Source organism: Haliotis cracherodii, unplaced genomic scaffold (genome assembly GCF_022045235.1).
Source record: "Haliotis cracherodii isolate W230 unplaced genomic scaffold, xgHalCrac1.p SCAF_3, whole genome shotgun sequence".
NCBI classification, from domain to species: Eukaryota; Metazoa; Mollusca; class Gastropoda; order Lepetellida; family Haliotidae; genus Haliotis; species Haliotis cracherodii.
Window position 1 is genome coordinate 61,306,515 of NW_027266286.1, and position 60,948 is coordinate 61,367,462.

The 60,948-nt window shown below is 40.1% G+C and overlaps 1 protein-coding gene across 1 annotated transcript; it reads left to right on the forward strand.

Moving 5' to 3' along the window:
• The first annotated feature begins 46,855 nt into the window (after positions 1-46,855).
• Positions 46,856-59,178, forward strand: LOC139475588 (uncharacterized). The gene is made up of 2 exons (XM_071258780.1): positions 46,856-47,098; positions 59,008-59,178. Exons 1-2 carry the CDS (start codon positions 46,856-46,858, stop codon positions 59,176-59,178), a joined length of 414 nt encoding a protein of 137 aa, XP_071114881.1.
• The last annotated feature ends 1,770 nt before the right edge of the window (positions 59,179-60,948 follow it).

Genomic DNA, 60,948 nt, shown 5'->3' on the forward strand with positions numbered 1-60,948 from the left:
TTTCTGCATTGTTTAAAGATGCAGGTGAATATTGGACGCACCAACATGTAAACAGTCATATCTACGACTACCTTGCAATGCTTGGTTCCAGCACCAAAACGCACCACGGGCTGGCTGTTGTAGGCGATTTAGGCGAAACCCGGTAACACCAATCATATTACAAAATGCGCAATTAATGAATTTCTAATAGCTCGGTACGTCATGGAAAACGATGAAAGCGTTCTCAAACGTAACATTTAATAAAGCGGCGTTCAAGACCATGAACATAAATGAACAATATGAACGACAATATATAAAAACGTTGACATAACAAAAATGTGGACATGTCTCAGCATGTATAAATGCACACGTACATGCATAGCTTGTACAAGTCTTCTTCTTTAGTTGCGAAAGTGGACTGCATAACCCCCTTTAAGAATATCACGAGTCTCTTTGCTGATTAACAATTAGTCTGGTCACGAGTGATGTTTTAGCTCTGTTGCTATCTGACCTACATATCTAACATAAACATGAACTCTTAAAATGAGTGTCTATGAACTTTCTAAAACGGGACCTGTTGTCATGCTGTATGTATAAATAGTAGCATGTCAGAATGACTAACTGGCGTGAATAATATGTGGTACATGAAAACACTTTCATTATGCAAGATAGGAAGATATCCATGGATGCGATTACAGTTGAACGAAGGGAGTAACATGTTTTACGCCGCAGTCAGCAATATTCCAGCTATGTCAGAAGGGTCTCAAAATGAATTTAGGCCAGGTGGATCAGTGGTTGACAACATGAACGGCGATCCTTGCTACTGGTATGATTCTCATTAGTCAGTTCTCTCGAGGTCTAGTGGATAGAGCGTTTGCCATGAGAGTGGAAGGTTCATGTTTCGATCCACCGCCGCGTCATACTTAAAGATGGTACTTGTTGTTACCCTGCTTGGCGCTCGACATTCAGGGAATAACAATGAAGGACTGTCGACTCGGTGTCACTATACTGTGTCTGAGTGGAATACCCCATGCTAAACAGCGCATGCTATCTCAGTGGCCTAAACTAGAAAACCTGCATGCTCATCGCTAAGTCCATAAAATTTGAACGTAAAAACCCTGCTCACCTCACCTCATCATCACTTGCGACAAGCAAGGAGTGACTTAAGTTGAGACTAGTAAGTGAGTGAATGTCGTGTTACACTCTATCAGAAACATTCGAGCAACGTCACAGCAATCTCTTTATTGTTAATCTTGGAAACACGTGGTTGACATCATGAACATCGATCCACGCCGTAGTGATTGGATGACACACTGCCGCCTGATGCTCATGACTCTGCCCGGAATCACCACGGCTAACTTACTTTATGAAAACTGATGTGAATAAGGACTTACGTTGATCAATTGGACATAGCAATCTGTGCAAATATGCCAGAGTTTATTTCTTTAAGATATGACATTCCAATCCTATCTGATTTCATCACGAGGATTCACGTGTATGTTTCATGCGGTTCAACTGTTTTTTAATCCATTGAGTCAGTTGCCTTACAGGGAGGAACCGTACCATAGAATAGGATACGATTGGCTACAATGTTAAACCCCTCCACACATGGACAAGTGATTCATAGCCTAAACAGAGTGAACAGAGCTAGAGGGTCTGTAGCTCACTGAACTGAAGAGCAGCTACTCTTAGGCATGATCTGCTGATCAGAGATATATTTTCAAGCCTTTCGTCTCCACATGAAATCAGTCTATTAATGAGTGAGTGAGTGAGTTTGGTTTAACGCCGCTTTTAACAGTATTCCAGTTATATCGCGGCGTGTCAGCTTAATGTGGGAGGAAAGCCCGAAGTGATGCAGGTCTTAGACGTTTACCACTTCGGTGAAACCCACGAGCACGGGTATGGTGCTGACAAACCTAGAAACATAATCGGGGCGAACCGTGATTCGAACCCACAATCATAGGTTTCTGGCGTGCCCAAGGGACGCAATTCTGCACAACGAATCGCGGCTCCTTAGACGACTGGGCCACCCGTGCCCCCAGTCTATTAATGATATCTATGTGTAAGAATGTGGATATTACACCGTTGGTTAATTTTAGCAATCTGCAAGACCACACGACAAAGAACCATATTGTCTGAAGAGGTCAAATCAAACTGGAAAGATAAATACGGTAAACTATGTTTATAACGAACACGCTTATAACAAACTGACGGATATAACGAACTATTTGCTGTAGTTATGCTGTATATATGCTTATAACGAACTACCATTATAACGAACTAAAATTAGTGGTCCCTTTGAGTTCGTTATAACCGTAGTTTACTGTATTTCAATGAAAGAGACATTCCTCATGTGGCACGTGAATGGATGGCTGACTCCAGGGTGTCTGTCTTAAACAAATGACAGTGACAAAGTTCTCTAATGTCACAATACAGACAAAACGGATTGAAGCGAATAGTCGACAAGTCATGATACAAATCGACCCGTGAAGATCCGGGGTAGAATGGGTCTTCAGCAAACCATGCTTGCCGCAAAAGACGACGATGCTTGTCGTAAGAGGCGACTAGCGGGATCGGGTGGTCAGGCTTGCTTGCTGACTAGGTTGATGCATGTCACCGTATCCCAATTGCGTGGATCGAGGCTCATGATGTCAACCAGTGGATTGTCTGGTCCAGATTATTTACAGACCGCCGTCATAAAGCTGGAATATTGCTGAGTGCGGCGTTAAACAACAAACAAACAAAACATGATACGAATCTCGTCATCACATAGCCACGGGCACGAACTATGTGCAGATTACAAATCGGGATATTTCAGATATAGTTGGTATTTAACATATTCCTGACTCGCGCGACACCTACTAACTAGTACAGATATCAAACTCCCTTTGTCATGACAACATATTGCTTTCAAAAGAAGTGCCGCCATTAATGAGCAGTGTTTTGCCGCCCCGTAAAGAATCATTGTGCAATATTCTTTCTAGTAAATATGTTGCTATTATATATGTCTTTGCTTATTTTCAAATGTGAAAGACATCTATTGTAGAGTTAGAATTCGTCTGCTAGAATGTCACCAGTCTTATGGTAGTAGCTCGGTAATTGGTAACGTCACAAGGCAAGATCGTTAGATGTTGTTTGTAATAAACAAATTGCAGGTGACATAATAGTTGATGAAAATTTGGAAAATGATTTTTATGTCTCTTTGTGGGTACAAAGTTCGCGAAAACAGTTAAATCGTTATGCAGAATTCGTTTTTGATAATATATAGTAAAGTAGGTGATCTATCCTTTTGTGTATACTTGTTGTTTAACATCGAAACTTAGCACTATCACAGCTCTTTGACGGAGGCCTGTAAACAATCGAGTATGGACCAGACAATGCAGTGATTGATATCATGAGCAATGATCTACGCCGTCGGGATCCAAGTACACGCTATCAGGCAAGTCATTGAGCCTGACCGCTCGATCGATGCAGTTGCCTGATGTGACCAGCATACGTTGCTTGGGACCAATGCTATCTCAGAATCGCCTCGGGTCTCCCTGTGAAAGCAACTACTATGATGTAACAATAAGCACCACGTGTGTGAAGACAACACAAAGGTCATTGCAGTTGTAGCAAAACATTTAGTTGATTTACGCCACAGTAAACTTCACAATATCCCCCTTGCCTGTAAGGAGTGAGTGAGTGAGTGAGTATGTTTTACGCCGTTTTAGCAATATTCCAGCAATATCACAGCGGGGGACACCAGAAATGGGCTTCACACATTGTACCCATGTCGGGAATCGAACCTGGGTCTTCGGCGTGACGAGCGAACGCTTTAACCACTAGGCTACCCGACCGCCCCTTGCCTGTAAGGAAGTGAGTCGTGGTCAGGTCGATTAGAATGAGCAATATGGACCTGGAATCCCACGGGGAGACGATCATTTGGTACTAATGACCTATTATGACCTGGAATCCCACTCGGGGACACTCGTAGGCTAGTAGGAGCCTATTTTGACCCGGAATCCTACAGGGAGACAAGCATGGGGCACTAGTGACCTATTATGACATGGAATCCCACTCGGAGACAAGCATGGGGTACTAATGACCCATTATGACCTGGAATCTCACTTGGAGACAATCATGGGCGACTAGGAGCCTATTCTGACCCGGAATCCTACAAGGAGACAAGCATGGGGTACTAGTGACCCATTATGACCTGGAATCCCACTTGGAGACAATCGTGGGCGACTAGGAGCCTATTCTGACCCGGAATCCTACAAGGAGACAAGCATGGGGTAGAGTGACCTATTCTGACCCGGAATCCTACTCGGCGACAATCATGGGCGACTAGGAGCCTATTATGACCTGGAATCCCACTCGGAGACAAGCATGGGGTACTAAGGACCCATTATGACCTCGAATCCCACTCGGGGACAATCGTAGGCTACTAGGAGCCTATTCTGACCCGGAATCCTACAAGGAGACAAGCATGGGGTACTAGTGACCCATTATGACCTGGAATCCCACTCGGGGACAATCGTAGGCTACTAGGAGCCTATTATGACCTGGAATCCCACTGAGAGACAATCATGGGCGACTAGTGACCTATTATGACCTGGAATCCCACTCGGGGACACTCGTAGGCTACTAGGAGCCTATTTTGACCCGGAATCCTACAGGGAGACAAGAATGGGGTACTAATGACCCATTATGTCCTGGAATCCCACTCTGAGACAAGCATGGGGTGCTAGTGACCTATTATGACCTGGAATCCCACTCGGAGACAAGCATGGGGTACTAATGACCCATTATGACCTCGAATCCCACTCGGGGACAATCGTAGGCTACTAGGAGCCTATTCTGACCCGGAATCCCACTGAGAGACAAGCATGGTGTACTAGTGACCTATTATGACCTGGAATCCAAGTCGGAGACAAGCAAGGGCGACTAGGAGCCTATTCTGACCCGGAATATTTCAGGGAGCCAAGCATGAGGTATAAGGGACCTATTCTTAACCGAAATACCAACGAGATAATGTCTTCTAAGATCACACAGAAAGAAAATACAATAAATTATATGTTTCATGGCGAACAAAGTTGAACTTAGGTCTACATGATATTGTTGGTAGATAGAGGATATAGACAGAGGATAGAATTGGATTCAACTTCTTTCAACTGACTTGGTACATTAAGTTAATGTTACAGTAATATTTAAGAATGCCTTTAATTCTCAGCACTACTGACCTAGTTGCACGGTGCATTGCAAGATAAAGTCACAATGTCATATCAAGTGTAACCGTCACTTGTGGCCGAACGATGAGATACAAATTCATGCTTACGACACAAACCATTGGATGAAAGGTAAACTGCCAGCGCAGCTATTTTCATCACAAACACACAATTGAAGCGCCCTTAAAAGTTACAAGTAGACCATTGTGTGTGGTATGTGAGGTATAGTTGTCATTAGATCGGATTCTCGTCTCGGAGTGACGCATTCCTCTAACAAAAGGCGAATCGGATACTATTTCACGGTTGCAAAACGTGTTTCTATTATTGAATATACTGCAGACCTCACGAAAATGGAACCAGAATGAATAGAACCCTCTTCTTGTATATTAAATGAAATTTTGTCATATCGACATTATGAGATATATGGTCATGTTATTACAAACATCATTTAAGTTTCATTACAACAATGCCCTGATTTTGGCCGTGTGCAGATCCGGGAAAGATTATAGGTGCCTTGCAACCCATGCTTGTCATAAGAAGCGACTATTTGGATCGGGTGGTCAGACTCGCTGACTTGGTTCAAGCAATCACTGGATTGTCTGGTCTAGAATCGATTATTTACAGACCGCCGTCATATAGCTAGAATATTGATGACTGTCGGGTTGAACAACAAACAAACAAACAACACAACACAACTTTGGTATAATAATAACAATATCGCTTTTCCTCGACACTATCTTAATTCGACATGAAGGTGTATGTTTAATCGATAACACATTGATTACGTTCTTGCTGCGTCCACTTGCAGACGCCACCAATGACACCATTATTGATATCACTAGTACTAATACTAATAAAACAGAAAGGTCGTTTAGCATTTTGAATAAACTTGGGTATAGTGACTAGTGTTCCTTTGACACGACATTCCTTCATGTACATGCTCATCAAGCAATCTCTCAATACCGGAAGTTATTCTTGTTTCAACTATTATTGTAAATTCCTGCTTCGCCTAGGATCAAATTTCCAAAGCTCCCCGTTACCGCAAATAGCGACGTATCCCGATTGTTATCAGGCAGGGTACAACTTCAGAATGGCCAGCAGTGTCGGTGTAACCCTCCCGTCTCGTGAATAATGTTCAATTGAATATAGAAGTATGTTTTTTATATTTGTTTCGGTTGTCAAAAAGTCTATTTACCCGTTCGCAATACATTGAGACAGTACGCTCCAACATGTTGTTTAGTTCACATGTGAGCCCATGGTCTTAAAGACGAAAGGTATGTGGAATTTGCCAGAATCCTTCTGAATCATAAACTGACAGGGGGGCCATACCACAATGGTTAGAAAACAGCCATTTCAACGTATTTAGAAAGGATATGAATATAGGAAACGGCCAATTTCAGAATTTTCACCTTTTTCTTTTCAGTGATCCATTCATATAATTTTCACCCTTATTTTTCCTTTACACTCAATGGAATCTGTTTCGATGGATAGTGGTTATTATCTGGTGTTGAGGTTTCATATATCATGAATCTTGATTCAGAATCACTCGGAAACTACGTTTGTGATGCATTTACAATGTACCTATCCACTATGTGTAGCTGTGTATACCAGGAATACCATATGAGTATATGCGAATATCATCCACGTAATAAAATGAAATAACGCGACCCTGTATTATGTCCAAGGCGGTCTCCATAACCGGAGTCCATAGTTCTCTGCTCGACTGCTCAGTCAGCCGTTCCGCTATTCAGCCCGTGCTAACACAACCAGCGACCTAAACTCTCTACATTTAACCCGACAGTTTCAATGTGTCAGGATCCGGGATGATGCTTTGTCCGAAATCGGGTGAGGGGAGTTGAATGAATATAAGACCATCAGTAATGTTTGGAAAGATTATACCACAACACGTATCTGACCTACAAACCAGACGTATTCAACTGGTTGTTATAAATTGGAAAATCTCCGGGACCATAACCTGGATCCTGAATTGAAGGTCACAAAGTTAAAATATTATTCGTGTTTCAGATGTTCGTAGTAGCACTTTTTCCGGTTATGTAAGGGTGTAATTAATATTGGGGAACTAACGGGAATGTACTTCTTCATTTACTATTGTCAGAAATATTAGTTTATATGAATCGAAACATCACTAAACAATATCATCAAATTTCATTGGTTTTTGGTAAATTAGTTTGACTCAGAAGAAAAACAGCAAATTTTAATTGAGATGTGTCTTTAAATGAAAATGTAAAATATATATTCAAACAATGGTTTTGAATATGCTTACAAATATTTAATCGTTTAACAATGTATAACATTACGATAGTAAAACATTATTAATCTCAGATAGCAGGACCATCTGTCAAGCACCTGTCAAGCACCTGTGAAGGATCTGCACCAATAAAACGACCACGTGCTTCATATTTCTTATGTATAGTTTCATTATAAACACAATCATCACATACAAATGGACAAACCATCACACGCAAACATATTGCTACACGCGCGTTTCTTTGTTGAAACCAACATTGGTTGGATCTACGCAAAACGAACCTGGTAAATCCCAAAGATGTTACAAGTCTTTCAGTTTGAGTTTAGACAACAAACAAAACAGTGTTGATTAAGTCAAATTTAGATGTAGACGAATACAGACATTCTTACCACTGGTAAACTGAAGTCCAAATACCCATTCATCCGCCCGGTGGAGACCTTGCCGCTATACCTGCCTATCTCGCATCCAATCCAACATGGCTGGGAAATTGGATCATTCCAATCTGTGGCCCTTCCCTGAAGGTTATGTAACACTGCTGGATCACGGAAAGGGGGCGGAGGGATCCTACAATAAGTACCTACGTGAATAAAACAACAACCTGCCGTTGGCAACAATGTTTACCATGTACAAAAATGATAACTTATCAAAGGAATATTAACTTTTATTTTGGAAATATACACTGCTCTTTAACGCCGCCTTGGAGACTGACATTCCTTTCTGTGGGCAGATTTGTTTCAATTTTATAGGCCGACACACGGGGTTTTGTCTCTTTAGTTCCTCGGAAGATACATAATACGTCTCACTTACACTGGATATTCGTGGAGGCGCAACCGAACACGCCTATGTCGGATCTTATCATTGAGATTGGAACCAAACTAGCCTTGCTCCAAGGCTGTACTGAAAGATGTCCTTGGATGGGTAGTAATTCTATCCTGCTAATAGGCAAGTCTAGATATGTGGGACAGTAGACTCCAGTCTCTTACAGAGACAATTTGTTCTTATTATTTACATCATCTAGAAAATATGATTTAAACTAATAATTATTGCCTTAGAGACTTGTGTAACCTTGGAAAATGCGATTGAGTTTAAACTCTGACAAATTTGTTTCGATATGTTGCGAACGTGTGGTATAGGTTATTTAAGTCAAGTTGAGAATATAATTACATTGTAGAAAGTGTGTAGGTCGTAAACACAAACCTAAACACGTACCTTGTTAGATAATTTTCACGCGTTTAGGTATAAACATGTTTAGGATCTCTACAATAATAAATAATATGTCATGTAAAAGAGCTAAACGTGTTCCGGATCTAAATGTGGGCAAGCCCCGTATGCCAAATCTCCCACAACTCACTGTGGGTAATTTAAAAAAGTGGCGCTTTCTATGGTTGTTATTAGCGTTTAATGGGATATACTAGCATGGGTGTGTGTGTGTGTGTGTGTGTGTGTGTGTGTGTGTGTGTGTGTGTGTTCTATTTGTACATATTGTACATCTAATTGCCATATGTATTATACAACTAGACCATATTTGACTTAGTGCCAACTGATATACACTTTATTTACACATATTTAAATTCTAAACATTCTCAATCTCTGATAAACATTAAACATGTTTAAATTATATAAATATTTATTTATGCATGTTTAGATTATGTGATTGTTGTGTTTTGATGACTCAGTTCATGTTTAGACCCAAATTTGTAATCTGTTTAGAATTTTTGACTCATTCCAAAACATGTTTAGACCCTGACATGTATTGTATGTGTTTACCTTTGAAACACATTGTTTACAGAGTAAATTTTGAATTTAGCACATTAGGTTTTATCACACTCTGACTGCTTCAATGTACCATTGGTGAAAAGAGGAGGAGACGCCTGGACGTTAAGGTATCAGCTCATCCCATCGATTCTCCCTAAGCAGGGAGACCGCCTCCGGCCTCCTGAGCGTCAGCCAGGAGAGCGGAAGGTCAGTGGTTCGATCCCCGACCGCGTCATATCAAAAGACGTTAAAACATGGTACTTGTTGTTGCCCTGCCTGGCATTAAAGGGCTTACACAAGGACTTGTCGGTTCGGAATGCTGTATGCTGTGTGATAACTGTTCAAAGCGGCGTTAACCAAAACTTCATTCATTTCCTCACTCATTCACTCATTCACTCACTCATATTGGATTGGTGGGGGTGATGAAGGTTTAGAAGTTCGTTCCGTCACACCGAAAACCAGTGCCCGGTTACAATAATGGGTTGAAATCATACTAACTCACTTACTTCCATGAAAGGTGGTTGGTTTTGAATCAACCCTACTTCCAGATGTCCGTGGTTTGTATCCAACCGTAAACATCATTTCTTTTGTCCCTCGAGGTGATATTGCGTGGATATTGCTAGGAACGGCGTAACACATAACACCCCCCCCCCCCCCCCCCCCACTACCTAAACCGTCAGATATGTGACATGTATCGTGAATACAGTTATAAAAGTACATTATTAGTATGACTACTTGTTCATAAATCCAATGCTGCATTGGTCAACGTGCAACGGTGCTCATGATGTCAATCACTGGATTGTCTGGTTTAGGCACGATTAATTACATGCCGTCGTCATATAGCTGGAATATTGTTGAGTTCAGCATTAATTAATAAACAAACAAACAAACAACCTCTCTCTCTCTCTCTCTCTCTCTCCATCTCTCCATCTCCCCCTCCCTACTTCTGGTGACTATGCTTGTCGTAAGAGAAGACTAACGGGATCGGGTGGTCAGACTTGCTGACTTGGTTGATGCATGTCATCGTATTCCAATTGCGTGGATCGATGCTCATGATGTTAATCACTGGATTGTCTGGTTCAGGCACGATTAATTACATACCGCCGTCATATAGCTGGAATATTGTTGAGTTCAGCATTAATTAATAAACAAACAAAAAACAACCTCTCTCTCTCTCTCTCCATCTCCCCCTCCCTACTTCTGGTGACTATGCTTGTCGTAAGAGAAGACTAACGGGATCGGGTGGTCAGACTTGCTGACTTGGTTGATGCATGTCATCGTATTCGAATTGCGTGGATCGATGCTCATGATGTCAATCACTGGATTGTCTGGTTCAGGCACGATTAATGACATACCGTCGTCATATTGCTGGAATATTGTTGAGTTCAGCATTAATTAATTAATAAACAAACAAACAAACAAACAAACAATCTCTCTCTCTCTCTCTCTCTCTCTCACTCTCTCCCGTATGTATGTGTGGTGCTTTGCGTCGGTATCTTGAAGGTGGAATAATCGGCCTTTGTCGCTCATTGTAGCCATTCTCGTGTACTTGAGTAGTCAAACACTTGCAAACGTAAGAAAAAAGTTGTGAAGTATATGGACATATCTTAACACCGGCGTCGGGATAGAGATCTCCAAAGGCCTTACTAAGGGAACTCATAAAAAAACTCATTTTGACAACAATATGACACGTTATCGTTAAATGTTGTCATCATAGCGTCAAATAAGTTTTTCATAATATGTTTTCCATGCAAATAATTCACTGCTGTGGAAGTCTTGCCAAGTCGTCTGTATGCAAAAGATGATATCTATGATAACCTTATGATGGCGATGACAATCACTCACCTCGGCGTGCTGTGGATGGCTGTAAGTTCACGTGACGACACATGGTATATGCTATATAATCTCCTATCCTTATAAAGAAGTGGCTACGCATGCGTAGACGTTCTTAGTTGCATTCTAAAACACTAAAATATTGTCAATTTCGTTTACACTCGTGACGATGACGATACAAATCTGTTAGTCCTCGCTATCATGATCATTTGTGAATATGTTAACCTGAAGCTTCACCAAGCGTGAAGGAAGGGCACCTCTATGGCTACAAATACATTCGGTCTTTGGGCCTTCGAAATACGGACTTCGGGATGTCCGTGGTAGACCGACTATACTTTAACATGAAAGCCAGTTTTATTTGTAATTGTTTGACGTCAAACGGGTATTTAAACGACAATACATTTAATAATGATATTGTAACCCCACTACTTACTCCCAACTTATAAATGCCCATCAAAGATTTTACTATCTACAGGGGAGCTTTTTTAACGCTTTAAAAAATGCTTACGTCTTTGGGGGGATTCAGGGATAAAATTGGTCTTGCGTAACAAATGCTTGTCTCTTGGCTTTCTTCGCAATACAAAATGGACATATGAGCTTTCGATAACCTGATGATAATGATAATATGGAATAGAGTAGTAATACTGTTGCACCAGAAGTATTAAAGAGTTAGTGAGTGAGTTGTGTTTCATGGTGATTTACACTCATTAGCAATGTGGGGAATCGAACCAGGATTTTCGGCACGACAAGCGAAGACTGTAACTATTCAATAAGCTAACAGAATATAATTTTATAAAGGTGGATGAACGTTCTGGTAACATGACGATGTAGAAACTATTGACTTAGGAATCTCACAGTTTGCCACACGACACCCGTAAATTGTGTCAGCTAACATATTATTTTTTATATTATTATCATTATCTTCTTAATGTTTTCATCTACATATTCTACTGATACAGCATACACATTCTTCATGTGATTTTCATATACAAGGGATAACACATTAACAAATAGTGTCATTTCATTGTTTATTGGTAACGTTTTCCCTATTACCTGTCCCTGAGATTGATAAAACAATTTTCATTTAAGACTTTCACGGGGTATTAGTTCATTAAATATGAATCTTCATAGAGTGAGGGCCAAACTGTATGAACGTCGGATCTTGCGATAAGGTGTCATCAGGAATAAGTGGCGATCATTCAGATTTTATTAGGAACATGTGTCGAATACATACTGGAGTGAGTTGGGTTTAACGCCGCTTTTAACAGTATTCGAGTTATATCACAGTGTGTCAGTTTAATGTGGGAGTGAAGCCCAAAGTGATGCAGGTCTCAGACGTTTACCACTTTGGTGAAACCAACAAGCACGGTTAAAGTGCTGACAAACCTAGAAACATAATCGGGGCGAACCGGGATTCGAACCCACCATCATAGGTTTCTGGCGTGCCCAAGGGACGCAACTCTGCACAGCGAATCGCGGCGCCTTAGACGACTGGGCCAGCCGTGCCTCCAGTATATGCAGGAGTAAATTTATCAACTGCTGTAGCATGTTGACAACTGCTTCTTTCAGTCTAAATTCTTGTTTGTTGCCAACTTGGGTTGGTCGTAGCGAGATTATTTGATCACTGGCATGCAGTCAAACAATCCGACTTTTATTCATTTTATGCAAAAAAGCTTATTTCAAGATTAATTTCGAGCGTCTAAATGATCTGAAACAAACCTTCTGTATATATTCATGCCCAATGAATGTGGAAGTAATTCGTTTACGTTATTTCAGAAGAAAAACGTATGAACTTCAAAATGTGTGAAATCTTCACATTAAAAACATATTTCTGAATACCCAAATCTAATTTGTGAATCAGACTATGCATAAATCGTGTTCACATGTTCATATTTTCCCATGTCTGTCACGTTTATTTGTACCTTTATATAACAGTGAGTGAGTGTGTGAGTTGGGTTATACGCCGCTCCTGTAACATCACGGCATGTCAACGTAATGAAGGAGAAAAGCCCGAAGTGATGCAGATATTTACGTTTACCACATTGGTGAAGCCAACGGGCACGGGTATGGTACTGATAAACCGAGAAACATTATCGAGGTGAATCGGGGATTCGAACTCGCGATCATATAGGTTTCTGGAGCGCCCAAGGGACGTAACTCTGCACAGCGAATTGCGGCGCTTTAGACGACTGGGCCACCCATGCCCCCCTTTATAGAACAAGGTATTGTTAAAGTACAGGATTTCTATGTGTGCCCTTGTCATCGCCTCAATACAAAAACGCTTGAACTTGAAACAGATCTTAACACATGCGAAACCGACTCCTGTCTGTCCAACCGACGCCTGTGGCGATATGTCTGAAACAGATACCACCAAAACTTGGGTATGCGACAGAGTTTTCTAATCGGACCAGTATCGTTCCATGACCTTTCCTGTACTTTAACCCAGGCCACGGTGCTTCAACTGTAAATGAACCATCTCCCCAAGCTGTGCAATGTTCGGTATCAAAAACATATCATTCTCTGACTGAATCTGATCTGTAAGTCGTAAGATAAGGAGGGTTAACCACGGTTGAGGTCAAACGGTCAGCATATTTCGCCCAGGCAGAATTCAATCTTGTTCTTCCTTTTCATGTATCACATGACATATTATGTTGCAGAAGTAAACCTTGGGACCATTGTAACCATACGTGGATCGGTGGGTATGCAGGGTGCGCCCCACCCTTTTAATGGCACTAAACTTGTAAACATATATGTACAAAAAATACATATCCGTCGGGTGAAATGTTTTCAACAATAAGTACTATTATTAAAAAATGACTAGGTTTCATACTAACAAACGAAATTTCTTTACTGAATTATGCGCATTCGTCTACAATGTTGTCTGCGGTTGTTAATCAGCAAGTGTCTGTTTCATTGTTTTAACCCAGAAATCTATGTTGGAGAGACATAAATGATACAGGTTACAAGAATTAAACTTTTATACATAACATCTAGGGCTATTCTGGAGGAGGGGCGGTCGTACGTATACGGTAGGACGGTTGGACTGTGCGGTTGTGGGGCGGTGGGACGATGTCGGGAGGGTGGTGGGGCTGGTCGTACGGCAGGACGATGGGACGGTGGGGTTGTGGCACGATGACACGAGGTGGTGGGGTTGTGGGACGGTGTGACGTTGGATGGAGGGATGGTAGGACTGTATGACGTTGGATAGTGTGACGGTGGACGGTCGGGCGGTAGGACAGTGGGACGTTGGGTGGTGGGACGGTTGGACCGTAGGACGGTGGGACTTTGGATCTTGGATGGTGGACGGTGCGACGGTGGGACGGTTGGACGGTCGGGCGGTGGAATAGCCTTGTGTATCCATTAAAGCGGTAGCCTCTGGTTCGCTTCCTCACATGCATATATTGCATGAACCCCATTTTCGGTGTCCCCCGCAGTGATGTTGCTGGAATATTGCTAAACAAGTCGTAAACCTATATTCACAAGTAAACGTTTGTACTTCTCAAACCCCTGCTGATAACAGTGTTGAAAAAGCTTTAGATAACTTGTAGTCATCAAACTGCAACTGCAAACGGGTCACAATCAGTACACATGGCACAATCTGCAAGGACGAGTTACAAAAAACAGTTAACACCCTTATCAGTAAGACAGAACCACGGGAAGGTTATGTTTGTCATGCTGGTTATCATGCTCAAAGCGCACAGAGACTTTCTAACCCGGTCAATGGATCAGTGAGCACTTGATTTACATTCATTGGGCATACAGCCCAACCACCCTGTGCGGCACTAGAATTGAGTGAATTGGGTTTAACGGCGCTTTTAACAGTATTCCAGTTATATCACGGCGTGTCAGCTTCATGTGGGAGGAAAGCCCGAAGTGATGCAGGTCTCAGACGTTTACCACTTTGGTGAAACCCATGAGCACGGGTATGGTGCTGACAAAACTAGAAACATAATCGGGGTGAACCGGGATTTGAACCCACAATCATAGGTTTCTGGCGTGTCCAAGGGACGCAACTCTGCACAACGAATCGCAGCGCCTTAGACTTAGACGACTGGGCCACCCGTGCCCCCTGAGGCACTAGAAGGTTAATACAGTCACATTACCGCCACATCACCTACCGAGTACCCATTCACGGCTGGCTGAACAGAAGCATATATTACTACCTCGGTCAATGGATCAGTGTGCACTTCATTTTCATTCACATGGCATACGGCCCAACCACCCTGTGAGGCACTTGAAGGTTAATACAGTCACATTACCGTCACATCACCTACCGGGTACCCATTCACGGCTGAGTGAAGAGAGGCATATTTTGACCAAAGTCACCTGCCCAAGGAGGCGGACTATTCGGGGTAGCAATAATATTATGAATACCGAAAGATACCTATCTGTATTGCCAAATTATAATATTTGTTAAACAGGGTTGACATTGCAGATGCTTTTCAATCTGTTCATGGTTATTTTCATAATGTGTTATTGAAATGATTTACTATACGTTTGTTGTGTAACGACACACTCTGCAATATTCCAGGTGTATGACGGCGGTCTGTAAATAATCGAGTCTGGACCGAACAATTCAGTGATTAATATCATGAGCACTGATATACATACACACTTGGGATACAATGACATGCATCAACTAAGTCAGCAAGCCTGACCTCTCGATCTCGTTAGTCGTCTCTTACGGCAAGCCTGGGTTGCTGAAGACCTGTTCTAACCCGGATCTTCACGGGTGAAATGAGTTATGAAATCGGTTGCTTTAATAGAAATGATATACAATTGATTCCTTAAAACGACATATCTATAAAATTATTACATTTTATCTTACAATACTTAATAATAATGGCCTGCAATCATAAGGAGGAAAAACTGTTGCCTTAAAATTCTTAAGCTGAAATAAGCCATAACATTTACTCGAACTTCACAGTAGAATATATGTACTTGCAGGTTCTGTGTTTAAATCATGATAAGTTTAGTCATTGTTCGTACGATTTCTGTGTAACGGTCGAGGGTATGATAAATCCATTCTGTAATGCTAAATATTTGTGATCAGTGTATAACCCAAGTCAATCTGGGATGACCAGTGTAAGCTCATGTTTACTGATATACGTCATACGTCATACTTGGACTGACCGAACTTTGCCATACCTAACGAACCCTTGCGGTACTCTGGTTAGCTGTCTACAAGTAACGTCACCGCTAAAGAAAATTGGTTTCATGCATTGATTAAATCACGAATAAAAGCATTCTGCTGAATATAATTACCCTGGTATTCATAGTATATGTATATTCTGATATGCGTCAGGAAAATGTAACTTCCGATTGTTCATATAACTACTTTAGAATCATTAATGAAACTTTGATGAAAAGTTTGCATATAGTTTGACGTGAATACCGTAATGTTTAACTTTCTTGTCGTTTTATATGCATTAAACAGAAATGGTACAATGGAAGCTTTGTCAAGCAATGAAACACTTTTTAGCTCATAATTATGTTTCGTAGCACATGGTTATTGTGATTCTCCGTTTCCTGGCAGCTATAATTATTTCTAAGGTTTCAGTTAATGCTTTTATTTCGGATACTGCCCTAACTTATCCTTGATTAACTGGTGTAGAAAACTCGGTTGAATCAGGTCACAATCTAATAATCGAGCACACAGTAAATAGAATCAAGAGGTATTGAGTCACATGTTGGGAGCACTGAACAAGGAGCAGCGTCCTGACATTTGCAAGAACATTTGTTTTTCCAAATTTAAAAAACCAGAGAGATACCGAGAAAGTATTCTTAAACCTCGTGACCAACGGTTAACTAACCAACATGCTTCTGTTGTGTATATACACATTGTACAGGCCATTAAGCTAAAACAGGAAATGTTTCTCGGGCATCGGCGGGTCACTTTAAATCCTGCACGTCATTCATTTTTATGACCAATGATAGTAGTTTCTATATTTCCTACGTCAAATGAAGTAAGTATTGCTATTCATGATTGACAACTGACGTGGTATAGTTAAGAGCTGAGTTTTACTATGCATAGTTGTGTGTGTGTTCCAGTTGAAAAACAAAACTGCTTCTCCCTCACTACCTTTGTTTCCAACCCGTGAAGATTCGGGGTAGAATAGGTCTTCAGAAACCCATGCTTGTCATAAGAGGCGACTAACGGGATCGGCTGGTCAGGTTCGCTGACTTGGTTAATGCATGTCATCGTATCCCAATTGCGTATATCAATCACCGACATCATAAAGCTGGAATATTGCTGGGTGCGGCGTCAAACAACAAACAAGCAAACCTTTGTTTCCAATTACATAAATTGAAAGGTGTTCCCCTCTCTTCACTTTTGGGGCGGTCGGGTAAGCTAGTGGTTAAAGCGTTCGCACGTCACACCAAAGACCCGGGTTCGATTCCCGACATGGGTACAATGTGTGAAGCCCATTTCTGGAGTCCCTCGCCGTGATATTGCTGGAATATTGCTAAAGGCGGCGTAAAACCATACTCACTCACTCTTCAGTTTTGAGAGAAATGGACCCGAGATAATTTTTTAAGCACTCTTACAATCACTAATCATTGTTTAAATTATTTTTAAAAAAAATTCTGCCGACAATACAATGTTAGGATTAGGAGACGCATTTATTACAAGGATTTAAACTGACATTTACAAAACACCACAACGCAACATACATCACGTGGTAAGTCTGGACTACCTGTCTACCGCTGAGGATAAGGAGATCCAGTGTTGGTTGTCAAACTGGCATTGTGGATCTTGGCGCTCTGTCTGTTTAGTGTAGACACAGTCTGGTAAATCATCTCATCGGATTAATGATTCCGCAATTTATACCGCAGAGATAATCGTTGTATACAGACTGAAAGTTACATTCAGGGAGGTCCTGATCTTAGTGTCTCAATCGACATGTTTATTTGTGCCTTGCCATATCGGGTTATCTCTCGGGGATTTAACGGTCACGGCGAGAATAGTGTTACCGAGGAGAGTTAGATTGTTTCTATGAAGATATATCTTCGTTCCTTTTTATTCAATTTTGTAACGAGTTATTATTAATTTTGTGAGTGACGGGTGCTACCTGGCAGCATCACTGATTTTCAGTGATCCATTCATATAATTCTCACCGCTATTTAGCTTTCATGCACAGCGGAATCTCTTTCGTCTGATAATTGAGCCTGGTTATTCTCTGGCGTTGAATTTATATATTTATCTGATCGCCTTACTCATAGGAGGTTTATTTAGCAAACAGTATTCGTAAGCTAGTACCTTATAGTAGTAACATTACTTTACTTTTTAGTGATGGTGTCACCCGAATTATCTCATTTAAGTATGCGTTATTTGGAATGTCCTGCTTTTGATTTCATGGTAGTTAGATCACTTTTCAAGTGGTTGAAGCTAAGTTTGTGAAGATAGCAAATGGTATTCACACAAATTGCTGTCCACCCACACTATATCATGGAATTGTAAATCTTCAGTCTTGGTGTTATTGTTTGCTGATTAGTGTTTACAGTTCAAAGGTATGGCCACTTGCATTAATTTCTTGACGCATTTTAGGTCAGGGGTCGACACACGCATTAATTTGGTGATGCATTAATTTACGGAATATTGCCCAATAAATTGCCTGAAATGATGGTATCTCAAGTTTGCCGTGGAACCAATGGGCGTAAAGAAACTGTTATTTACCAGTCTATTCTTAATTAAAATGTATTTGAAAAAGTCCTTGTCAAAACTTTCATACTAAATTACATCATTTTGTGGTACTTTGTTATACTCTTTAAAAAGAAACGTTACCCTGGAAATATGCAGGGGAAGTATGTTAATTCTTTAACCGAAAGGATGTCAGGACACCCAGACACGGCCCTAGGTCCTGCATGTGACGGGATCGTGATATAACATACCTAGGTGGTTGGATACATGTCCTTACATGATGTCAACTATACCACCCTACATATCTACATATTTACTTTAGCAAGCAACCCCTAAAGATCCGGGTTAGATCCAGGGCGTCTGTTTAAAACAAATGACAGTGCCAAAGTTCTCCAATATCCCAATACGGACAAAACGGATTGAAGAGAATAGCCGACAAGTAATGATACAAATCGACCCGTGAAGATCCGGGATAGAATAGGTCTTCAGCAACCCATGCTTTCCGTAAAAGGTGACTATGCGTCTAACGGGATCGGATGGTCAGGCTCGCTGACTTGGTTGATGCATGTCAGCGTATCCCAATTGCGTGGATCGATGCTCATGGTGGCAATCACTGGATTGTCTGGTCCAGACTCGATTATTTACAGACCGCAGTCATATAGCTGGAATATTGCTGAGTGTGGCGTTAAACAAAAAACAAATACACTCTAGCAAGCACACAAGAACAAACCAACTTATCCTTTCTCCATATCAGTCTCAACGAATCATTCTATACACATCTCACTCATCTGTCATCACTTTACTTGCTCTTTGGACATGCTCACTGTGGCCACTGGTAGCACACGTGATTATCTTATGTTTCTAGGTCACTAGTTTTTCTCTTAACTACGAGTCGGCATGTGATCATGTGTTTGTCCTGACTCACGGCGAATACTTGCATGATTGACGATGCGGTGTCAAACAATGTTCTCACATGATTTTGAAAAAAACTCGATTCAGATCAGAGGTTTCAAGTCACAAAAACTACTTCTGAGTGAAACAGCGGCTTTGAAGATGTCATCATTGCGACGAAGTCAGAGGTGGTAGTTGTAACAATGGTAGAATATTGCGAATTGAGGTCACGTGTTACTTAGGTCTTCCAGGCTTTGTGTATCGGTCGATGGCTTCCTTTAAGTACAAATGTCGTGTAAGCATTGCCATGTGTCTACCTTGAACTGTAATGCAATGATTCCTATATGAAACCCGGTTCTACCTGCTTATCAGGTATGTAACTCAAGAGTGTCGTGGTATCTGCATGTAACATATATATGTGGCCCACGTGACTTTGGGGAATGAGTTGCAATTTATATCTTACAGTATAAAATAAATCTTGGTGAAAGATCACCTGTATTAAATGTCTTATCAAATTGCATTCTCCCTCCGCGTGACTCTTTAATCAGGCTCGTGATAAGCAAAGGGGTATAACTCATCAAAATAGTTCGGACTGTCAATGTTGGTAATTAAATACAGTGGTCGTGGTACCTGAGTTCAAGTGTATAAGTAAGGGGGGATATTTTCAATGCGCTTCATGCAGCTTTAACGTCTTCCAAGTATTTGTATTTCTAATAAATAGAAACAGTGACTGTAAATGCAAAGGGATATTATTGAACGCAGATACTACTCCTGCTACCAGTACTACTACTACTACCACTATTACTATCGCTACTACTACTACTACTACTACCACCACTATTACTATCGCTACTACTACTACCACCACTATTACTATCACTACCACTACTTCTTGTACTACTCCTGCTACCAGTACTACTACTACTACTACTACTACCACTATTACTATCGCTACTACTACTACTACCACTATTACTATCGCTACTACTACTACTACTACTACTACTACTACCACCACTATTACTATCGCTACTACTACTACTACCACTATTAATATCACTACCACTACTACTTGTACTACTGCTGCTACCAGTACTACTACTACTCCTACCACTATTACTATCGCTACTACTACTCCTACCACTATTACTATCGCTACTACTTCTAATACTACTACTTGTACTACTACTACTACTACTACTACTACCAGTACTACTACCACTATTGCTATCGCTACTACTACTACTACCACTATTACTATCGCTACTACTACTCCTACCACTATTACTATCGCTACTACTACTCCTACCACTATTACTATCGCCACCACTACTACTACTACTTGTACTACTACTACTGCTGCTACCAGTACTACTACTACTACTACTGCTGCTACCAGTACTACTACTACTACTACTACTACTACCACTATTACTATCGCTACCACTACTACTACTACTTGTACTACTACTACTGCTGCTACCAGTACTACTACTACTACTACTGCTGCTACCAGTACTACTACCACTATTACCATCGCTACCACTACTACTACTACTACTATTATTAAGGCTATTTCTATTACATCGCCGAGGGACATGTTCAATGCCTCTCACAGTATATGTACATATATAAAACAGAGAGGGGACAGTAAGATAATAAACATATACACAATCAGTTGTCGCGTTCCAAAACCATTACTATCGCTACTACTACTACTACTACTACTTCTACTACTACTACTATTACTACTACTATTACCACTATTAATACTATTATCACTACCAGTATCACTATTAATACTATTACAACTACCACTATTACTGCTACTACTACCACAACTATAACCACTACTACCACAACCACTACTACTACTGCCAATAATAATACCACTATCACTACAAATATTACCACCACCACTATTATTTTAACAAATAATATTCCACTACCACCACCACTGCCACTACCACCATCGTTTACGTTACTGCTTGATTAAGATAAGCAAGGGCGTGGTCCAGTGATACTTCCAGTGAAGATGGTATTTCAATACTTACATACTTGTTACACTGGGAGGTAAAAGCTTGGGTTAGAGTATCCACATGGGTACGAGGGCTAGTCCAAAAAGATCTCAGCCTGACTAACTTTCAACTATGATTTAAACATATTTATTCACAAGGAGTGAACGGGATTGGGGGACAAGTTCTTCCAACTTAGAATGCCCTCTCCCTAACTTTCAACTATGGGCCATAACAAAGTGAACTAGTCAATGTAGTACATTGAGTAGTTCATTGCAAGTGTACATGGTCTATTGAATTCGTTTGTATATTAGTGACAGCCAGTTGAACGTGAAAGGGGTCCAACTGGACACAGCAATGAAAAAGAACGAGTACCGATCAAGTTTTACTCCCCAAGAAATTCATGACCGCATGTCACAAGCGTATTGTGATAAGGGTCCCAGCTATTCCATTGTTAAACGTATGGCTGCTACGTTTAAGGCTGTGAAAACAAGCTTTGGACTTGACGTCCCTCAACGTTTTCACTGTTCACGCAACCTGAGAGTTGATCACTACTTCAATTGGTTTTCACTGTACATGGAATCTGAGAGTAATGATCACAACTTCAAAGGATTTTTATTGTACATGCAGTCTGGGCGTGATGATCACAACTTCAAGGGGTTTTCACTGTACATGGAGTGAGTGCGTGAGTGAGTGCGTGAGTGAGTGCGTGAGTGAGTGAGTGAGTGCGTGAGTGAGTGAGTGAGTGAGTGAGTGTCGCTTCACGCCGCTTTTAGCAATATTCCAGCAATATAACGGCGGGGGACACCAGAAATGGGCTTCACACATTGTCGGGAATCGAACCCGGGTCTTCGGCGTGACGAACGAACGCTCTAACCACTAGGCTACCCGACCGCACCCCAATGTATACAAAATCTGAGCGTGTTCATCCCTTCAATACTTAACCAAAAGGGGTAACATATTTTTATGAATACGAGGTGTTTTGACGCCGAATGTAGGCAGGTAACATTAAAGTAAACGTATCGTGGTTGAATATAGGCCTGGTACACTGAACGGTATAATTAGTTCTATATCCTATTTTCAATACATTTTCAAGTGATGGATCATAACTGACATCCCCTTCAATATCGCCAGATTCGATCAAACAAATTGCAAAGCCAGTTTATAAATATAAACTCAATTCAAATCTTCTCTCACGTAGAACTGAGATGTACAATCGTCACATGAGAAACATAATGTCCTACCTCCATTTTTACAAGTTTTGAGTTTGAAGTGCTGTATAATAGTAACTTTAAAAACAATATGCATTTATTTCACATGAAACAAACAAATACAAATTAATGGATATGTTTTTCAAAGCAAAAGTAATTATCCATCTTCTCTTTTACAGATAACTATTATTTATATGTAAGAGTACAAAGAGAAGTTAGGACATTTATTATCATATCCATGCTGTTCTATCTCAATTAGTTAATTCAATTGGCATATTCTGATAATCTTTGACCAAAGTTTTCACCCAAGGAGGGATAACATACTTGTGACAGCTTATTGTATTGAAGTTATAACCTTTTATACAGTATTTCAGCTGACAGATCACAAAATCCATTCCCAATGTTCACATTCTTCAGATGATAAATGGTAACCAAATGGTTCTATCTCCTTGTCACATCATCACTCTGTGTCAAGAATTTGATATGGACACAGAGCACCCTGGTTTTAAGAAACTTATGAGTTTTTGGACATAGAATTACTGTAAAACTACTTCTTAGGCAACAGGGGCTTCATCAAATTTACCACAATATTTGAAAATCACCCGTTAAGAAAGAAACATCATTTTGGTCAAATGTGGACATACGACCATCTGGTTCACATACAACATTTAAATGTTAGGTGTGCAATTAGTCTAATTTTGTCTTTATCACAACGAACACAACACTATCAGTCTATGAAATAACGTGGTTGTTCCACGCGTACAGCAAGCAGATTGCTATATCTCGATTAAGTTGAAACGTGAATGACAGGCGGGTTGGTGACTGAAAATATTGAAGCGCTCGTAAAATCTATCAAACGTTAAAACGATCGTCTTCACATTCTCTCACAGTTATACATTGTACCTCAAGTTCAACAAGATTATGACTAGTCTCATATATATATATCTGATTTAATACACTATCAAAATGCCACGCGAAGCTGCTATCATCTCGCTATTGTTAAAGTTTAACAAACAATATGTTTGCAAACCCTGGGGTCCTTTATACTGTGTATAAGTTTTCTTTAATCCTTAAAATTAAACGAAAAATGTTTGGTCTCAGTCGATTTCTATCATATTTATTGTCTATGCATTTCATACATACATTAGAAAATGTTTGATCAGCAACACTGAATTTTGTGAACTTATTATTGTAAATTTCATGATTTAACAATGCATACAGACACAATAATTGAGATATTGAGATAAATTTAATGTTTATTATAAATATTATTTGATATAATCTTCCGTGGCGATGCGACCGTGAAGTCAGAGGTGCCTATTGTGATTAAAATTCGCTTCGATTATTTTTCAAAACACGCTAGAATAGGTGGATTGAGCGTTAAATGTCATGTTTGACGGGTTGACTGTCATCGCCTGCTTCTTTAAGTATTAAGGACCCGTGAAGGTCCGTGATAGCATAGGTTTTAAGCAACCCATGCTTGTCGTAAAAGGCGACTGTGCTTGTCGTAAGAGGCGACCAACGGGATCGTGTGGTCAGCCTCGCTGTCTTGGTTGATACATGTCATTGTATCCAAATTGAGTGGATTGATGCTCATGATGTCAAACACTGGATTGTCTGGTCCAGACTCGATTATTTACAGACCGCCGTCATATAGCTGAAGTATTGGTGAGTGCGGCGTTAAACAACAAAGAAACAAACACACTTTAAGTAAAAGGACTGTTCTAGTCTTAGTAAATTCAACAACTGAGTGGGTGAGGTTAGGTTTCGGCAATATTCCAGCAACGGCAGGAACGGGCTTCTCACATTGTACCCATATGGGGTATCGAACCCGGGCCTTCGGCGTGAGGAACGAACTCCTAAACCGCTAGACTACCCCACGGCCCTATATCAGTTATGTCACAACGTGAAAGGTAAATATTTTATGGTTAGAATGAGTGAGTGAAAATGGTTTTAACGCCACTTTAAGCTATATTCCAGCAATATCTCTGCGGATAACATCAGAAATGGGCTTCAAACATTGCATACATGTGGGGAATCGAACGTGGGTGTGACGAGCGAACCAGTAGGCTTTGAATAAAGCGACAATTGGGATATGGCGCGAACAGAGAATCATAAAGGAGACGAATCTGTGACGGAACGGAAAATGCGATGATATGCATTGAGAATACTACACTCATTCTCGTTAGATACCATTTTTACGAAACGAGTGGACTTTCTATGGTATCTGACCGAGCGAAATGGTATCTAACGAGAATGAGTGTGGTATTTTATTTATTACCCACGTTAAGTATTTATTTAAGTGTAAACGCGTGTACATAACAACATTCGTTCGTTGACAGACCAAACTGAAACCGGTTGTAAAATTGCATATTGATATATGCCCAAATATGGGCATTGTTGACATTTCTATGCATACGCGTTAACAACATGCTCCTGCAGTTGTGTTTGCAAACATAACAGCCCCGACGCTCAAGATCCTTTTGGAAGTATTTCTTCAATTTATGGTAATTCAAGCGCCATAATGTTAGTACGCAGGACATCTATAAGAAAATTTGGAAAATCACATTAGCGCTTGTATCGTCACCAGTGGCTATTACGAGTTATGTCCCTCGTATTGACCAATCTGATATATCACTTGCATTTGCTTCAAACAAATTTGCGGGCCCAATCAAGACGATCTGATCTATGTTGTAATTAAAAGGGTCTTACTTCGCGAAGTTCATCAAATCACGTGAGCACCTTGATTAAAAATGTGAAAAAAATGGAAAACATCTGTTGACAGAACTCCATAATTCCAGCCTAGTTGGGCAAGGGTGGAGACTGGACTTATATTATGAGTCAGTTAACTCTCTTGTCCCGGGAAGATGGGCCCAGATTGGATTATTTACAGACCGCCGTGATATAGCTGGAATATTGCTGAGTTTGGCCTTAAACAACAAACAAGGAAAGCATATACATCTTTCATCTATGTGTGTAAAACCTGCACAGCTACACTTACACAAGCCATTCCTGAATCAGAATATGGTAAATATGATTGTTTTACTATTGATAGGATACATTTTCAAAAATAACATTGTGAGTATTATATTGGAATGTATAGTACAACGTCGTGTGGGTATCTGTATCGTAGCCTAAAACGCTATTCACATAAACCTGTCGTTTTGAAAACTTAAGAACGTTGCCGCGACAAACTATCAGCTAATGAAAATAATGTATCATACTCCTTCTAATGACACGACATTCATAATCATAATTAAAAAGCGCTTAAAGAAACGTTAATATATTAGATAATCGATATTCGTTTTCATACCAACTAGACCAGGCTTTATATATATATGAAGCGCTTGTAAAATCTTGTAGCAGGTCCAGTTGTCCAACATAAGCGTCCGCTTTACTTTTCTTCAGGCATGGTTGTGTGTGGTTACAATGTGACCCCCGGCTTAATTATTTCTTCTGACCATAATGGCTTTGATTCTAGCTATTAGTTTCAATCGTTTGTCTGGAAAGGTTTGATTGTTTACAGCCTGCCTTTATGTTACTAATGCTTTTATATATTTGTCACAATGATCAGGCCTTAAATGTTATGTCCATAATATTTTTGGTGGGCACGGATTTATCAAGGATTCTCAACTAAGTGGTCGTGGCAGGCAAATTGTGCAAAAGTCGTTATTTTGTTCAAAATTGGGATTTTTAATAGTTCATATGTTCTAACATTCAGAGGTAATTAGAGATTGCGTTTCATGCAATAATTTAAAACGAAGCGTTAAAACCTGTCCCTCATTGATATTGCCATTAGTGAATACAGGTTACTTGTGCAAAGCCAGAAAATTAGTTTATTAGGTATTCATATCAATACTTTGTAACATGAATTGGGAAAATATTAGTTCCAAATTGGGAATTTTAATGACATTTGCTTCAGACTTGGGGCTGAATATCGGCCTCTGAGGACGTCCAGATTCATCTCTGTGTACACGCGTGTTTTCTGTAATTCTCAAAGAGCATAATAAGTATTGCTTCCAGCTGTCAAAAAGTTCATTCCAACTGTTCGATGCTTGCGAAGAGTTCAGCTGATAGCAACGTGGCATCATATGAAAACATTGTCGCAATAATTAACATGTCAACCATTGTTCATTGTTAAACAAGTGAGTTAAAATTTAACGTCGCATCGGCATTATTTCAACAAACGATTTATCTGACGTCGATTCAACAATAGAATGATAAAGCTGATATCTCGAAGACTATGAGTGTAATGAAGATTAACCTACTCGCAACTAGGAATAACGGATTATCTGTCAGATAACTCATCATTCCTCAGTGCTCGTAGGTTAATCACTAAATAAGTCACCTAAAACTGTTTGATAACACTGATATTATCATATCATCATTAATCGTTTGTTCGTTCGTTCTTTTGTTGTTTAACGCTGCATTCAGCAATATTGCAGCTATATGACGGCGGTATGTGAATAATCGAGTCTGGACCAGACTATCCCGTGATTAACATCATGAGCATCGGTCCAGGGATACGATGACATGCATCTACCACGTCAGCGAGCAATTAATCATTTTACAAAATATTTTATAACTGAATTAGTAACTTTGTTTTAGAATCGGTTTGAACAGCAAATCGGTGCCGCGTACATAGGCATTTACGTTCGCTCCCTGTAACGGATTGGTGTTAAAGATATCGGTGCAACACTCGTTAATTGTGCGATGGCAAATATAGACAAAGTTTGTTCAACGTATCAGTTAATTCGGTTCTTGAACATATTTGTTCAGAATGTTCATATCAGTTTTAACAAACGAACACTCGCTTTGATCAATATTCCAGCAACATAACGGCGGTGGACACCAGAAATGGGCTTCACACATTGTACCCATGTCGGGAATGGAACCAGGGTCTTCGGCAAACGTTTTAGCCACTAGGCTACCCGACCGACCCTGTCTTCTGGTGATATTCATGTAAAATGCATCTTTAGCAGATACCACAAACGTGCAATATGTTCATTCTACACTAAGTGTCTATTTTGTTTTACCTTTGACTTTCTTGTGCAAACGACGACTTGCCAGTTTCTGACTTTTCTCCTTGAAGGCAATGATAGTGTTTACGATCGTCTGCTCATAAAAGGGAGGTTACTCAAAATAAATGTTTGATACATTAGCGGTTATCTCCCCTCTTTGTACTTCAGTGCCGTGTTCAACACGGAATAAAATTGATCTTCTGTAAAGTATATATTTGCTCGTGCTTCTATATGTGTATAGATTATAGATTTATTACATTTATCTATTTATTTGCTTGAACATAGTGATCATTTCGTAAGTGAAGTCACAGAACGTTTTCTGAATGCAAAACCTAAAAAACAATTTCCAGTATGCAGTATAGCCAAATTTGTTGAAAAAGTAATATCAGTCAATATGTGAATGTGCATGTCGTCGTTCGGGGTCTGCGCCAACGCGCTTGAAGAATGACGAGGCATGTCTACATGTTGTGGTAGCTGGTGTAGAAGATATTTGCAAATAATATATAATTTGAAAATGTAAACTTCGTCAGGTCACGTGTTAGATAAACATGTTATTTGACCAGAAAGTACTAATGTTTATTTATTAAGTAGTTTCTCAATGATATCACGTAGAACATCATTTTTTGTAAATATGATCTTGACATTTTGAGAATCCTCTGGAGGAAATAGGGACATTCATTCATTCATTCATTCATTCATTCATTCACATTAATACAGCACTTATTACACCTTTGATATCCAGTTATATTTCCACATATTCTGCAAAAAAGAAGCCCAATAATGTAACAATTTCTTGGTTTGTTTGTTTGTTTGTGGTTTGACGCCGCACTCAGCAATAGTATAGCTATATGACGGCGGTCTGTAAATAATCGAGTCTGGACCAGACAATCCAGTGATTGACTTCATCAGCATCGATCCATGCCATTCGGATACGATGACATGGGTCAACCAAGTCAGCTAACCCTGACCACCCGATCCCGTTAGTCGCCTCTTACGACATGCATATGTTCTTTTACAGCAAGCCTGGGTTAACATCTTGCCTTGTTGATGGAATAATTTAAAATTTGACCCACTAATTTACAAACCATAACTGACTGAATATGCACCTTTTACATAACGGAAATAAACTGTTTACATTCACCCCATCAGTGTTTTCTGAGTAAACACTTTACCTTTAATGTACCTAGTCAATAACATCAAAATAATCCAATCTCTACATTTCGGAGCCACGAAATAAATGGGGACGATTTGTTAATGAACTATTTTAAGAAAAACATCATATGCAAGACTGCCCCAAAGTAATATTGTCTATACAATCTTCTTGGCCTGTAAGGAGGGCAGGACATGCTTACCATTTTTGCGGATGTATTCTTTGAGTGCTGACTATGCGCTATACAGTAAATATTTTGTCTATCATGTTACAAACTTAAAATATTTTCAGTCGAAAATTAAACATGCGTTAAACACAAGTGAGAGGTATAGTTTCGTTTGCCCCTCAGTTTAATATAAGAATCATTTATTGACTGAAATACTGTTCAAAGCCGCCTTAACCAAACTCACTCCCTGTTTTCGTTATTATTACATGAAGCGTACGTAAACCAACCATGACCACAAGGTGCGATGACTCGGCACGAGACGGCAATTGCCAAATACCTTGAACGAGGGTCTTAGCACTTTCTCAGGATCATTTCTAGTGTAGTAAATTATAAATTCACATGTCGAATATTGATGGAGTTGATCTGATCTGCCACGATGTCCATGGGTATGTAAATATTATTGCTTAATTCACATTGTAATTGTGTTTTTCATGTTTCGTACAATGTTATGTAAGAATTAGTGCTGAAATCAAAAATTGCCAATTGTGTTTAAATGTGCCTAGGTTACCAAGAAAGAGTCCAAGCAGTGCAGTCAAGACTTACTTTCATCCAGCACGTAGGATCCGTCTACTTCACACAGGTATGAGTCCATTGTAGATTGGAGCAATAAACATACAGTAAACTACGGTTATAACGAACACGTTTATAACGAACTGACCGATATAACGAACTTATTTTTTAGTCCCGGCCATTTGTTGTATATATGCTGTATATATGCTTATAACGAACTACGGTTATAACGAACTACTGTTATAACGAACCAAAATTAGTGCAAGCCTCGGAGTTTTCCCACTTATATCAACTCGTGTTGATACATTTAATATCAAAAGTCACTCGAGTGAGATTCTCTATATCGCTGAACCAAACCGTCCGTTCATGATATGCATATTCAAGATACTGCACACATCTAACAAACCCTTACCAAAATTATTCAAAATTTTGAATCGACAGAAATCTTTTTTAAATAAAATTATATGAATGAAATTCTCACACAGAGGATGTGTCTGTGTTGTTATAATGACGTTTCTAATGTTCACGACGTTTTCTACAAAAACACAAATATTCTAAAACTTCTAAAAGCTTCTACAGTCATTATGTATATACATTATAATTTGACAAAACATCCACCAAGAACCAGTGTCATATAATTATACCAGTGTTTGCGTGTCTCAAAAGGTAAGTTTATCCAGAAGAGACTTCCGGGTGAGTGTACATCTTTATAGCACTCAAAAAGATGAACTTCATTTGATTGCATACAAATAACACTATTGTGAATATTTGGACAAAAAGTATAAAAATAAGTTGGTGAGTTGGGTTTAACGCCGCTTTTAACAGTATTCCAGTTATATCACGGCGTGTCAGCTTAATGTTGGGGGAAAGACCGAAGTGATGCAGGTCTTAGACGTTACCACTTCAGTGAAACCCACGAGCACGGGTATGGTGCTGACAAACCAAGAAACATAATCGGGGCGAACCGGGATTCGAACGAACAATCATAGGTTTCTGGCGTGCCCAAGGGACGCAACTCTGCACAGCAAATTGCAGCGCCTTAGACGACTGGGCCACCAGGTACATGATACCCACCACTTGGTAACTACCATCGTGATTTATTCTCATTATTGAATAATACTTCAAAACAGCTGACGGTTTGCAGCGTTAAGTGACATGATGTGAATAGTTTGTATGTTTGTTTGTTTGTTTGTTTGTTGTTTAACGCCGCACTCAGCAATATTCCAGTTGTATGACGGCGGTCTGTAAATAATCGAGTCTGGACCAGACATTCCAGTGACTAGTATCATGAGCATCGATCTAGGCAATTGGGATCGATAACATGCATCAACCAAGTCTGACCACCCGATCCCGTTAGTCGCCTCTTACAAGCATTGGCTGCTGAAGACCTATTCTACCCCGGATCTGTACGGGTCTGATGTGAATAGTGTCCACATGACGTCACTGCTTAATATTACGTCAACAGCGGCGTTGGAATAACGCCAAAAATAACGTTGGGTGCGAGGAATCGTTATTACACGTCTGACCATGTGAATCTGTATTTACTCGCTTATCTTAACATTTGGAATAACAAATGCTTCTACAGTCTCAGGGAGGTGTGTGGCTTATCTGCTGTATATGCTCCATCTACATGGAAGCCAACACGTCTTCAGAACGGGTCATATCGCAGTGTGACATGATTTGTCGTTCACATATACACAGAGCAGAGTGTAGGATTAGCATGTAGCATTCTCCTTAGAGACAACACAACAGCAAGCTATGTGACAATGTGAGGTGAGGTGAAATGGGGTTTAACGTCGCGTCCAAGATTATTGCACTTATATAGCTGATGACTGATGCCGATTTATAGTGCTAGCTCACTGATATACCATGCCGCAGTTTAACATGACTACCCCACTCAGACACTGTAAACTGACTCCGAGCCGACCAGTCCTTGTTTTAGCCAGACCGTCCTCTCACCGGGCGGACGCTCTACCATTAGACCACGGAGGAGGTCTATGTGACAATGGGATTAACCATAAGCTGCGGCTATCTCTAGTCTACCGGACGTCCTATAACATCGCTCGACCCTACTAGTTGAAACCTATTAAACTGTATTATCTCCCACTGTGTGTAAAAATAAAACGTCAACACTAGGGAATAGTCTTGATTTTCTGCCGAAACAGATCCACTGCTTGTTTGTTTGTTGTTTAACTCTCAGCAATATTCCAGCTAATTGACGAAGCACTGTAAATAATTGTGTCTGGACCGCAACAATCCAGTGAGTGATATAATGAGCATCGACGGCAAGCATGGGCTGCACTGGGCGTAAAAGGCAAAAATAGTGGTGAAAATGATATGAATGGATCACTGAAAATCAGTGATGACACCAAGTGGTGTCACCAAAAGGGTACGCATGTCGATCCCTACTTACTCACTCACTTACTCTTGTAGGGTGTAAAGACATGGGTACAATGTGTGAAGCTCATTTCTGGTGTCCCCCGCCGTGATATTGCTGGGATATTGCTAAAAGCGGCGTAAAATCAAACTCACTCACTCACTCTTGTAGGGTGTAAAGAGTACCATTTCGGGGAAGTTAACTGATAACGGCTGTGTCGTTAAAGGGGGCTTGGCTCGTGACAACTGACAGACTAACGGAATCGGGTGGTCAGTCTCGTTGATTGTATAATGAATGTCATTGGGTATTGGGTAGATCGATGCCCATGATATCAATCACTGGATTGTCTGGCTTGTCGATTATTTACAGACTGCCGTCATACAGCTGGAATACTGCTGTGTGTGGCGTTAAACAACAAACAAACAACTGTGAATAATCATGCTGATTACACAGAGAATGTCTTAGTTTTCTATAAGTTACGATCACTTAATACCTAAGGGAGATTTTAAAAACAGGGCCCAGACCATGAAGCATTGTCCCGCTTATAGATCTCGAGTTACCTTAGAGTACTGCTGCGAGAACGCTTGTCTCGCGTGAGCCATGTGTGTCTTCCATATACACCTGTGAGAAAGGATTGGCACAAGCGACGTGAACATTTTAGGGTGGATTGTTTGCGTGAAAGTTGGATTTCGATTATATCATAAGCATGGTTTTACGCCGCTTTTAGCAATATTCAAAAATATCACGGCGGGGGACACAAGAAATAGTCTTCACACATTGTACCCATGTGAGGAATCGAACCCGGGTCTTCGGCTTGACGGGGGAACGCTATAACCACTAGGCTACCCGACCGCCCCGCATGTATTAATGAATCATGATCAAATAGTGATAGTACAGGTGTTCGCAAAAGTGTAAGCGTATCCCGCTCCACCGGTGGAACCGGTTAACTTGAGAAAACACGGAAACATGGCACAAATCCAAATATCCTGCCCCACCAATAATGTCACCAAATAGTCCTGTCAACACTCATTTGGTGAGTCATAGGACAGCTACTACGCGCTGACGACAGGTTTACATGCAGACATGCTTTCTGTGGCAGGTACGCTGCACATGTGACCGGGTATACACTTGAAGGAAGAAAATCTCGGGCTTACGTAGCAACAATGTGTTTTAGGAGGATCGGTCGTTTCCGGTGGAGGTTATTGATCAGTGTACAGACGACTCGTTAATATTCGGAAGTGTTAGCAAGACCCTGATTTAATGCCGGACGTAACCCACGTGATTCTGTAGGTTAACGGGTCAAAGTTATTGATATTTATGATAACAATTTAAAAGTAACTCGGATTCTTGCACTAGTTCTTTTCAGTGTTGTTTTTTACCTACGAGGGCAAACATATCTGGGTTCATAAAAATCATATGTGCCCTTGGGTCATATGAACACTCACATAATATCCTCTATATATCTTAAAAAAAGATATAGCTACAGTGAAAGTGTATCACAATGCTTTGCAGATCATTGTGATGTTATACGTTACCATGACGTCACGATCAAATGACATCACTAATCTCTCTCCCACTCAAGCTGTGTAGCTGTACCTTCTACTCTCAAGATACTGGTCTTCATTATTTACAAACTGAAAAAGTTGGAAGTTATCAGATGGACAATCCACCAGAGTGATGTCTGTACTAGATGAACAATCTACAAGAGCGTTCGTATCCTGTAACCTCTTGAAGGCCAGGGCTAGAACAGGCCCTTGTGATCAGGACCTCAGTATCATTGTAAGCGAATAAAGTGGACCGCGTTTCATCGAACCCAGATGGCGTGGATCGTTATTCTACCTTCCCTGGTTGAATATAACTGGGATCGACATAAATAAAATCTTATGTAAATAAGAATTTAAATAAAAATTTATGTTTGTTTGTTTGTTTGTTGTTTAACATTGCACTCAAATCTTTCTGCGTGAAGGCAATCTGTTAATAATCGAGTCTGGACCAGACAATCCAGTGATTTACATCATCAGCATCGATCTACACAATTGGGACACGATGACATGCATCAACCAAGTCAGCCAGCCCGACCTCCCGATCCCGTTAGTCGCCTCTTCCGACAACCATAGTCATCTCTTACGACGAGCGTGGGATGCTGAAGACCTATTCTACCCCGGATCTTCCCTGGGAGGAGAAGTTCTTGGGATACATTGCTTATCGCAAGTGTTAACTAGAAAGGGGATTTGATGGCCACAATGGGTTCTGGGATCTAATAGCTTGGGATGACGTTACCGGCTTCTTGCATCGATTTCTTTCCACATTAAAATGACATGGAAGTACCGATCAACTAACCAACTCACTAAAATTGTCAAATTTCTTGCCAAGGCACGTGTACGTATGCTTTTTAGCTGCAATATAATTAATTGAAAGCAACAAAACCATTTTCTTATTCATAAGAAAGCCCTGCTAAATGGAGAGTCCATTGTACGATTCCGACCCATCACAAACACATGCAAAGACACGTCAATGTTCACCTGAAAAAACATGAGAACATATGGCACAAACCAAAATAGCGAATTTCATCGGACATCATTCTGATCAGTGATTCGGAAATTTGGAAATGTCCTTCGCGTCTACCAAAACAACTTTCTGAAAGCTTTATTGAGGGGCCTTGAGTGCTGTAACACTATCCAACAACTTTTGAGCAAGATTTGCATGACGCTGTTTGTCCATATAACTGCAGGATAGACCTTTCCCCACTAATTGTGACCGTGATACGTGCTGCACGAGTGTCACATTACGCCATGAGATCAGCAAATGTGAATCACACACCTTAGGCCTGGCTGATTCCACGCCTTATGGAAGACCACTATATCACGTTCAACCCACACTGTGGTCATTCAGATAGTACAACTAGATAATACACTTCTACAGAACCAGGCTATGTTCCGTCGTCCTTGACCTCTTCATGACGTTCTGATGGTGCTATGCCATATGCCATATGAACAAATGGTGTGTATGTATGCGATATATGAGATTGACTCCAACTCGAAACGCAAAACAGTCTTTTATAGGTTAACAGAGAGAAATAGGTTCCATTAAATATAAACGACAAAAGCTTTTACATATTCATCATAAGACATGTCTATTGAAAGCAGAGTCAACTCTAAGAATCACTAACAAATAGCTATGATATCACAGGAGACAAACACATGCAAAGGCAAGTCAAGTGTTCACCTGAACAAAAACGGGAACATATGGTACAGAGAATTGCATCGGACATCATATTATTTTGGTAAAATTCGGTAATATCCACATGTATTCCGTCAAACATTTTGAAAGCTTAACGAAGGCCTTGAATGCTGTAACCTTGATCAAACAACTCCAGGAAAGAGTAGCATGAAACTCTTTCAGTCTTCGTAGAAAGAGCATGTTCGATTGGACTCCAGAATTTGTGCAATGTAGACAACAAAGGCTGGAGCTGATGTTAATGCTTGACATAAACAGAGAGTTGGCATCCCCTTTGTCATTTTGTATACAAATACAGTAAACTACGGTTATAACGAACACGCTTATAACGAACTGACGGATATAACGAACTTACTTTTTGGTCCCGACTATTTGCTGTAGTTATGTTGTGTATATGCTTATAACGAACTACGGTTATAAGGAACTAAAATTAGTAGTCCCTTTGAGTTCGTTATAACCGTAGTTTACTGTATTAAACAGCGAGGCGGTTTCACATATGTCGCCATCCCGGGTACAGCAAAAATCTACCCGATTATAAATTACATGATATATTCGTTCGACATGTTGTAAAGAATATATTTATATCGACATGCGATATTTGCAGCTGCGGAATATGAAATACATTGCACACTGAAAATGAATTCCTGTCTACAGTGTGAATTACTAAACTACTAGGACCTCCTTTGTTGCCAAGCCAACGATGACTCAATTCAACAGCGGATAGAACTAAACTAATTGGATCTAGTTTGTTGTCAAGTTAAGTCAACTGTTTTCACAGTGAAACGAGATGGGGAATTTTCTCGTCAAACGCATCTGGTCTCTGACAGATATAAACATTAGACACATGAGAAACTCCCTTTCCCAGAAAGCATACAAAGCTCGACAGTAGCTGGCCATTACGCGAGTCACTGCGTAGGCGGGAGGCCAGTCACCATAGTGGAATAAGGGTATCTGAAATCCTCAAAGTGCGGAACAGCTAACTGCATTCTCCCGCTGTAAGCAGGGGCCCTCTTGCCAGCTTCCCTGGTGTGTCACGTCTGATTAATGACCACAAGCTCTTCTGTAGCAGACAACATGTATGTGAGTCCAGAAAATAATTGTCTGCTTTTAAAATATTGATATTTGGTTATTTTTAACTACTTTCGCAACATTCAAATGTTCTGCAGACTAAAAATATATATTGGTCGACTTGTAGATAACCCATTTAAATTTAAATGTATTGTGCGTAACAAAAAGGCTTTATTAATGCTTTCAAAAGCGTGCAAGACATATTACAAAGTATTACTCTTTTGCCATGAAACATGTATCAAGTCAGTTGTGTACGAAAATATCAGTACAGTAAAGTACAGTAGACATTGATGAATAATTAAAACAAATGTTCATAATTAACAAGTCAAGTGTTTTTTTATATGAAGCAGAAACAGTATATACTAACTGGATTCAACATTTGACATAATAAGAAATATCTTTAAAGAGCTATAAGCGTGTTCATAAACCTGCAGGTGCAATGTACATCATGTTACTGTCCAGTGCATGTGGTGCACGTGGTCTTCTGGTGACATTCATGTAGATGCGAGAAGTTCAGTTGAACAAACTATATAGAAATAGTTTCATATTAGTTTTCCTTTCATGTAAATACCGTAGTCACCCCTATTTCTTCTAACTTTGATGGTAAGGAGTATTTTAAACATAAATAAGTACAATGTAACAAATGTCATATTTGGGATAAGACTTTCTCTGTAAAGTGCAAATCCTAGTAATTTTTGGAGTTGAGTCCCATGTGGGACAAAAATGGAAGTTTGACAAATGGTACTCACAAGCTTTGTGTACCACTCTGACAAGTGTATATTGGCACGGGTACAACTTTGCAATATGTTCGCTACTTTTTAAACCCAGTAATTATAAAGTTTAACATTTTACCTATCACATTATTCTCAAAAAGGTGTGAGGAACCATTTTACATGTCGACGTTAGATTTTGAGGAAGTTATTGAGGCATATGATAGTTCCATTTCATAATCTGAATCAGCAGTCAAACAGTTTGGAACATTATTCGTAGTGGCGAACATATTGTAAATTTCCTCCAGGTATAAATCCATTTTTCATTTTTTCACTGAAAGAGCAAGTTAAACAGAATACTACTAAAACACAAATCTGCCTCACAGAGCCTGAACCGTATTAGTTTTCACCCTGACTTCCCCTTACTGTAATACTGTAGCCCTAAAACATGAAGCAAGTCTAACATGTTCCAAAAGCTGAATCTCTCATCTCAGTGTGGCTCTTTTTCAATATATTGGAGTTATTGGTTTCTATCAAAATTATATATTTTCAGAGGCTAAGCGTTAGTCTGTTAACATACCTAAGTATGAGCCTAACCCCAAACTACCATCATTAGTAATGGTGAATGATTGGCTAATTGGGCTTAAACCCGATATATATAAATGCTTACCATATTGAAGATAATTCAAATAGTGGTTAAGGGATGACAGTTTCCAGTGAATAGACACTTTATTACTTGTTACCTCAAAACCTTTGTTTCAAAGAGTTGATTTGGTCACTGTAGTTTCACTGTTTTGTCTTGGAGTGTTATGTTTCAATCCTTGAGTGTCAAGCTGGCCCATGCCATCTATTCAGTGCTTTAAAGTAAACAAACTTGGACCAAGGAAACTAATGATAAGATCATGGCTAAAGAGTGTCAGATTCAGTGAGAGGGGGGATGCTGACAGGGAGAGTTTTGGCTTGTGCCACTAAGAGAGTCTATACTTACAGGCAACCATTATATTGAATACAGTCAACAACAGGCACTATTGTACACGTGACTGATCGCTGTGTGTGATGTACAAAGTTATCGGCCTCAACTGAAGGAAACCATTTCTTTTTTCATTTATGAATTTGTTAAAAAAAATCTAAGAAACTGTATTCTACTTTGTTATTCCGCAATGAATTTGTGAAATATTCGATTCTGATTGGTCAGTCAGAGGTATCAAATGACAGTGACCACCTCTCATTAAAACAGCCAATTTGACGACCGCATCGCTGCGGAATATATTTTTCGAAAAGTACTTATATCCTAATGTATTGGACCGCCTCCGTGGTCTAGTGAATAAAGCGTCTGCCCGGAGAGCGGAAGGTCCGGGGTTCGATCCCCGGTCGCGTCATACCAAATGACCTTTAAAGATGGTACTTGTTGTTACCCTGCCTGGCTCTCGGTAGTAAGGGACTAAAACAAGGACTGGTTGGCTCCTAGTCAGTAAACTGTGTCACACATACACACACACACACGCACGCACGCACGCACACAATACTACTGCTACTAATAATACTATAGGACAATGATTACACAATTAAAGCAGGATAATATTTGTCCATTTGAGGATAATATTTGTCCATTTGATGATTTTGTTCTTCCAAGTATGACACTGACTACTAACGTGGCATTTCATGTGGATGTGTTATTACCAGTTATTCAGTGACAAATAGTGACGCTCATAGCTGATGCAGAAAGGCAGTTCAATGCACTCATAATTCAAAACTGGAAATGTTCAAATCCAACCCATCTATCCAAAAATCTACAAGATCGAACTTAAGTAAAACCATTTCCCCATTCAACTTCGTTGTATACCAATGTAAACACAAAAATATTTGTATTTCAAAAGCAACGGCATTACATCAAATGAATTCGAAGAACTAAAAAAACAATGTCAGAAATGTGACTTCATGTAATTTAACGATAAAATACATCCATGGGGTGGTTTTCTAACTAATCAATGCAAAATAAAGAATTTAATTTTAAAAAGAAACCATTTAAATAAATTTAATATTTTTAGGGTGTATATATAATAAATACAGTTAAACCGTTAAGAAATGATAAACACCTCGTGGGTTTTCGTGATGAAAATACAAAACTTAAATGTTATTATTCCGTCATTTGTCCTAGCGTTATAACATGACATTAACTAAAATATCGATTTAATAAACCTAGATAAATCCAATAAATCATTGCATCTATAGAATCATATCTGTCATAAACTCGTTCAATATGCATAGTACTGTTTCACCTGTCTTCTGGTCCCTCGTGAGAGAAGAAGGTTAGTTACCAATAACACATCACAATTCCTCGTGTTCACTTACCGTTATAATCCTCATATTCCTGTTAAATCCAGTGACGTCGGGTCCCCGGGGTCCCGCTCTTCTGTATTTTCAAAGATCTTGAAGGCCAAGTTCACCACCGTGTATTCCATGTAAGATCCCCTGGGTGCGGTAACCAAAGAGGGGTTCATAAGACACCCACTTATAATTCAAGCAAGAGCTTTCCCCCGCGTGGTTGTCGGACAATATTCACGCTTACACTCGCACGTAACCGGTAATATAGCGACTCAAAATCTATGGAAACGCGTACGGGACAATGTCACGTTATCGCGCTGGCGCCTGATCCAGTTGTGCGAGTTATTTACAACAGTGAAAGAGGTTTGAGTGAGTGAGTTGGGTTTAACGCCGCTTTGAATTATATTTCAGTTGCATCACGGCGTGTTAAATTGATATACGTTTACCTCTTTATAAACCTACCATGGGTATGGTTTGTTTGTTTGTTGTTTAACGCCGCACTCAGCAATATGCCAACTATATGTAAATAATCGAGTCTCGACCAGACAATCCAGTGATTGACATCATGAACATCGATCCACGCAATTGGGATACGATGACATGCATCAACCAAGTCAGCAAGCCTGACCACCCGATCCTGTTAGTCGCCTCTTACGACAAGCATAGTCGCCTGTTACGGCAAGCATGGGTTGCTGAAGACCTATTCTACCCCGGATCTTCACGGGTCCCATGGGTAAGGTGCTGGACATGCTATGTGATGTTTTGTGCGTGTTTACGGTGTTGTATTTGACACTGATTTGAATAGTATTTCAGTAAGTCTCGATTTGCTACCTTCATGTAGGAGGAAGGTCTGAAGCCAATCTGATTGAATGCGTCTGCAGTCCTGGCAACACCAACGAACTCGGGTGTTGCGTCGACATTTTAAGGTACGTAATCATGGCGAATCTGAATTCGAACCCGGAATAAACGAACCATGGCACTGTAAAACGAAGTGACACTGCTGAGCGTCAGTGATTGAATGTTTTAAGGTCGCGAATCGTCAGGAGTGTCTTAGTGTTCTTGCGCCGTTTTGGGTAACATTCCAGAAATTCCAAATGCCATCAAAAGACACTTTTCTCATAGGGTGTTTGAATTTAATATCTTTATTTTTTTTAATTTATATTTTGGTGTGTGTGTGTGAGAGAGATAATGTTAATTTCAAAGCTACTTGAGACAGGAATAGACGCTACCCACTCGTATGTATCTAACTAGAAAACACCTCAAGTAAGGAAGGCCAAGTAATGCTGAAGAGGATCACACCACCTCTTAGGAATAATGTCTACTTGCAGTAATGACGCCGTGTGTCAAATACCAGAACGCCTGGTCGAGGTCACTTTAAAGATAGCCCTTCGAAGAATTCGAGGAAATATTCAAAGCAGCGTACATAGTACTGTCCCAAACAAAATTATGAATCACTAACACAATACCAAGTATCCCGCCTCGCCGGTGGCACCCGTCACAAACACATGCAAAGGCAAGTGAATTGTTCACCTTAATTTCAGTTACGTCCTGCACAGGCCCAGGTTTGGGGAGGGGGATGGGATGTCAGGTAGGATAGCCTCCTGGTTGAAACCTTCGCAATTAAGACCCGGTCGGTTCGATTTCCCACATGATACAGTGTGTAAAACCATAACCTTCCCAAGAGGAGAATCAATTTGGACTTCGGGATGACGTGACAAATGATCAGTTGTCTTGGGTATTATATCTCAGTCATTCTTATCACTCATTTAACACATGTTTCCTCTCGTTCATGGATGTGATTTGATTGGACGGTTCTTTTTCGTGTCATGGTTTCTTAATCAAACTTGAAACAAAGCTTCTGTAGCGAATGGGTCAAGGGTTTGTCATTGTAAAATGAGATGTGGATAATCATGGTAGGAGGATATATATTATTACAATCATGGTAGATGGAGATAAAATATGGATAATTAATGTAGATGGAGATATAATATGGATAATCATGGTTAGAGAATATATATGGATAATATATTCATGGTAGATGGAGATATAATATGGCTAATTATGGTAGAGAGGGATATAATATGGATAATCATGGTAGATATAGATGTATATGGACAATCCTAGATGGGGATATAGTATTATAATAATGGTAGATGGAGATATAATATTAATAATCATGGTAGATGAAGATATAATATGGATAATCATGAAAGATCGAGATTTGACATTGTTAATCATGGTAGACGGAAATATAGTATTATAATAATGGTAAAAGGATATATAATATTGATAATCGTGGTAGAAGGAAATATAATATTGATTATCATGGATGCTAAATATGCAGTGCGAACTGTTGAAATGCCCCTATCAATTTTAAATTTAACATGAATCGCACAGGTTTCCATAACCCGTTCTGTCCAGTTGGAATGTGAACGACATCAAGATAACTATTTTACACAGATTTGGGGCGTGGTCATAACGTGATTTTAGTTTAAAATGGATATCATAACTTAGTTATACATTAGCTGGCTATTATTTTTTAATTAAAAAGGGAATAAATAATATTTCATAAATATCTCATTTAAAACATTTCTTAGAAGAATGCAAACACATTATTCGACATTTTCTCCATCAAATATACTTTAGAAGCCCTTATCTTGCCTCTCCCATTTGAGAAGAATGTCAACGCGAACCTTATGTCAATCTTCACGTTTGTGAGTGCTGTTGGATTAATCTTTCGTAGTCGCCATGCCCTCGTGTGTGGCGTGTGAAGGACGTTATCGCGTACCAGGACTAATATAGCAAGGTCATTCAAGATAGTCGTTGTGGTTCTGGCGTACTCAGGGTGAACTCCGTGGTGTGATGCTTTCAAGCACGAACATGGTGTGAGTGAGTGAGCGAGTATGGTTCTACGCCGCTTTAAGCACTATACCAGCATTATCACGGCAGGGGACACCTGGCTTCACACTTTATACCCATTTCTGTAATCGAACCCGGGACTTCCACGTTACGAAGGAACGTTTAAATGGTAATGCTACCAAAAAGGAAAGGCTCGAAAATCGTCTGTATGAAAATTACAAGTTTACTCTTTGTATGCGTGCACGCTTGCTTGAGTGTAGTGCAAGCGTGATTGCGCGTGTATTTGTACGTTTTCATGGTGGCTTGTTTTAGTCGCCTTCAGTTGAATGCATATTACTAATATGAACAAGTTGCTTGTGTAGCGGCCATAAAATTTCCGAGTGCCGTGATAGGATTCGAACCACGGACCTTCTGTTTCGAGGTCGGACGCCTTGTCCACATGGCCAAAGAGGTTAACCCCGTCAGCAAGCTGACAAGGTAAGGATGTCATCTGTGGGATGACTCCACGCCCCCTGCTACATACTCCCCCGTCAACAGAAGGCACGTCCGGGGCCGCATAGTAGGGTACTGAGGCTTATTTTGCTTAAATTTAATATGAACGTGCTCAGCCCCACGTTGGGCACCAATATAGCGGCCACAAAATTTCCGAGTCCCGTGGTGGGATTCGAACCACGGACCTTCTGATCCGAGGTCGGACGCCTTGTCCACATGACCAAGCTGACAAGGTAAGGATGTCATCTGTGTGATGACACCACGCCCTGCTACACTTGCATCGTCATAGGCTCAGTAGAGTGAGTATGGTTTTACGCCGCTTTTCAGCAATATTCCAGCAATATCACGGCTGGGGGCATCAGAAATGGGCTTCACACATTGCACACGGGGAATCGAACCCGGGTCTTTGGCGTGACGGGCGAACGTTTTAACCACTAGGCTACCCCAGCGCCCCATAGGCTCAGTAGAGAGAAACTTGGACCTTTGTTGTGTTTTTTGACTCACCATCCATATCCCCAGAAATCTTCTCTATTTCATAATCTGTCTCTCATCCATATCGCCAAGAGCCTCTGTGCATTATTTCTCTATCTCCAACCAACGTCAACAAAACCAATGCACGTCTCTTTCTATATCTTCAACTAATTTACCCAAGAGCCTCTACAGTTCTTTGTGTTTCTCTATACACTTCCTCTAAGTGATTTGCAATGCTTCCGAAAACGGCCATCGTCGTGACCAGCGAACAAATTGGTCATTAGGATACTCCTTTGCTATACATCTGTAGGAGTACCATCTTCCTGAGGCAAGGGAGTTAACTGACTCTAAAAGTCCTGTTCCCACCCTTGAGGAACTGGTATTCCGGAGTTACATTTTGGCTGGACTAACGAGACTATGCAAGTCCAAAATCGCGTTACAAACTACATAGATTTCAACGTACAGATTTCGGGCGATTGCAGGATTTGCTAAACATGTGTACTGTCAATTGGGCGTCGACAGATATTTTGCAAATCTTTCATGTTTTTAATCAAGGTGCTCAAGTGGCATGATGCACTCCGCGGCGTGAGGCCCGTTTTATTACAATATTGATCTTGATCATTCGAACAGATCGTTTTGACTGGGCGCCGCCATTTTGTTTGAAGCAAATGCAAGTGATATGAGAGATGGAATCTGATTGGTCAATGGGAGGGACATAGAAGGGACATAACTCGTGATAACCACTGGTGATGGCACGATCGAGCCTGGAACTTCAAGCAACTTGTCTACACACCAGCAGTGGTCCGTATAGAAGGTTTCTGGGTGCAGCAATAAAAAACATCCCCAAATCCTGCACGTTATCAACAGCCATGCTCATTGTCAGTGACTGCCAAGGCTGGCGACACCAGTGACGTCACTATCAGACAATCAGGTGCTTCTCGGAAACCCTTTACATACTTGTTCCAGACATCGACCTTTTCACTTTATCGGATGACAAGGCTGCATGATAGGAAAGGCTTGTTTGATTGGTTTGCAAACTGTGTGAAGGACGGAAATCAGTATATACTTTGTTCAATATATTTTGACCTTATGGCAATGGCCTTCAGCATATTTGTAGTAAACTAGAAGGTGGCTTGAATGTTCGGCGCCATCATGACAGGAGGGTTGAGATCAGTGAGTGAGTGAGTGAATTGTGTTTAAGGCCGATTTGAACAGTATTCCAGTAATATCACCGCGTGTCAGTTTAATGTGGGAGGAAATCCTGAAATAGTGCAGGTCTTAGACATTTTTTACCACCGTGAAGGGATATTGCTGACAAACCTGGAAACACAATGAAGTCAAACCGGGAATCGAAACCACAATCATAGGTTTCTGGCGTGACCAAGGGACGTAACTCTGCGCAGCGATTTGCAGCGACTTTGGGGACTGGTGCATCCCTGCCCGCGGTAGAGATCAGGGGCATTGATGAATGTTGGTTCCGGAACGCAAACCTACCGACTGGTGATATTGTATAAAATACACGAAGTATATTGATATGCTTTAAATCGGATTAAATGACAAATATCACCATAACGGTTTTGGACAGCATGTACATGTGCAGTAAAACCTCGTTAATACGGAAAACCTGTTTTCCCATGAACTAGGCTGGAATTATGGAGTTACATTTTGGCTGGACTAACGAGTCTATAGATGGTCCAATCAAAATCGCGTTACAAACTAGATGGATTTCAACGTGCAGATTTCGGTCGACTGCATGATTTGCAATGCATATGTACCGTCAACTGGGCGTCGACAGATATTTTGCAAAACTTTTCATGTTTTTAATCAAAGTGCTCAAGTGACATGATGCACTTCACGGAGTGAGACCCGTTTTATTACAATATAGGTCTTGATTATCGATTAGATCGTTTTGACTGGGCGCCGCCATTTTGTTTGAAGCAAATGCAAGTGATATGAGAGATGGAATCTGATTGGTCAATAGGAGGGACATAGAAGGGACATAAATCGGAATAGCCACTTGTGGCGCCACGATCGAGCCTGGAAATTCCAGCCCAGTTCGGCAAGGGTGGCTCCAGAACTTTGAGTCTGCTAAAATTTTTTATCCCGTCCATCCCGTTCTGCAATTAGTCGGATTGACAACGTACTTAAAACGAGAAAGTCGTATTACGAACGGACTTGCGGTACTTCGAACGGAATTGCCGTACTTCGAACCTACTAGGGACGTGTTACGACGTGGTTCAGTCCGACATAAATTTCAGTACGTGTGCACACCGACCGGGTCTATTTCTCTTTGGGGGCATGATGTGTACAGCTCGGAGCTCTGAACTTGAATAAAGACTGGCTACAACGCGCTCGGTATCCATAGGAGTCGGGCCAGGACCGGCCATGACGCGAATACACACGGGACGAGATGAGGAAGTACTGCAAACGAGTTGGTCGGGTTAAGAATTAGTTAGAACTGGCTTGGGCGTATTGTGAACGAGGTAGAACGAGGTTGAACTGGTTAAGAACGGGTTGAGAACGGCTACGGACGTGCTCGAACTGCTTCGAAACGTTGTCGGGTTGAGGTGAACGGGCACTTTTACACGATCTGAACTGGATACAAACGGACTGCAGACTGGCTAAGAACGAGATAAGATAAGATAAGAGGACTGCTTATGAACGAACTAGCATCGCATCACAGCCCGTTCTGATATTTAGTTTAGTACGGGGTAGAACGGGATAGAACTACTTTGGTGTGATGGTAGCATAACGACGCATTGAATGAATACAAGAATTACAACCCATACGTTCGTTTACATCTTAAACTTTCAATTTCTCTTTTACAAAATAAAATAAACTCTGTTAAAATTTTGTAATAAATTTAACCTGAACACCTTATCCGTCGGTTTAACCCTTAAACGCCAGGTATCGTATATCTACACGTTGGCTCCCGTCCACCTAGTCATCTGTCAGTGACATACTCGCAGGGAGATGACGCACGCGTGTAAAATCTAATTCATCACACGTGCCGCGCCTCGATAAGAATAAAGATAGTTAAATCGCTGAATATGTTGTATTACTGTTAAATTATTATGGCGGTGTATGGGTACCGACTATTTAATATTGTAGGGAGGGGAGAGTTTTGATTTCAGTCAGCGCTGAATTACGGGGATAAATGTTAACTCTGAATGGAAGAACCAAACGGCTGATCATATTCCAGAACACTCTGCATGTCATGGACAGGTTGGTGTTAAGTCTGAGTATAATTATTTTTCCAGCATTTTCGGAATCCGAATGTATGTTTTAAAAAATGCACCCCCCAACCCTTCCTCGGATAGAGAAGGAGAGAGTGAAAGAGAAAGGAAGGGGAGAGGGAGATGGAGAGAGGATAGAGGGAAATGAGAGAGTGAGATAGAAAGAGAGAGGAGATAGAGAAAGAAGAGATGGAGAAGAGCGAGGGATAGGGAAGGAGGAAAGACGAAGAGAGAGAGAGGATAGAGAGAGGATAGTCAGGATAGAGGTATGGGAGGAGGGTAGAGAGAAAGGGAAAGAGAATAGAGGGAGGAGAGACGGGGAGGAGCGAGGGGAGAGAGGATTGAGAAGGGAGAATCAGGACAGAGGTATGAGAGGAGAGAGGGAGGATCGACAGAACCAGAGTGAGGATAGAGAGAGAGGAGAGAGGGATGATCGACAGAACCAGAGTGAGGATAGAGAGAGAGGAGAGAGGGAGGATCGACAGAACCAGAGTGAGGATAGAGAGAGAGGAGAGCGAGAGGAGACAGAGAGTGGGAGAGAGAGGATGGAGGGAAGAGAGATACAGAAGAGGGAGAGTGAGGATAGAGGGAAGAGAGAGATAGAGAGGAGAGTGAGGGAGAGAGAGGAGAAGAGAAAAAGATGGAGAGAGAGAGAGAGGGGTAGAGAGAGAGAGTATATGTGTAGAGCTTTACTTTAATCTATCTCGACTGTCCACGAGAGAGCAGAGTGACCGAGAATGGAATATAATACCTTGACGTGGACTATTGAACGCGGTGTACAGTGATTCAGGTGACCGTTTGTCCAGGAAGGAAGGATTGTATTGATAATGTATCCCGATGAATAGGTATTATCAACGCCGAATGGCGACACAGAAAATGATTTTGTGTGTAAGTGTAACGCCACACTAAATTTCATTTTTTTTTACATATCAAGAATGGGACTTGTTTTCTAATTTGGTCATTATGAATATCATCATCAACATTATCATCTTCTCTGCAATATTCTATCAGTATTGCTATTGGTATTCTGATACTCAGAGTATAGTTCATGATTATAACAGTAATACGTTTTATTAGTATCACAACTGTCGATATGTTTACAAACATTGCTCAGGGCCCTTTTCAGCAAATCAAGACAGTGATAACCATCTAAACCTATTTATGTATTTATTAAGTTAAAAAAAATCGATATCATGCTCAAGTTAATCAGTGGTATATCATAATGTATAATATACTAAAATTATCAAACTTTCATCAGAAACCTTTGTCTGTGAGAATGAACACTGCAAATAATATTAACGATAAAAATGACGATGATGACACCACAAACTCTCAAAGCCATCCTCCCGAGTACCCATGCTCTGCTGGGTGCGCGGAGGTGACGTCAATTCAAAGCAGTCAAGGAGCGCGCTATGTGGGGCAGATCTGACAAAGCCTTCAAGGGTCAAGCAGAGAGCGGTCACCCATCCAGCTACCCACCGCCGTCCTTCTGCCCTCGGCTATAATAATACCGCCCACATGTGATCGGTGCTATTTCAGCTTGCTTCACATATTACATATTTCTGTCTCCAAGAAGCGCCATCCACATACAGGAAATATTACCATGGCTAAACATGTGAGTCATCTAACCTTCATTTCAGCGTTATCAGCAGATAGTGTCAAAACTACTATCATTAACCTAATCCAAATATTTTTAACGATAACCCGAATGTTGCTGACATAACTTAAGTCTGACCTTAACATGCTCCTTCAACGAAGGTCGTATGTACGTTAAGGTATTTGTGACCATTACTATGTCTGACGAGCGTATAAATGGTTATTATGCTGGACGTGAAACCAATACCAATTGTGATTTTGATTCTAATGGTGTCAGAGTGAGTTAGTGTTGTTTAAAGCCGCAGTTACAACATTACATTCGGTAGCCTATAAGTAATGACCTCACCCAGTGGTTGATAGCACCGACGTGGACACACTCTGTCGGGGCACGATGACACATTATCAGACAGGCGAGACTGTAACCACCCAATTCTCATTTTGTTCGGCACCTACGACATGTACGGGGTTGGGGGTTGGGGGTTGGTTGATGGGTGGGGGCTATTCTCCCCCGAGAATCTACAAAGGGCATAACATTTAAATATTCTAGATATATTGTAATAATACACTTCACACATTAATGGCAACTGAATGGTTCATGTATTTTGATATAATGCCACCGACACTGTTATGGCGACTAAATGTTCCATGTATTTCCATATAATACCACCGACACTGTTATGGAGACTAAATGTTTCATGTATTTTGATATTATGCCACCGACACTGTTATGGCGACTAAATGTTCCATGTATTTTGATATAATGCCACCGACACTGTTATGGCGACTGAACGTTCCATGTATTTTGATATTATGCCACAGACACTGTTATGAGGACTAAATGTTCCCTGTATTTTGATATTATGCCACCGACACTGTTATGGCGACTAAATGTTCCATGCATTTTCATATAATACAATCGACACTGTTATGGTGACTAAACGTTCCACGTATCTTCATATAATGCCACCGACACTATCATGGCGACTAAATGTTCCCTGTATTTTGATATAATGCCACCGACTCTGTTATGGCGACTAAATGTTCCATGTATTTTGATATAATGCCACCGACACTATCATGGCGACTAAATGTTCCATGTATTTTGATATAATGCCACCGACACTGTTATGGCGACTAAATGTTCCATGTATTTTGATATAATACCACCGACACTGTTATGGCGACTAAATGTTTCATGTATTTTGATATAATGCCCCGACACTGTTATGAGGACTAAATGTTTCCCGCATCTTGATATAATGCCACCGACACTGTTATGAGGACTAAATGTTCCCTGTATCTTGATATAATGCCACCGACACTGTTATGGCGACTAAATGTTCCCTGTATCTTGATATAATGCCCCAAAACTGTTATGAGGACTAAATGTTTCCCGCATCTTGATATAATGCCACCGACACTGTTATGAGGACTAAATGTTCCCTGTATCTTGATATAATGCCATCGACACTGTTATGGCGACTAAATGTTCCATGTATTTTGATATAATACCACTGATACTGTTATGGCGACTAAATGTTCCATGTATTTTGATATAATGCCACCGACACTATCATGGCGACTAAATGTTCCATGTATTTTGATATAATGCCACCGACACTGTTATGGCGACTAAATGTTCCATGTATTTTGATATAATGCCACCGACACTGTTATGGCGACTAAATGTTTCATGTATTTTGATATAATGCCCCGACACTGTTATGAGGACTAAATGTTTCCCGCATCTTGATATAATGCCACCGACACTGTTATGAGGACTAAATGTTCCCTGTATCTTGATATAATGCCACCGATACTGTTATGGCGACTAAATGTTCCCTGTATTTTGATATAATGCCACTGATACTGTTATGGCGACTAAATGTTCCATGTATTTTGATATAATACCACCGATACTGTTATGGCGACTAAATGTTCCATGTATTTTGATATAATGCCACCGACACTGTTATGGCGACTAAATGTTCCATGTATTTTGATATAATACCACCGATACTGTTATGGCGACTGAACGTTCCATGTATTTTGATATAATACCACCGATACTGTTATGGCGACTGAACGTTCCATGTATTTTGATATTATGCCACAGACACTGTTATGAGGACTAAATGTTCCCTGTTTTTTGATATTATGCCACCGACACTGTTATGGCGACTAAATGTTCCATGCATTTTCATATAATACCATCGACACTGTTATGGTGACTAAACGTTCCACGTATCTTCATATAATGCCCCGACACTATCATGGCGACTAAATGTTCCCTGTATTTTGATATAATGCCACCGACACTGTTATGGCGACTAAATGTTCCATGTATTTTGATATAATGCCACCGACACTATCATGGCGACTAAATGTTCCATGTATTTTGATATAATGCCACCGACACTATCATGGCGACTAAATGTTCCATGTATTTTGATATAATGCCACCGACACTGTTATGGCGACTAAATGTTCCATGTATTTTGATATAATGCCACCGACACTGTTATGGCGACTAAATGTTCCATGTATCTTGATATAATGCCACCGATACTGTTATGGCGACTAAATGTTCCATGTATTTTGATATAATGCCACCGATACTGTTATGGCGACTAAATGTTTCCCGTATCTTGATATAATGCCACCGACACTGTTATGAGGACTAAATGTTCCCTGTATCTTGATATAATGCCACCGATACTGTTATGGCGACTAAATGTTCCCTGTATTTTGATATAATGCCACCGATACTGTTATGGCGACTAAATGTTCCATGTATTTTGATATAATACCACCGATACTGTTATGGCGACTAAATGTTCCATGTATTTCCATATAATGCCACCGACACTGTTATGGCGACTAAATGTTCCATGTATTTTGATATAATACCACCGATACTGTTATGGCGACTGAACGTTCCATGTATTTTGATATAATACCACCGATACTGTTATGGCGACTGAACGTTCCATGTATTTTGATATTATGCCACAGACACTGTTATGAGGACTAAATGTTCCCTGTTTTTTGATATTATGCCACCGACACTGTTATGGCGACTAAATGTTCCATGCATTTTCATATAATACCATCGACACTGTTATGGTGACTAAACGTTCCACGTATCTTCATATAATGCCCCGACATTATCATGGCGACTAAATGTTCCCTGTATTTTGATATAATGCCACCGACACTGTTATGGCGACTAAATGTTCCATGTATTTTGATATAATGCCACCGACACTATCATGGCGACTAAATGTTCCATGTATTTTGATATAATGCCACCGACACTGTTATGGCGACTAAATGTTCCATGTATTTTGATATAATGCCACCGACACTGTTATGGCGACTAAATGTTCCATGTATTTTGATATAATGCCACCGACACTGTTATGGCGACTAAATGTTCCATGTATCTTGATATAATGTCACCGATACTGTTATGGCGACTAAATGTTCCATGTATTTTGATATAATGCCACCGATACTGTTATGGCGACTAAATGTTTCCCGTATCTTGATATAATGCCACCGACACTGTTATGAGGACTAAATGTTCCCTGTATCTTGATATAATGCCACCGATACTGTTATGGCGACTAAATGTTCCCTGTATTTTGATATAATGCCACCGATACTGTTATGGCGACTAAATGTTCCATGTATTTTGATATAATGCCCCGACACTATCATGGCGACTAAATGTTCCATGTATTTTGATATAATGCCACCGACACTGTTATGGCGACTAAATGTTCCATGTATTTTGATATAATGCCACCGACACTGTTATGGCGACTAAATGTTCCATGTATTTTGATATAATGCCACCGATACTGTTATGGCGACTAAATGTTCCATGTATCTTGATATAATGCCACCGATACTGTTATGGCGACTAAATGTTCCATGTATTTTGATATAATGCCACCGACACTGTTATGGCGACTAAATGTTCCATGTATTTTGATATAATGCCACCGATACTGTTATGGCGACTAAATGTTTCCCGTATCTTGATATAATGCCACCGACACTGTTATGAGGACTAAATGTTCCCTGTATCTTGATATAATGCCACTGATACTGTTATGGCGGCTACATGTTCTCTGTATCTTGATATAATGCCAACGACACTGTTATGGCGACTAAATGTTCCATGTATTTTGATATAATGCCAACGACACTGTTAAGGCGACTAAATGTTCCCTGTATTTTGATATAATGCCATCGACACTGTTATGGCGACTAAATGTTCCATGTATTTTGATATAATGCCACCGACACTGTTATGGCGACTAAATGTTCCATGTATTTTGATATAATGCCACCGACCCTGTTATGGCGACTAAATGTTCTCTGTATCTTGATATAATGCCACTGATGCAGCAACGGCGACCAAAGTGTCCATGTATCCTGCTATAATGCCACCGATCAAATATCCCATGTATTTTGATATAATTCTACCGTGAACAATGCTAAATGGGCGACAATACCAAATGTTTTGCTTGTTATGATATGATAAAGACAAACAGGTGATAATGTCAAATTGATCATAATTCCAAAACATGATCATAACGCAGGACTCGTTAAAACGCCAAACTGCTCAAAAAGCAAAACTGGTTATTACGCAAAAGTACACTTAATGGAAAACTTGCAATAACGCCAAACTGCCCCAAATAAAAAAAACTGGTTATAACGCCAAATTGGTCACAGCACCAAACTGTTATAATGCCAAATTGGTTATATTTCTAAGGTTGTCACTTGTTCAAAGGGAAGTCATAATAAAGAGGTTACAATGTATCGAATTCTAAAAGACATGAAAACAAATGAATAAAACTGAATCAAGCGGGGGAACATGTCATAAAAACAATATTATTATCGTTAATAAATATTATTAATAATAATTAACTTACCGATCAGATGTCCCTCGAACTATGTGGTGGCAACAGCGGAGACTTCATGGACTGCTGATCAAACTGAACGCGATATACGACAACAAGTAAAGTACGTTAACACTTAAACACACGTATGTGTGACAACAGACCGCTTGACAAGAACCGCCAGCATGGAGAGGGTTAGGCAACATTCAGTTACTACACGTGTGTAAGAAACGTTTCATTAACAAGAGCACAAAGCATGGACTACATGGACATATGAAGTTTCCTATGCACATCTACCCTCCCTATTTTTACACTGTCTGTTGGAGCAGCCTCTCTAACAAACACTATTAAACTGCCATTGATCCTGACACAGTTTTGTTGACTTGCTCATTAGCCTGTGTGCTTAGTGCTTAAATCACCAACACTTGTCTGGCCATAGTGTCACGTACTTTACCCGGGGTGTTCAGATCTCCCACAGGGAATGCCGACGTCAACAGTATCAACTTCGCATGTGATTCATGCTCTTCAGAGATGTTTGTCAGGTTTTGGGGCTACGTGGTGCAGTATATTAGAGCAATGAATTGATTCATCTGCTTGTGTGACGTGTGTTACACCTAGGGTCACAGCGTCTAACTTCTTTGTCTTCAGTAAACTACGGTTATAACGAACTCACAGGGACCACTGATTTTAGTTCGACATAAACGTAGGTCGTTACATATCTACATGTATGAACGGCAAATGGTTTGAGACATAAAGATATGTTCGTTATATCCGTTCGTTCGTTGTAAGCGTATTCGTTATAAACATAGTTTTGTGTAGTTGTCTAAGGCGATTCGATTTATTGTGCGGTAATTACCTCCCTTATGGGTGTCATATTAAATTCGGGGGCGGTGGGGTAGCCTAGTGCTTAAAGCGTTCCCTCTTCACGCTAAAGACCAGGGTTCGATTCCCGACATGGTTACAATGTGTGAAGTCCATTTCCGGTTCCCCTGCCGGGATATTGCTGGGATACTGCTAAAACGGCGCAAAATAAAATTCACTCACTCACTCAGACTCACTCAGATTCGATTGCCAGATTCGCCCCGATTATCACCCTTGGTTAGTCAGGAACATACTTATGCTCGTCAGTTTCAATCAAGTCCTGAATCATTTGACCTGTTTCTTTCATTGTGTACTCATACGCCGAGATATTACTAAATTACTGTCTCACTGAATAGTGTTATCTGTAATAACGGAGAAAATTGAATGAATATTGTTTTACGACGCGCTCAGATTCACTGAAACTAATCAGGTCGGCATGTCAATAATTGACTCAGGCAACCAGAGATTGACTAAATATTCATCAATGTCGTTGTACGATAACTCTTGAAAAACCTTGTCATACATTGTGACCAACCAATCTTCATTTTAGACGGCGCTTAATGATGTCCGGTGCAATTCACTATTAACTTGTGCCACATGTTCCCGTTGTTATTCAGGTGAATAATTGACAAGCCTTTGCCTGTGTTTGTGACCGGTGGTGCAGCACGTGGTATCATCCCTCCTTAAGAGATAAACACATGCTGAAGATATAATCGTGAAATGGAGATTTCTTACGATTATGGAAAGGGTTTGATCGCTTTTAATGACAAACATGGGAAATTGTTTAAACCAAGGTCATTCCCTCTGTGTGCGTGCGTGCGTGCTTTGTAAAACTATCCACAATCTAAAGTAATAGACACTGCAAGTATCATCATCCATGTGTTGCACTATTAGGCGACAGAGTGGCGTGACGTCTATCATTCTGTGTACTCTGCGAGGTCAGGAAAGAGAACTCGGTCGCCAATAAATAAGATATTTTTTTTTGTAAACACACATTGTCACCACGTGTTCTGATAAGCATTCAAATCCTCACGCCAAGAGCAAATTAATAGTAAATTCATGACATTTTCAAAAAGAATAATTCTCCTGTTTTTATTAAGTTTGCTTGATGTGGTTGTAAACATAAAAGAGTACTTTTTTTAATAAATAGTTTGTTCCAAAATAACTTTAAGAACAACAGTAGCAACAAAACAAATGTTCGTTGGACATGCTGAGTAATCAAAAAAAAATGTTTTGTGAAAATACATTTGACTTTCCCTCCTGGATGAAAATATATCATAAATATGTCTGCAACAAAACTATCACATGGTCGGTCCATCAGTGAGTGAGTGAGTTGGGTTTAACACCGCTTTTGACAGTATTCCAGTTATATCGCGGCGTGTCAGCTTAATGTGGGAGGAAAGCCCGAAGTGAAGCAGATCTCACATGTTTACCACTTCGGTGAACCCACGTGCACGGGTATGGTGCTGACAAACCTAGAAACATAATTGGGTTTAACGTCGGTATATAAGTTTTAATACATTTATTTGTGATGCGGGGACACAACCTAGAGATGATGAAATATCCAACACAGTTGACATTGGGGCCAGTATGTGATGCACTAAGGACCATGGTCAAGGCTATTGGATTCAAACACATTACAAGCGGACCTTGGAAGATGCGTCGTCGCGAATAAACATATAGGTGTATTTTTTGCCAGAAATTTACACTATGGTGCAAAGGTTGTCCTCATGTTGCAGTATGGATAATATGAAAGTAATAAAAGCTGTACACACACTTGCTTGTTGAAGATTCCTCACGGTCAAATCCTCCACGCCGAATCACATCGCCAAGGAAAATGTGGTAGATATCAACTTTATATATTGTCGATGAAACGTTGTGTCAAATATTGGTGTGAATTGTTAAATATTTGATATTCACGGTTTCCTAAACATGTTGTGAAATGTTGTATCGGGTATTTACTAATGGTAAAACCAACCAAAGAAACATATTTAAGAAAATTTAAATTATTTAATTTGCCATGCAATGAATGTTACAAAATATGATTATGATCTGCAGGTTCTATGCAGTGTTAAAATGTATAACTGGACTGTGTTCTGTGGAAGATATGTACCACGGGTCGATGGCCTACATTTTGATCTGAATAAAATATTTATGTTACATTAAGCAGTCAGATTTCTTTTGAAATTGCATTGGCCAATATAACGCCGAACTAAAATAATCTAGACGTCAACTATCGGCTATAAGGTGAGTATTCGACAGCTTCGTTATACTGGACGTCAATACTGATTTACAATAAATGTAATATACATGCATCTGTAGATACTTTCCATGTCCTAATAGTTTGTTTCGAAAACAGAAGAATGTACATACCAAGTTAATATTACATGCATCCATCAGGAACCCAATTCAACTGCAAGAAACAAAGAATGTTAAGCTTGTATAATATATATATATATATATATGAGCTTAACATTCTTGTGTCTTGCAGTTGAATTGTATATCCCATGTAAAGTCACATCAACATTCACATCCCTTGTAAAGTTCATATATATGTATATATATATATATATATATATATATATATATATATATAGAGAGAGAGAGAGAGAGAGAGAGAGAGATATGAGCTTAACATTCTTTGTTTCTTGCTGTTGAATTGTATATCCCATGTAAAGTCACATCAACATTCACATCCCTTGTAAAGTTCATATATATATATATATATATATATATATATATATATATATATATAGAGAGAGAGAGAGAGAGAGAGAGAGAGAGAGAGAGAGAGATAGATATATAGATAGATAGATATCAACTTAACATTCTTTGTTTCTTGCTGTTGAATTGTATATCCCATGTAAAATCACATCAACATTCACATCCCTTGTAAAGCTCATATATATAGATATATATGAACTTAACATTCTTTGTTTCTTGCAGTTGAATTGTATATCCCATGTAAAATCACATCAACATTCACATCCCTTGTAAAGTTCATATATATAGATATATATATCTACTTAACATTCTTTGTTTCTTGCTGTTGAATTCTATATCCCATGTAAAGTCACATCAACATTCACATCCCTTGTAAAGCTCATATATATATATATATATATATATATATAGATATATATGAACTTAACATTCTTTGTTTCTTGCTGTTGAATATATTTATATGATGCAATTGAAATGTTCCTTTTAAGGAACACTATATTATTCATATAATGACACATATATATAATGCAATTGAAATGTTCCTTTTAAGAACAACCATATTATTAATAATCATTAATGCAACGTTATCTTGGCCATTATATTTCATGCGTTTCTGCAAAAGAATGTTTCATTTTTCGTAAAATAGTTTTGTCCCTTTAAATTACATTGACTGGTTTGCTTGTTATTTTTGCCATCTTATTACCGCTGAGAAACTGGAAGGGTTAACTTAAGTGATATAAATCCTGGTATTGATCGAGTTCAGGGAGTTCGAATGTAACAGTCCGTTGCTGTACTCAAGTGGTACGATACGTATTATGTTTATTCCTGTCTGGAGTAAACTGAAGACGTCCTGTTATATTCTGTTTTTTTTATTCTGTGACGCTTGACGTCCATGTGCGTTTTGTGAGGTTTGTTCTTGTCCTTCCTAATTCCATGACTGCTACACAAATCACGCCCATGACAAGCGAATCCGTGTACCTGCATTATCAGTGCAAGAGATAACGGAAGAGAGGAAGGTTTTGTCGTGAGCCGGTAGGTTGCCTCACGTGTTGGAAAATGAATCATGTGACGGCGTGTTCCTGATTAACAGTTTGACATTTCTGAGGGCGCCAACATCATGAAGTTCATTTGCACCCCGTCACTCCACCACAGTGCCCTTTTAAATGGAAAGGGATGTTTCGGTTGCACGCGGAACTCCTGCTCCCAAACGTGGTGTTCACAACAATATTTGTTTGTTTGTTTTTTAACGCCGCACTCAGCAATATTCCTGCGGTCTGTTAATAATCGCATCTGGACCAGACAATCATGTGATTGACGTCATGCACATCGATCCATGCGATTGGGATTCATCAGTGATGACTAACACTTGTAATAGCCACAGGTTCATTAAAAACTTTGGAAATCTCTCCCGTCATGTTTATCGTGTCGGCCATTTTGACGTCTTGGACTTGATGTAAATGTATTACGACGCGCTGTCATTACTGAGGTAGTTCTTAACAGACCCTTCCCATCTAATGACGGTATTATTTGAGTGCATTTGTTGACAGAAACTACAAAAGTTGTTCATCTTGAGCATACATATGCTCAAGTCACCTCTCGTTTTGAGGAACTATTTTTTTCCGCGATACAGCTTTTAGTTGTGCGGCTGTCAGTGTAACCTGAAGTCACACGTACTAAATATAATTGTGTGTAGATCAAGGTCTTCGTCCTTTGAGGTACAAATAGTGATATAAAGCTCCGACGTTCGTACAGTTTGGCCCTTACTCTATGGAGGTTCATACTCCAATGAACTCACACAAAGTGAAAGTCAGTTCTTAAATATACTGGCCAAAAAAAGAAACGCATAGCTCACATCTGTTTTTCAAACTTGAATCCTATTAAAGATGAAGGCTTGAACTCAATATAAATGTCATCGCTAACTGTGAATATTGACCTTACACTAATTTATTGCACCCGAACACACCATTTGGTGACTTGTCGCCAAAATACAGCATCTTGAAACCAAACTGGGAGAAATTGCATGGAGAAAAAACTGTAAGCATGCTGCACGTGCAAATACGTCTACTTAACCTTTCTACCGATGGGTATAAAAAATTGGCAGTCCTGCTGCGAATCACTCTCCGGTGTTCTGTATACGTGACTCTCATGATGCCAAGACTGAATGAAGACTGTAGAAACAGAGCCATTGGATGTCTGGAAGCTGGAGAAAGTCAGACATCTGTAGCCAGGCACTTTAACGTGAGGCAGAGTACCATTTCTCGTCTGTGGCAGCACTACAGACTGCGCAACTCTATAAGAGATCGACCGAGAAGTGGAATACCCAGGGTCAAAACTGCGGTGCAGGACCGCTTCATCCGGGTGTTGCATCTTCGCAACCGGACAATCAGCGCAGCATACACAGCTAACAATGTTCCTGGTCTTCGTAGAGTCTCAGCGCAAACCATCAGAAATCGTCTAAGACAGCATGGGATACGGCCAATGAGACCATATACAGCGCCCGTTCTGCGGCAACATCATCGTCGTGCACGTCGTCTGCAATGGAGCAGAAATGTTCGACCATGGACCCTAGTGCACTTGAAAAGGATATGGTTCAGTGATGAGTTTCGCGGTTATCTGTATCGCCATGATGGTAGGATGCGTGTCTACAGACGGAGAAATGAACGCTACACTCGACACTGTATTCATGAAGTCGACCGATACGGCGGTGGACGTTTCATGATGTGGGCAGGCATATCCGTGAATGGTAGGCCAGATCTGGTGCACGTGCAGGGAAATTTAACTGATGTACGCTACCGTGATTAAATCCTTCAACGTCACCTTATTCCCGCCATTGTCGTCAGAAGAGAGATTTTCCAGCAAGACAACGCAAGACCGCATACTGCACGTGTTACCATGGGTTATCTGGCCCACAGCAATGTTACTGTGCTGCCATGGCCCTCCAAATCGCCTGATCTAAACCCCATTGAACATTTGTGGGATCTGCTAGACAGACGTGTACGACGCCGACAGCCTCAACCACAGACGCTTCAACAGCTGAACCATGCATTGCAGGATGAGTGGAGAAGGATTCCACAACGCCAGATTCGACGACTCATACAGTCCATGCACAGGCGGTGCAGAGCTGTGATCGATGCTCGTGGTGGTAACACCCGGTACTGACTTTGGCACAGTTCCATCACAGACACAGACGTCCCTTAGAACATTAAAAGACTGTTTGTAGTGTAAGAATCATGTGCCTCATCCTGTGTAAAGTTTGGTTGTTGTATCTTCATTATTTATTGTGTAATCCTATTTCATTAAACATGTAATGAAACACTGATTATTCTGTTATGCGTTTCTTTTTTCGGCCAGTGTAATTTTCACCGATATTTTGCCTTTTACGCCCAATGGAATCTGTTTCGGCAGATAATCGAGACTGGTTACTTTCTGACGTGGACGTTTATAGTTATGAGGAAACGCGTATATCACTTGAAAAAATAGGTTTTCAACATCTCCTGGATGACAGGAAAATACAATGAATTTTTTTATGCGCCTTTGACTTTGAAAATGCTATGTACGGCTAACGGTATCCCAGGCAAGATATTTGTTTTAACGTTGAAGGTATTCATCAGAATCCCAAAATAGCATTCTTACCCGGGTCATGACGCAATTTTCAAGTCCAGCTCGACGCCCTGGGTAGTTTAAATATATCATTCTGTGATCAGACGAGTATTTGTTTTAACATACTTATGCCCACCTGACTTCAACTACGCTTTAAAGGAAACCTAAAAAATATACCACTATGGTCTTTCATTGAATGAAAAGACAGAAGCATTTTCTTTATAAAATTGTATTGTTTCACCTTCCAGTCATTCTTATATGACTTAATAAGTGTTTTTTTGCAGTTGGGGAACACCTGGTGTCATTACTGTTTGATTGTGATTCATAAACACATGTTTATAGAGTCGGAATTGGACAATGGACAATGCTTCATATGATTATTGAATAAATTTTGGCGTTTTTAATTAATTTTGCAATTGTTTGTTCTTAGTTCAATCACCAAATAAAAGCTTTTCATACTTTTTGCATTACTTTTATGTATCATATTGTTACATGTAACAAATGAGATACAAAATGCTGTCCAATATCCACGTCCTTTAACCCATCTTGCTTAAAAATGTCAAAAAATGGAGAGAGAGAAAAAACGCCCAAACGGATCCTACTTTCAACTTCACGAAATACGCCCAGATTAGTATCCTATTTCTACCATTACTACCACAGAATTGTTTTCCTTTGTTGAAAGAAAAGTTTATGTATCCTTGCACGTGTTATGTCTGTTTCTTTACCCTTTATCTAACATAGTTAGTGATAGGGTCTTGCGCATTAAC

Excerpts from the sequence above, each read along its gene's own strand:
- LOC139475588 (XM_071258780.1), top strand. The coding sequence starts at position 46,856 with ATGAGAGGAGAGAGGGAGGATCGACAGAACCAGAGTGAGGATAGAGAG. Across the intron at positions 47,099-59,007 it reads AGAGAGAGATAGAGAGGAGA|AGTCTCAGCGCAAACCATCA; the intron begins GTGAGGGAGAGA and ends TGGTCTTCGTAG.